The sequence below is a fragment of the Hordeum vulgare genome, chromosome 7H (genome assembly GCF_904849725.1).
Source record: "Hordeum vulgare subsp. vulgare chromosome 7H, MorexV3_pseudomolecules_assembly, whole genome shotgun sequence".
Lineage (NCBI taxonomy): Eukaryota > Viridiplantae > Streptophyta > Magnoliopsida > Poales > Poaceae > Hordeum > Hordeum vulgare.
Genome location: NC_058524.1, coordinates 363,751,715 through 363,823,803, shown reverse-complemented (window position 1 = coordinate 363,823,803; position 72,089 = coordinate 363,751,715). Strand labels below are relative to the sequence as shown.

Below are 72,089 nucleotides of genomic sequence, written 5' to 3'. Positions count from 1 at the left end.
TCGTCAACTTCATAACTTACTTCCTTATGACGGCGGTCATATTGACTCTTTTGACGAGATTGGGCAGTTTTTAAATTCTCACGAATAATGCGAACTTGCTCTTCTGCATCCTGGATCATATCCGGTCCAAAGAACTGTCTTTCACCGGTTTCTGACTAGTTTAATGGTGTTCGGCATCTTCGTCCATACAGAACTTCGAAAGTAGCTGTGCCCAGACTAGACTGGTAACTGTTGTTATAAGCAAATTCAGCGAATGGAAGACACTTCTCCCAATTCATTCCGAATGAGATAACACAGGCTCTGAGCATATCTTCAAGAATTTTGTTGACTCTTTCTACTTGACCACTTGACTGAGGGTGATAAGCAGTGATGAACGAAAGATGAGTTCCCATAGCATTTTGGAAACTTTCCCAAAATCGAGAAGTGAAAAGACTTCCATGATCTGAATTGATTTCTAGAGGAACACCATGAAGATAAACTATTCGAGAAATATATAGGTCTGCTAGCTGACTAGCAGTTATACTTTCTCAGACTGGAAGGAAGTGAGCAACTTTCGAAAGGCGATCAATGACGACAAAGATGGCATCATTCCCATTCTTGGTCTTTGGAAAACCAGTGATAAAATTTATACTAACCTTGTCCCACTTCCACTCAGGAATAGTCGGGGGTTGAAGGGTGCCAGCAGGCCTTTGATGCTCTGCCTTAACGCGACGACAAACGTCACAGTTAGCAATGAATTGAGCGATTTCTCTCTTCATCCGGGTCCACCAGAACCTCTGGCGTAAGTCCTGATACATTTTAGTGCTACCGGGATGAATCGTGAGAGGCGATTCATGAGCTTCCTTAAGAATCAAATCACGAAGTTGTTGCTTCTTAGGAACCACCAAACGATTCTCAAAGAATACAACACCTTTATCATTTACCAAGAAATGACCAGCAACTCCTTTGGCGATGTTGCTCTTGATCCGGGAAATTCCCGTATCATGTTTCTGGGCTTCTATGATCTGATCCTCAAGAGTCGGTTTCGACACCAAGGTAGAAAGGAATCCTTGAGGAACAAGGTGAAGATTAAGCTTACGAAATTCCTCATGGAGAAGTGGTTGATTTTGTAGCAAGATGAGGTTGTTACAATAGGATTTATGACTTAGTGCATCAGCCATGACATTGGCTTTGCCTGGGGTGTAAGATATTCCTAAATCGTAATCCGTAATCAACTCAACCCACTTTCTTTGCCTGAGATTCAAATCCGGTTGGGTGAATATATACTTGAGACTCTGGTGATCAGTGTATATTTCGCAACGATTACCGAGGAGGTAATGTCGCCAGGTTAACAGTGCATAAACTACAGCGACAAGTTCCAGATCATGAGTTGGATAATTCTCCTCATGTGGACGCAACTGTCGAGATGCGTATGCAATCACAAGACGATCTTGCATAAGAATGCATCCAAGTCCTTGTCGGGAGGCATCACAGTAGATAATAAAGTCCTTTGAGAAATCTGGGGGCACAAGTACCGGGGCAGTAGTCAGTCGTCTTTTCAACTCCTGAAAGCTTTCCTGGCACCATGGGGTCCATTCGAACTTCTTATCTTTCTTGAGAAGTTCAGTTAGAGGTTTGGCAATTTTGGAGAAATTCTCGACGAAGCAGCGGCAATAGCTTGCTAAGCCAAGGAAACTCCTAACTTGCTTCACCTATTCAGGTGGAGTCCAATCAAGAACGGCCTGAACTCTCTTGGGATTGACAGCAATACCTTTTGCCGAGATTACGTGACCTAGATAGGTCACTTCAGGTAACCAGAATTCACACTTGGAGAATTTGGCGTAAAGGCGGTGCTCTCGAAGTTTCATCAATACCAGCCTAAGATGCTCAGCATGTTCTTCTTCGTTCTTCGAGTAAATTAGAATATCATCGAGGTAAACCACGACGAATTTATCCAAGTACTCCATGAAGATCGAATTCATTAAGCGGGAAAAAGTGGCTGGGGCATTGGTTAGACCGAAGGACATGACGGTGTACTCGTATTGGCCATAACGAGTGACAAAGGCCGTCTTAGGAATGTCCCCGTTCCTAATTTTGATTTGATGATAACCTAATCTCAAATCCATCTTTGAAAAGACGGCAGATCCAGCGAGCTGATCATACAGATCGTTGATCCTGGGGAGCGGCTCGTGACTAGTTTAACTGGTCGGTAATCTACAACCATCCGTTCCGTACCATCCTTCTTCTTGACGAAGAGGACAGGGCAAGCCCAAGGGGAAGAGCTAGGACGGATGAAACCTTCCTTCAAGGATTCATCAAGTTGGGTTTTAAGCTCAGCTAATTCTTGAGGAGACATCTTATAGGGTCTTCTAGCAATTGGAGCAGTTCCTGGGACAAGTTCTATCACAAACTCTACTTCTCTGTCAGGTGGGACACCTGGCAATTCCTATGGAAAGACATCCGGAAAATCACGGACTACTAGGATGTTTTCAAGGTCTGGAAGAGGATTGGCATGGAGGGCATATATCTGGCGTTTTGAAATACCAGATGAGACATTTACTAACCGGCCAGAAGTATGGGTGAGCTGAACAGATCTAGAGAAACAATCAATTTTGGCATGATGAGCTGTCAACCAGTCCATCCCCAAAATTATATTGATGTCTGAAGTCTTGACAGGTATCAAGGAAGCAAGGAATACTAGACCATCAATAAGGATTTGGTTCCCATGACTTACTGCATTAGTTTGCCATTTGGAACCTGGAGCCTGAATTACTAATGGGGTGGGCATATCTACGAAAGCAATGTTATGCAAGGAGGCATAACGTTCGGAGATGAAGGAGTGAGATGCTCCAGAGTCAAAAAGAACTGAAGCTGGATGAGAATTAACAAGGAGCGTCTTAAGCACGACATCGTCATCATCTTGAGCTTCTTCTGTAGATACATGGTGCACACATCCATGAGTTAGAGCAACTGACTTTTCCTTGAACTTCTTGGTTGGTGGCTTGCAACGAACAACACCCATTCCTGAACGAGGTGGAACAAAACCACGCAAAGGACAAACCCTTGAATAGTGTCCTGGCTTGCTACACTTAAAGCACGATCCAAAAATAGGATGGGGGTCTGGGTTGAACGCTTGATTGATGAGATTAACCTGGGGAACACTTGGCATCGGCAGACGAGGCGCCACATAGGTTGGCCTTGGTACATATCTCGGAGTGAAAACAGCATTCGGGATCCATATCCTACGCTTCTGGGATATAGAAGTTGAAGATGATCCAACATCACGGTTGTGCTTGCAAGATTCCTCGTAGGTCATTCTGCTTGTTTCTGCTTGGATGGCTTTGTTCACAAGGACCTCAAAACTGATGAACTCATGCAAACTAAGATCATGACGAAGCTTTGGGTTAAGACCTTTCCTGAACCTAGCTTGCTTCTTGGCATCCGTGGATACTTTTTCTGGTGCATAACGCGCAAGGCATCCAAATTCACGACTATAAGCATTTACATCCAACTTGTCTTGAGTCAAATTGCAAAACTCTTCTTGCTTACGATCTATCAGGGCCTACGGAATATGATGTTCACGAAAAGCTTCACGGAACTCCTTCCATGAAGTAACTTGGCCCGAAGGACGCATAGCCTCAAAGTTCTCCCACCATAGACTAGCAGAACCTTCGAGGTGATATGTGGCATAGGTAACCTTGTCTCCTTCAGCCACGTTTGCATAATGCAGCTTGTTATTGATACTTCAGAGCCAATCATCTGCATCTAGTGGCTCAATGGAATGATGGAAGGTGGGTGGATTCAATTTGATGAAGTCTCTGATGGATACTAGCTCATTGCACTGATAGGCTGTATTCCGCTCAATGTGCTCCAACAGACGGTTGGTGGCATGCTTATTCCTCTCAATTTCTAGCATAACCTCTGTCAACAAAGGCGGATTATGAGAATCTTCTCCATCCCTACCATCTCCATGGTTCTGATCATGGTCAGCAGAACTCCGGGTTACTCGCGACATCCTGTTGAAACAATCCAGGGTTCAGAGACAAAGAACACTAAACACCACAATCCTAGAGAAAATCGGACAGCATAACGGCTGTATAGGCATGAAATATGAGGCATCCTTCAAAAGATCTAGGCAACATGACTACTCAATATTATGGATTCGAGGTGCAGCAAGAACAAAGGCTTCTGTTCTCACAATTCTGATGAAAGCAGGAATGACACACACAAACCATCCTATAAGTCCCTGGTTCAGTAACTCGTCCTCCTAGTAGACAGATAAGAAAAACCTAGTCCTTAATCCTCGTAGAAAAGCAAAAGTGACTCAGAATAGAGTGACTCGAGGAAAAGAGTAAAAAGAGCCTTACGTTCCCTTCCACAATCAATTCCCTTATATAACTATAGAGTTTCTAGACTCAACACCAACCATTTTGGCTTGGTAATCCTATAGGAAGTCAAGCTCTGATACCAACACTGTCGGGACCCCGATCCTAAGCCATACAACTCCAGCATGTACACATCATATCACTTTGTGGCCTCACGCATGGTAATCACCTCGGTTGCCACCTTACCTTGGCCGGGACCATTTGAGTCTTTCGGCTCACGTATATGACTATGTTGCCAGCAATCATATGTCAAAGAACCTGCGTCGACATGGCTAGTTATGAACCCAAGTGGCACACCCGTACAGGGGCAGGCATACATAACCGAGCAAGGCACGTGTCGGTCATCAGCGAGTGTAGACGAGTCGTAGCAAGCTACAGGGACTCCATTATACCGCGTGACATTCCCCCAAGGGGACAGACACAGCAACCAAGAAGGATACATGCCGGTCAATCAATGTGTCCAGAGCAGTAGCAAGCTACCAAGGCTCGGTGGAAGCACAAAGAGGCATTTCCCGGTATGGAGTACTACTCAAGGCACACAACTAGGTGTCGAATCCCACACAAATCAATGCATTGCAAGCATACACACAATATGCACGATATGTGTAGATACAACATGGCATCACAACATAACTCTACAACACATCATTTATTTAATAGACTCCGAAGAGCCAACATAGTTTAATGTTACAAACAGAAGGGGTCACATGACCCAACATTCAGAGCATACAAGCATCAAGCGGAAGTTACATGTCTGGGTACAGACATCTACTAAAAGCGGCTGGAAGAGCCTAAAAGCTACAACGACCCTACCATAGGAGCCAGATCACTGTCTGGGTTTCCAAGCTAATCCATCGATGTTAACGTCAAGAATTAACGTAGAGAGAGCGGCGTCTATTCTGTAAAAATGTAAATAAGCAACAGTGAGTACGAAGGTACTCAGCAAGTCTTACATCAGTGCTAACTACATATGCATCAAGTATCAATGAACGGAATTGTAGGGTTTATTGCAGAGAAGCCAGCTTTGACCTTTGGCTAACCTATTCTACAACAAAGTTTTAATATCTCTCTCGTCTCCTTACGAGAAAGTGCACACGAGTCCACATAACCATCACATCAATACACCACCATGGATCCTCTCTCGTCATCCTACGAGAAGGCCATCCATAGCACTCACACTTATCTGGACCATTTTAGAGTAACCATTAAAGTTATCTATGACCATGTAAGTATCCAAGCAGTCCTTATCCGAGGACGCGGCTATTCGAATAGGTAGTTACCCTGCAGGGGTGTACTTCGTTACACATGCTTCCGCCACTTATCGCCAAGTGCACATAAAACCAGCACATCGGCAACCTTCAAGCGGAAGCCCAGCGAGGGAGTTGGCCACGGACGTTAACCTACTAAGACTCACGCCCAAGATAGTCGCCTATCTGAGTTGGAACCCATAATGGAAGTCCGGCCGGGGTTTCCAACATGGCCTCAAACGATGTGAGCAGGGCCCCAAGCCGGTCCCGACTGGGCCGTTCATCCTCTTAGCAGGTCGTGCCACAACGTATGAACGTTTTGAACTACTGCGACTTCTGGACTGAGAACAGAGTAGTTAATAGGCCGAGAGGGGTCGAGTTACCGGAACCAAATGTGCGGTAGTAGCTAGTCTTGGAACACCAACACAAGATCTCATGTCCTAAATGCGGCGACAATGAGACAACCCACCATGTACTCCTACATGGCCTCTCATCGCTACCTTTACCAAAACAGTTTCACATCTTTAACTCTCATCAATAGGACATGATCATTCCAATACATCATTCTGATGCTCGGACCAAACTCAACCTAAGCATAGCAAGCATAACAGGGTAAAGCACATATGACTCAAGCATCTACCAGGTATGCTAGGTTGCATTGGTTTGGCTATTTACTGTGATCAAAATCAAGTCATGCAAAGGAATAGGTGCAGCTATCGTAATACAACTAGCAATTGAATCATTTTGTCCTAATGCATAGAAATGAGAGCAGGAGCGAGAGATAGGATTTTGTCAGAATGTTCAAAGGGGTTTTGCTTGCCTGTTGATCGGAAGAACTCAGCTATTCTTCGATGGCGGTGATAACTACATCTCGCAAGGTCTATTGACAAATCAAACAAAAGAAATTAATCACGGCAAATGCTTCATAATGATGCATGACCATGGCAAGTTATCATGATGCTGATTTCATCTAATGCAAGTGATCACAAGTTGAAAGAATTTTATTTGATCTATATAATTCATTTTCAAAATCCAATTATATCCTTTATAAGCCTATTGTGAATTTGTCAATTTCAGCAAGGTAAAAATGTCCAAACATGTGTATAAATGCCACCATTAGATTCCTTGCATTTTCTGATAATTTTTCATATATAAATTATTTTCATCAGAGTTATATTTTAATTTCTATGATTTTTACAAGTTTTAGCAATTTTCTGGAATTAAATTAAACCACAAAAGCTATTACTGCGTCAGGCTGATGTCATCCGTGCGTCAGGAGGTCAACCAGCCGGGTCCAGGTCAACCTGACCAGTGGGGTCCACTGGTGAGTGACCCATAGACTAAACCTGCGCTGACCAGCCCCTAATTGGGGTTTGACCAGGCGTGGGGCCCTCTGGGAGTGACTGAGCGGGGATTAATTACGCGCTAAGGGTTGGCCACGTCGACACCCACCGGAGGGTGGTCGCCGGCAACCAAGCCTGCGGCGGAGGGCTCGCCGGAGTTGGCCGGAATCGCGCTACGGGGCACTATTTGGCATGCGGTTGGGTTCTATAGGAAGGTGGCAGAGCGTCGCATCCATTCCGACTAGTTTGAGGCACTCGGGTGGTATGTGGCCACGGCGGCGACGGGCGGAGCGGCGGAGCGCTACGGTCAGCAGGGGGCGACGGCTACGGTGAGGAACAGGTCACGGGGAAAGGGAAAAAAGACGCAGGAGCTCACGGCGATGCGGAGGGGGCACACGGCGAGCTCGGGGAGGCGCGGATGGACGCGAATCGAGGACGGCGGCCTTCGATGGTCGGAGGAAGAAACGGCAATGATGGCGACGCTGCGGGGGCTCGGGTGCTCGGAGGAGTTGATGGAGAGAAGCAGCTCGTCGAGGCGGAGGTGTAGAGCGCGACACGGAAGCAAGGGGTGGCCGGAGACGCGCTGGAGGTGAGCTCGGGCAGACCGGCAATGGTGGCGAGATGAGCAAGAGACAGAGAATAGAGGAGGGGAATGGTCCCGGGGGAGGAGATAAGGGAGAGAGGAGCCTCGTGCTGGCGCGGTGGAGGCAGGAGAAGGCTCCACGGCGAGCAGGATGTGACGAGGTGAGCTGCCGTGCTCACCTTCTCCCATGCCTTCTGGCAGGAGGAGGAAGACGACAGGGAGAGGCCCTCCTGGTGGGCTAGGCCAGGAGGTGGCTACAGGTAAGTTTCTCTTTGTTTTTTTCATTTCTCTTTTATTTCTTTCTGGCATTTACTTTTAGGATTTAAAATAAATTATTTGACCAAATATAAAACCCAAAAATGTTATTATGTGAGAAAGACAATAATATCCAATGCCATATAAAGGTTTCAACATTTTTGAAACTTTAAAAATAGAAGGAATCAAAATAATTCCATTCCAAATAGCTATTTAGTCAACTCAAAAATCCTTTTCAAAAAGTTCTTGTGACCTAGAATTTTGGTTTGACAAATTTTCTTTATGTCACTATTTTGCCAAGTATTTGGAACATTTTCCTGGTTCCTTTTAAGGTATTAAATTTTTATTGCCTTCTTGTCAATTGATCAAAACATTTGGGGTTTTGATCACTTCCTATTTAAACATCAAAGTTTTTATAATGCATGCATGAATGCTTGGCAAACAAATGAAAGCTAGGGCCGTGACAAGATGCGCCCCTTTCCCTTTTTGATACCTCGCCCCCAAAATAGGAAAGGCCGCATCTAAATCGTTGCAATATCCCGTTCCCAAGTTTGTTCCTCGGGAGGAGAAGTATGATCCTAATCCTCCTAATGTAACAAACTCATAGGATGGCCTTCTACCACAAGACCACAATTGCAAGGGAAAGCTTCAAGAGGACATAGACTCATTTGAAGAGGAACACCAAGACATGGTTGAGTGGGTTCCCAAGGATAGTTCTAGCACTACCTCATCTAGTGCTACCACAACTCCAAGGATCCCCAACAAGGTCATGTGGGTCCCTAAGAGGAAGAACTAGAAAGTTCTTGAGGGGTGACTCCGCCAATGAAATTCACTCTTATTCATGTTGGCAAGAACTATATGCAATCAACCTCGTCCGTATGAATTAGTTCAAGGAGTCACACATTCCCTCAAAGGTGAGCAAGGAGAAGGTAATTAATGCATCTTTGGACATCACCTCCCATGTATTTCACTCTATTTCCATAGATATACTTGCATTTGTTCCTTTTGCTTTGGGACTAACCCATGTAGGTGAGAAGATTAAGAAACAACAAGGATTGCTCCCAACTCAAGATGGACTTCATCAACAATGAGCATCCACCACTACTTCACCTATTTGAAGTCTTCTATGACAAAACCCAAGGTTAGTTGATCCCTCTTAGGGGGGATGTCACATCTAGGGGGAACTTTACTCTAAGACTTGAGTACAAGCGTCTCCTAAATGATGGGGACACATTAATGCATTATGTAAAAGTGGTAACCCCACTTGTGCTTAATCGATGAGTATGACCTATGATCAAGTACTCTTACTTGGCTCCTAACAATATACTCATATAAAGAGGACTTCGTCATCGCCAAAGTGCTTGATAGATGCTAGAATGTTTGTGCATGTTCACCATATTTCATTTGACATCTTATTGTGTGAGCATGTTGGTATGCATATTTTTGCTCATTTGAGAATATCCAATTGTTGTTATTTGGCTTCCAATTTTATTTGGTCAACTAGATATACAAGAATGCCTAAGTACCCTCCTCTAGCCATCTATGCTTTCTTGTCTCAAATTCTATTCATGCTACATCAAAAAATTTGAGCACGCACTTTAGAGACACTCGGTGTGAGGAATTCACTTTGTCGAAATCCCTATAATGAGTTGCATTTGCGGCTACCGAATAAACCAACTTTAAGATCGGATAAGATGCTCGATAGGGCACTCGGAGATCCGTCTCGACAAGGGCTGAATTCTAAAAACTTCCCAAAGTGCATCTCGGTGTGACCAACCTTAAAATCGCGTTCCCACCGAAGCCTAGGGTTGATCAGTTTTATTCATCTCGGTACCACCGAGTCTTGCTTTTTGGCCTCACCGAGTTTCCTTGTCAGTGACAATTATGGAACTCGATGGCACCGAAAATCACAACTCGGTGTCACCGACAATGAGGGGATATATATATATGCGGATCTGACTCTTGAAAAACTTCTTTCAAATGTTGCCTCTCCGCACTCCTTGCTGTCGTGTCCTAGTCTCCGGACATCAAAATTGATCCTCCCGTGCACCCTCGTCATTGGAGTCCTCCCCACCGACGGAATCTTCACCGTCCTCGCCGTGGTAGAGGATCCAAACCTAGCTAGAGTATGGATTCAATCACTTTTTGCACACCCCGTCTGATTCTTGCGCAAATTCAGTTCTGCCATTTTCGATCCACGATTGCAAGTATTATATCCACATACAAATCCTTTAGAATAGCGAGCAATGAAGATTTTAGGGTTAACAGTCCGCTAGATTGAATCTCGGTGTCACCGAGTTGAAAAATTCGGTGGTACCGATTTCTGTTTTAGGTTGCTCGGAATGGTCTCGGTGGAACTGAGTTCTTCTTTTCGGTGGGTGCCAAGTTTCTGTTAAGGAGATCATGTGTCTCGGTGGCTCTGAAATTTTTAACTCGGTGGAACCGAAATCCAATTTTCTGAAAGTTAAAACTAAATTTTTCAGAGTTCAAATTTGACAAAACTTCTGCAATTTTGTGATGCTTATCTTTTCAAGCTCTTCCATATCTTTTCACAGGGTGAGTCAGTCTGTGTGTCAGCTTTTTTGTTTGGTTTGCAAGATGTCAGGTTCTGATGACAGTGAGAACAACTTCAGTGAGCCCATGTTGAATCTGATTCTGGCACTAGTCCTGAGAGGACTGCCATTCTAATCAATAGTTCATTTATATGCAGATGGCACTATTGTCTGGATGACTGATGGTCATAGATATGAAGCCGGAATTGAAGAATGGGCTACTATCATTGGTGCTCCAAAAGCATGTGAATAAGACTTGGATGTGTATTTAGAACCTACGAAGAATCACAACTCCATGGCTAATATGTACAAGCTAGTGCCCAATGACTATCTGTCGTCTCAAAAGCTTGACTCTATCTATTTCATGCAAGCGGGAATAACCACTACCAACACTATCTTGAGACATACCCTGATGCCCAAATCAGGTGATGAAAAATGATTAGAGGCTATTCCATCAATATGTTGCATCGTCTAGACACCCACACTCGCTATGAAGTCATGGATTTGATTGCTGAGACTGTCAGGAAAACTTCTGTAGACCAGAAGAGATCATGCGGATATGCACCATACATTCAGATGCTCATCAATGCCAAGATTGGCAAGCATGCATATCACCTTGATCGTCCTCATTTTCCCCTTCAGCCAGAGTTTGAGGATAATAAAGTTGTGATCGATGACACTCATCCTAGCTCAGCTACAGCTCGAGAGGCTACAAAGGCAGCAGCTGCAGAGGCTACTAGGAATGCTCCAGCTCCACCACCCCAACTCAAAACCAGAGATAAATAGATGTCTTTCTTGGTGAGCACCATCCGAGGGATGGAGAAGAATATTTCAGAGATCTTGGTGAACCAAAAGAGCCTAGAGAGGATCGTGGAGATGAAATTCTATGACTTGGATGTGAAGGTGACGGAGTTGACCACCACTGTTGAGCAGCCTGAGCATGAAGTTGACTCAATGAAGATTACACGCTGAGAGTGATGAAGATGATGATGATCATGATTCACCTCTTCATACTACCACACGGTTCACAACCCAGACCAAGTCACCAGCTATGCTAGTACCAGAAGAAAGACTGTCTTCATCAACTCAAGCTTCATCTCCTGCTCCAGCACCTCTAGTGTCTACACCTCCAGCTCCTACTCCAGCGACATCTGCTGAAGCCTTCGTCGATGCTCTCTTGTCTACTCCAACTTCTATTGTCGGAGGAGATCGTGCCGAGAGAGATGCTTAGATTAGACCTTTAAACTTTTTGGTACTTGTTGCCAAAGGGGGAGAAGTGTATAGATCAATAGGGCTTTGAGAGATGGAGAGCTTTTGACTTTATTTGCTCTCGTTTGGTTTGCAAAACTTTATTTGGTCTTTTGGATGACTTTATCAGTTTAGATGTGTGTTTGATCATACGCTTTGATTGTTTGATGCTACCACGTTATTACTTTTGAGCTATCTACATCATGATCATTCACTTGTTTGTTGGTGCTATGTGTATTGTTATTCATTCATATCATTTATCCGGACCACCAAGTTGTATGTGACATGGAAGAGTAACCCATAATCATAATCGATTGTGCATTTGCTTTCAAATGCAAATTTAAAATAATGCACAAATTTAGGGGGAGCTCTTGCTTTTCACATACTTCTCAAAGCGTCGATATTAATTATTGATTATATGTTTTGTCGAAGCTTTGATCTATATGTTGTCATCAATTACCAAAAAGGGGGAGATTGAAAGCAAAATTGCTCCCTAAGGTAGTTTTGGTAATTAATCACAACATATGCATCATTGGTCTAATGAGTTTTGAAGTACATTTCAGAAAAGTTCAAAGATGCTTTGGCCTATAGGATTGTGTGGAGATGCCCCATTGATGCAAGGAAGGAATAGGATTGGCTAAAGCTTCAAGCAAGAAGACTCTTCATTTTACACTTTGTGAGAAATCACTTTGAGTCCATAGGAAAGCCAATACTATTAAAAGGGGATGGGGTATCATGATGAATTGGTTGCCCAAGTGCTTAGAGATAGCCACCAAAAATACTCAGCCACTTTCCCACAAAATATATATGTCCCTAGCCAAATATGCAAAATCGGTGTCACCAACATTTCCTACTCGGCCAAATCGATTTTACACTTAGACAGATCCTATGCTAAACCCACCATCTCGGTACAACCAACAATTACATCGATGCCACCGAGATTGGGTGACCAACATTATGTTGAGATAACTTCAAGTTTTAGAATTTCCGAGTTTGAAGTCGGTCTCACCGAGTTTGGAAACCAGTCTAGGACATTGCATTGGTACCACTGAGATTCCTATATTGGTCTCACCAAGAATTCAAAAGTTGCCACATTTAGTGCAACTCGGTATCATCGAGATTCATTTTGGTGTCATCGAGTTGGGCAATAATGTTGCTATGGTTGGATTTGGGATATGCCTGTATATACACCTCCACCTACCTCTCATTCATAGAGGAAGCACTGAGAACACACTTACACTTGCTAGATCCATTTTTCTGAGAGAGAGCCACCTACTCATGTGTTGAGATAAATAGATTCCATTCCAACCATTTGAACCTTAATTTCTAGCCTTCCCAAGTTGCTTTCCACAAGATCAATCTCTCCTACCCCTGCCAAATCTGAGAGAGATTGATTGAGTGTTGAGGAGACTATCTTCTGAAGCACAAGAGCAAGGACTTTATCGTTCTACCACATCTATTACCTTTTGGAGGGTGGCGCCTCATAGATTGGCTAGGTGCCACTTGGGAGTCTCCTACTTCGTGTTGTGGAGTTGAACCAAGATGTTTGTAAGGGCAAGGAGATCGCCTACTTCGTGAAGATCTACCATGAGTGAGGCTAGTCCTGTGTGGACAGAAGCCGTGGTGGAATAGACAGGGCCGCTTATTCGTGGACCCCTTGTGGGTGGATCCCTCCATGGACTCTCGAAATTGTTACCCTTCGTGTTATGAAGTCTCCACTAACATGGACATACGATAGCGCCACCTATCGGAACCATGCCAAAAATTGTCGTGTCAACCTTTGCGTTTGATATCCCTACCTTACTCTCTACTTTACACTTGCATGTTTTACTTTCCACTGCTATACTCTTAGATATGCTTGTGTAGGGTGTACTTGACTAGTCATAGTTGCTAAAACTGGCCCACACTAAAAATTGGGAAAAGGCAAAGTTTTTGTCTTGTCAAGTAGTCTAATCACCCCCTCTAGACATACTTCAGATCCTACAAAGCCCCTGAGCGTCATGTATCGGGAGCCCTCACACTCACGCTCGGGGGATGGGCCCTAACGCCACGAGGCATCGGAGAGACCGCGGAGGAGCATGTTGAATTGGAGGAAAAAGAGGGCGACGCAAAAGAAGGACGATCGAGCTGGCAAACCACCACCGCTAGGCGGATAGGACGGGGCCCTCGCAAGGGTATCAGCCTCGCGGGGCCTGCGCAAACAACCGTTGTCGGGGGATTCACGACGTGCCCGTGGGCCCGCGTCGAGGGACTGCCCCGAGGACTTTGCGTGGGAGGATGGCCAAGGGAACGTGAGGCTAGAAAATGCTCGAGGTTGGCCGTCTCCGAGGTACGGGCCATGGCCTGTGGGCCCGCTTCCACGCGCGGCAACTTACCGAGGCCTTCGGCCACTTCACCAAGGCCTCCGGTGGTGGGCCCCTCATGTTGGGCCCAAGTGAAAGCTGACGGCCACGCAAAATCTAGGACAGGGTGCCTCACGTCAAGGCCCCTTAAAGCAAGGCACGATGCAAAGCAACCACCTAACTCGGAGGGGGCACGCACTAAAGGCGCTCGGGGCCTGCCGACCCGCAGCCCACATGCACGCCAAGAATGGGGGCCTCAGGGGTTGCGTGTTGTGGGCTCTCGCCGGCCACAGCACAGAAAATGCACGAGGAAAAACAAAATACCTCGCAGAAGAGACGAAGGCATCCCGCGCATAACAGGCAACCGCTACTCAAGGCAAAGATATGTCACAAAATGTTTAAGGCCCCCCGGGGCCAAGGGGTTCTTTGGTTCAACATGAAAAGGTTGGGGAAGCATAAGCACAGGAGGCGCCGTCTCCGCTGTGGCTCTCGGGAGCTATGGCGTCGAGGCTGCCGCATCCCTCAGAAGGCACAGCCTGGGCGAATCGCCCGACCAGGGACTCCACGTGCTCGCGCACCTCGTCCCTGAGGGGGCTCTCGAGCTCCATGGGCACCGGATCCATCGAGCAGGAAAGGTCGAACGCGGGTTCATGACGGCGTAGGTTGGAGAAGACGCACGTCAGCGCGGTGCCCAGGAGGTCGCGCGTGATGTACGTGATGTCTTCCTCCACCTTGGAGACGCCCGACTCCATCGCATCCACCATCTGGAGGAAGAAGTTGGGGTAGCCTCTGTCGCCATGCGCTCGCGGTAGCGCGACCGCATCCATAATGAAGCGGCGGAGCGCGTCGCCTCCGCGCCGAGCCAGTTCCACGAACTGTTGCGCGCGTTGTTCCTTCATACGCCGCGCATGCGCCGCGTCGTCATTGGCCACCTGCACGGCGTCGACGGCTTCACCGACCTGGGCAAAAAGTGACTTGAACTCCTCCTTGGCCTCCCCCTCGCTCCTGAAGGCGGACTCCAGGGCCGCTGGGGCACCATACAGTTTGGCCCTAAGCGCGCTCACCTCCTCTTGGAGCGCGTCGTACCTAAGCTGGAGGCGGGCTTCCTGCCGGGCGAGCTCGTCTTGGTACTTTTCCAGGGCGGCCCCCTGCTCTCGAGCCACCTTCGCGTATGCATCGGCAAAGGCCTCCTCATGCGTCGCCGCGAGGGTGGCCTCTTCGGCGAGAACGCGCCCTTACAAGGCCCCAAGGCGCTCGCAGTCCGCCTCCTGATCGCACGCGGTCCGGGCGGCCTTCCGCTCGCTCAGGTCCACGATCGCCTCATGCTCAATGATGGTGGCCTCCCTGAGGGCCAGGTCCGCCCCGCGCCCGGGGCTCCAAGAGGTGAACGCGGCGACTAGGGTTGCGCGTCCCAAGGGCCCTGCCATTGTCCGAGGGGGGTCGCGGATCCTCCAAGTCCTGTCAGGCCAAGTGCGAAGGAAGAGGCCACACCAACTGGCCACACATGAGGTGGCACCCCCGGCAGGGAATCCCTCCGCCTCTTGGTTGCGGGCGCCCTAGAAATCTTGGTGACCAGATTCATCAGATCAGGCAGGACATGCAAAGGAAAGCGATAACAACAGCACACTTACTCGTTGCTGGTGGTCGAGCGTGAGTGCATCGAGGTCGGCCATGAGGGCTAATCCCCGCTGCCCCCGAGGGATGACGGCGGTGCCGAGGGCCCATCCCGCGGTTCAGCGCTCTCGGCATCCCTACTGGACACCATGGAATGGAGTAGGAAGGTAACAAGGTTTTATCTGCGCAAGGATGGCAGAAGAGTGTGGGAAGGAGGTAGACGGAGGAAGCTGCCTGGTGGCGGACCCACCCCTCGGGCACGGTGGTTTTGTAGGCGCAACCGCAATGCTCGAGGCATCATGGGAGGTGGAAGCGTCACCCACTTTGTTGAGCGCCACATGCCAAGCCTGGCCAACGGACAACTGAGGCACGCGTCCCCTCGTTCCTCCAATGAGTTGCCATGCGCGTACCACGGGCCCGGGGGCAATCTTATGCAGGAAGGATGGCGCAAGTGGGTTGCGCTGGTCAAGAGAGCAATGATGGCAGGCACCGCATGCGGGCTTTACGTCAAATCACTCAGGGCATTTCTCGAAGCGTTGCAGGAAGGAAAAGAGCCCCGCAACCCGTCAAGCGCCACACGTCTGGCCTGTCCCACAGGAGGTTGGGGCCAGCGCCCCTCCCCCCCCCCCCCCCCCGCTAGGTGGAGTCTTGCATGACACAGGTCCGAGGGCTACTGTTGCGGCCCTAGGACCGGGGATACCCAGGCTCGTCGGCATGTGGCCCCAGGCGCGACGTAGCTGCATAAGCCTGGCTCGGCCAATCGGACCCTCGCGTCGGCCCTTGCCTCGCGAGGCGAGCATCACACGATCATCGTCAAGGACAGCAAGAGGGCGCTCACTACAAGGACGGGTCTTGAGGCTACCCCAGAGGCTCTCGCGGGCGGGCTCGCCAAGGGCAACCTAGCAGGGGCCCGCGGCCGTGTGCCCCGCATGGGTGACGCGGGTTGCGTGGGCGGCATAGGGCAGGAGAGTTTTCCACTTCCGTGCGAAGGAAGCGGGGCCAGCTGGTGGGCTCCCAAAGCGATTCCCAAAGGTTTCCTAATCGGTGCAAGAGGACTAGGACTAGGGGCTCGGCACGACGGAAGTCGCCCCCGAGCCCAGCAGCATGTCATGGGGAAGGGCTTTTCCAGGCAAAGACCACCTTTTTCACGGCGGGCCGCAGTCATCACTTCCAAAATGGCCGTTGTGGCGACCCTTCCCGTCGAGTGTGTTTTCACGGCAAGAGGACCAAGGCCAATATAAAAGAGAGGCCCGGCCTCTGTACCAAGGGAGGATCCCCATCGTCTTCACTAGGGCAAGAACTCGCCTTTGTACTCGTCATCCATCTCAAGAAATATATACAAGCAGTAGTAGGGTTTTACATCGCAAGGTGACCCGAACCTGGGTAAACAGCTCGTGTGTTCTTGTTTGCTTTCCTTAGCTCGAGCCATCGGAGAGTCGCCGCGAAGTTTGGAGGTAGAACGGGGTAGGAGAGTGAGCGCACCCTAGAGTTTGAACCTTTCGGGGTCTGCGGAGCCCCAATTCCGAGGGGGCGCAAAAGAAGATTGAGCTCCCGAAACACCACCGCCACGCGGCTCTGAGGGTATCAGCCTCGCGGGGGCCGTGCAAACAACCATTGACGGGGGCTTCACGGGGCGCCCGCGAGGCCGCATCGAGGGGCTTCCCCCGGGGACATCGCGGGGGAGGATGGCAAAGGGAACGTGAGGTTGGACGACGCTCAAAGTTGGCCAGCTCCGAGGCGCGGGCCATGGCCCGTGAGCCCGTTTCCGCATGCGGCATCTTACCGGGGCCTTCGGCTACTTCAACAAGGCCTCCGACGGTGGGCCCCTCGTGTGTGGCCCAAGCGCAAGCTGGCAGGTATGCAAAATCTGGAACATGGCGCCTCGCGACTAGGCCCCTTAAAGCAAGGCACAGTGCGAAGCAACCGCCTAATTGGGCGGGGGCACGCACTAAAGGCGCTTAGGGGTTGTCGGCCCATGGTCCATATGCACACCAAGAATGGGGGCCTCAGGGGCCGCGTGCTATGGGCCCTCGCCGGCCAGAGCATAGAAAATGCACGAGGAAAAACAGAAGACCTCGCAGAAGAGATGAAGGCACCCCAAGCATAACACACATCCGCTACTCAAGGCAAAAGTATGTCACAAAATGTTTAACGCACGGGTTCTTTGGTCCAAGAGGAAAAGGTTGGGGAAGCTTAACTAGAGGAGGCGACGTCTCCGTCGTGGTTCTTAGAAGCTATGACATCAAGGTTGCCGCCCTCCTCGGAAGGCACCGCCTGGGCGAACCGCCCGACCAAAGACTATACGTGCTTGTGCACCTCGTCCCTCACGGGACTCCGGAGCTCCGTGGGCACTGGCTCCATCGCGCCGGAAAGGTCGAGCGCGGGGTCGTGGCGGCGTAGGTTGGATAAGACAAACGTCAGTGCATTGCCCAGGAGGTCGCGTGCCCTGGACTCGATGTCTTCCTCCACCTTGGAGACGCCCCACTCCAACGCCTCCACCATGTGAAGGAAGAAGTCGGGGTAGCCTCCATCGCCATGCGCTCGCGGTAGCGCGGAGGCATCTCTAACGTAGCGATGGAGCGCGCTGCCCGTGCACTGGGCCAGTTCGGGGAACTACTAGGTTGTTGTGCCTCCATACGCAGCGCGTGCGCCGCGTCATCCCTGTCCACCTGCACGACATCGACGGCTTCACCGACCTGGGCCAAAAGCGACTTCAGCTCCTCCTTGGCCTCCCCTCGCTCCCAAAGGTAGCCTCGAGTGCGGCTTGGGCACCCTGCAGCTGGGCCCCGAGCGCGCTCACCTCCTCTTGGAGCGTGTCGTACCTCAGCTGGAGACGGGCTTCCGGCCGAGCAATCTCGTCGTGGTACTTCTCCAGGGCGGACCCCGCTCTTGAGTCACCTTCGCGTCTGCATCGGCAAAGGACTCCTTACGCGCCCCTCCAAGGCCTCGAGGCGCTCACGCTCCGCCTCCTGATCGCGGGCGATCCGGGCGGCCTCCCGCTTGTGTAGGGCCACGATCGCCCCCTTCTTGATGAAGGATGCCTCCATAAAGGCCAGGCCCGCCCCACACCCTGGCTCCGAGAGGTGAACGCGGTGACTTGGGTCCCTCCCCCACGGCTCTACCATGGCCCAGGGGGTCGCGGATCCTCCAAGCCCTGCCAGGCCAAGTGCGAAGGAAGAGGCCTCACCAACTAGCGACACGCGAGGGGTCGCCTCCGGTGGGGCATCCTTGCGCCTCTTGGGTGCGGGCGCCCTGGAAAGCTCGGTGATCGGATTCAACAGATTAGGAAGGATATGCAAGGGAAAGCGATAGCGACAGCACACTTACTCGTCGCTGGCGGCCCAGCGCCAGCGCGTCGAGGTCAGCCTTGAGGGCTGGTCCCCGCTACCCCCGAGGGATGGCGGCGGTGCCGAGGGGCCCGCCCGCGCTTCAGCGCTCGTGGCGTCCCTACTAGATGCCGTGAAAAGGAGGAGGAAGGGAAGAAGGTTGTGTCTGCGCAAGGATGGTGGAGGAGCGTGGGAAGGAGGCAGGTGGAGGAAGTTCTGTGGTGGCGGCCCCACCCCTCGGGCGCGGTGGTTTTGTAGGCGCAACCGTAGTACCCGAGGCGGCACGGGAGGTGGAAGCGATGCACGCTTTGTTGAGCACCACGTGCCAAGCCTGGCCCACGGACAGTTGAGGCTCGCATCCCCTCGTTCCTCCAATGAGCTGCCCCGCACGTACCACAGGCCCGGTGGCAATCTTGCACGGGAAAGATGGCGCAAGTGGGTGGCGCTAGTCAAGAGAGCAATGATGGCACGCGCCGCACGCGGGCTTTACGTCAACTCACTCGGGGTGTTTCCTGAAGCGTTGCTGGAAGGAAAAGTGCCCTGCAACCCGCCGCGCGCCACGCGTTGGGCCTGGCCCGCGGGAAATTGGGGCCCACGGCGCATCCCCCCCCCCCCCCCCGCTGGGTGGAGTCGTGCACGACGCGGGCTTGGGGCTACTGTCGGGCCCCTGGGACCGGGGCTACTCAGGCCCATCGGCCTGCGGTCCCAGGCGCGATGCGGCTGCACAAGGCTGGCTCGACCCATCGACGAGCCCGGCAAGGAAGACCCTCGCGTGGCGAGCATGTGAGGATCATCGTCGAGGACCGCGAGAGGGCACTCACTGCAAGGACGCACCCTGAGGCTACCCCCCGAGGCTCTTGCGGGGTGGGCTCGCCAAGGTCGGCATGGTAGGGGCCCACGACCGTGTGCCCCGCATGGGTGATGCAGGTTGCACACGCAACATAGGAGCAGTGTGAGCGGACACGAGCACGAGAGATTTCTACTTTTGTGCTAAGGAAGCGAGGCCAGCTGGTGGGCTCCCAAAGTGACTCCCAAATGTTTCATGTTCGGTGCAAGAGGACTAGGGTCGGGGGCTCGACAGGACGGAAGTCACCCCCAAGCCCACCAGCGCGTCATGGGGAAGGGCTTTTGCAGGCGAAAACCACCTTTGTCAGGGAGGGCCGCAATCATGTCCCCTTTCAAAATGTATGTTGTAGCGACCCTTCCCGTCAAGTGTGTTTTCGGGGGAAGAGGGCCAAGGCCAATATAAAAGAGAGGCTCGGCCTGTGTAGCAAGGGAGGATCCCCATCGTCTTGACTAGCGCAAGAACCCGCCTTTGAGCTCGTCTTCCACCTCAAGCAATCTATACAAGCAGGAGTAGGATTTTACATAGCAAGGTGGCCTGAACCTGAGTAAACTGCTCGCGTGTTCTTGTTTGCTTTCCTTAGCTCGAGCCATCGGGGAGTCACCGCGAAGTTGGGAAGTAGAATATGGTAGGAGAGCGAGCGCACCCCAGAGTTCAAACCTTTCTGGGTTTTCGTCCCTAACTAGGTTTCAATTTGGTTTTGTTTCATATTCAAATTTAAAATATTCAAAAGTGAGCTTGTATTTTTCTCCTTGAAAGGTTTTTCTACATGGATCACTTTCTAAAACGTGTCGAGTCAATTCTATGTACGAAGGCACCCCGCGCATAACAGGCAACCGCTACTCAAGGCAAAGATATGTCACAAAATGTTTGAGGCCACCCGAGGCCAAGGGGTTCTTTGGTGCAACATGAAAAGGTTGGGGAAGCATAAGCAGAGGAGGCGTCGTCTCCGCTGTGGCTCTCGGAAGCTATGGCGTCGGGGCTGCCGCCTCCCTCAGAAGGCACCCCCTGGGCAAACCGCCCGACCAGGGACTCCACGTGCTCGCGCACCTCGTCCCTGAGGGGGCTCTCGAGCTCCATGGGCACCGGATCCATCGAGCAGGAAAGGTCGAACGCGGGTTCATGACGGCGTAGGTTGGAGAAGACGCGCGTCAGCGCGGTGCCCACGAGGTCGCGCGTGTTGTACGCGATGTCTTCCTCCACCTTGGAGACGCCTGACTCCAGCGCATCCACCATCTGGAGGAAGAAGTTGGGGTAGCCTCTGTCGCCATGCGCTCGCGGCAGCGCGACGGCGTCCATAATGAAGCGGCGGAGCGCGTCGCGTGCGCGTCGAACCAGTTCCACGAACTGTTGGGCGCGTTGTGCCTTCAGACGATGCGCATGCGTCGCGTCGTCATTGGCCACCTACGCGGCGTCGACGGCTTCACCGACCTGGGCCAAAAGCGACTTCAACTCCTCCTTGGCCTCCCCTCACTCATGAAGGTGGCCTCCAGGGCGGCTGGGGCACCCTACAGTTTGGCCCTAAGCGCGCTCACCTCCTCTTGGAGCGCGTCATACCTAAGCTGGAGGTGGGCTTCCTGCCGGGCGAGCTCGTCTTGGTACTTTTCCAGGGCGGCCCCCTGCTCTCGAGCCACCTTCGCGTATGCATCGGCAAAGGCCTCCTCATGCTCCGCTGCAAGGGCGGTCTCTTCAGCGAGAACTCGCCCTTATAGGGCCCCAAGGCGCTCGCGGTCCGCCTCCTGATCGCACGCGGTCCGGGCGGCCTCCCGCTCGCGCAGGTCCATGATCGCCTCACGCTCAATGATGGCGGCCTCCCTGAGGGCCAGGTCCGCCCTGCGCCCAGGGCTCCAAGACCATCAGGGAGTCACTGCGAAGTTGGGAAGTAGAATAGGGTAGGAGAACGAGCGCACCCGAGAGTTCAAACCTTTCTGGGTTTTCGTCCCTAACTAGGTTTGAATTTGGTTTTGTTTGATATTCAAATTTAAAATATTCAAAAGTGAGCTTGTATTGTTCTCCTTGAAAGGTTTTTCTACATGGTTCACTTTGCAAAACGTGTCAAGTCAATTCTAATTACGAATAAAAATATATTGTTGTTTTAGTGTTGAGGGTTTTTTCTTTTAGAACTACCATTTACCGAGTGATTTAAATTAAATCTGAATCAATTCGAATAAAGTAGGCAATGTGGCATGTTGTAATTGGCTGATACAGGTTCGCTTTTGTTTAAAACAGAACCATGTGATTTAAGTGATGGTTGACTGTCATGGTGAGGCCAAGTCACTTAGGGTTTGGGCCCGCCGGAGATGAAACAAATGGCGGCGCTACTCGCTGCAGGTAAAATAAAAAAATGAGGTGGCATGTGTTACACCTATCGACGTGGACAATGATGGCAATGTTGTTAGTGACAACGGTGACAACCAATTTTGCTGGTGGTCGCCGGGATTGCTCGCCGGAGTTGCCCTTGTGCTCGGGTTCCTCCAATCATGGTCAAGTCACTATGGTGTCTCTGCAGTCATAGGAGGGGGTCAGCTCGATGCGTGGCAGTGCGGCGAGACTACTAGACATGGTTCTTAAGGCTGGTCATGGCTCACCACGTCAAAAATGTCAACGTGGTAGGGACGACACTCGAGTTTGTTCCAGTCGTGCTCCTGAGATGTCCTCGACATTCACACAATGTCAAAATCATGCTCAAGGGCGCATAGGTGAAATGGAAGGGAGGGATGGCTCTTCGACGATACATTGTCGCGTCGGATTCATCGATCTTCGTTGTCGATAGTGGCAGCGATGGTGGTCCAATTCCGATTGATACAACTAGCTGAGAAGAGTGGCTAAGTGGGGTTCTGGTCCAGGGGATCCTAGAGGTATTTATGCTGGTTTGGGGTGGCCATTGTGGCTCACGCGCATGCTGGACGTGGGCATCGTGCTTGATGTGGGCGTCGTGGACGCGTACCGTGAGTCTTGGGCGGAGGTGGATGACAACCTTGGGTGTGGCCTACTATCAGTGAGAAGGAGAGAATGCGGAGTGGCGTCGGCCATTAGATAGCACGCGGACGGCCGTGATTAGATTGTGTAGTGCCGGTTCTAAATGTGAAGGGGGGCAAGTTAGGTCGGGTGGCTCGTTGGGTCGTGTGGTTCTCCTCGCCTCGGCTTCTTTTTTCCCTTTTTTGTCTTCCTTTTTGTTTTTGTTATTAACCTAGAATTTAAATGTGATTTGGATTGGCCGAATTTCAAAACATTTCAAACATTTTGAATACAAAAGTTTGCAAACAAAAACTAGGGCATAACTTAAGAAAATATTTGCTGTCCATAAGCTAATTTTCAAAATCATTTTTACACAAAGGACTTCATATGGCTATTACATAAACTCTAATTCGAATTTAGAGTTTATAAAATAGTCAAATAGATTCCAAAACTCCAAAAATGGAGTGAAATCATGATATGCATATATTTATATGTCCACATCCTAAATTTGAAAAACAATTGGGATGTGACAATGATCTTCTGGCAACTAGAATATTTGGAAAGTGGTCAACCCTAACGTGAAGTGGCATGTGGCTAAAATAGTGGGGAGACAGAATTAGGCATTTTTTGTTGAAAACGCAATTAAAGAGGCCCCGACCCAAATGGCTCGGAGGCTCTTTGTAAGCCATAGATGATGAGGTTGAACCAGTAGAGTGGATAGTTCTTGGATTCAAAGTAAGGCGTGGAGGCTTCGGCACAAAATGCTCGGAGGTCCTAGTTCCAACCCGAGAGCGGTCAGTGAGAGTCACAGTGTCAGACTAGGGTATCACCCCACATCCTGGACACCAGGTGGGGACATGAGGCCCTAGAGACTATTGCACTTCGAGTAGACACTCCAAGGTATCCATAGAAAGACCTAGTGACTCCCATTCTAGCCTAAGCGGGGCAGATGAAGTGTGGGATGCTCCACAGAAAACATCTACTCTGATAGCCATAGATGTCTGCCTCGCGGCTCCGACCAACACAGAACTTGCACATTTGCTGATTTTGATGTAGGATTTGTTTGGGCTTTTTGGCATTGGATTATGGGTTGAGGAACATGGTATCTTGTTGACGACTTGTGCAGTTCTTTGCCACCCAAAGACTCGATCTTGATAGCATGGGATCCCTAACACCCAAGAACAAAAAGAAATGCTATAAAAGTTAAGGCTTCAAGGAGTCCTCTTTTAGCACTTCATTTTTTTATGGATCTCGATCCTCGGCAATCATTGCACCTGGGACTAACGTATTCCCATACACTTAGCGGCCTAATTAGTCCCTTTAATTTGTCATCATCAATAACAAAATATAATTAGGGCATATTTGCACTTTCAGTGACCATAGTCAAGTGGCACTAGCTAGGAGCATGCTCCTACCCACCGGTTCCCCCGTCGACATTCTTGTGCTTATATCACCAAGGATTAGTCTTTGGTTTTATTTGTCGAAAAAGGTGGCAGTTACTCGCAGTGGTCAATGACGAAGTCGAAAAAAGGTGGCACTTACTGACCATGGTCAACAATGAAGTCGTGAGAAGAAACAAACAAGAGGGAACACATGTTGCCTTTACACAAGGCGGATGAAATGAGTTGTTTTTTAGTACAATTCATGAACATGCGGGATTTGAATTTGACTTCATCAAGCATTAACAATTGAAATGATGTTGAATCGTCCACATTCAAAAACATAAAGGTTTTAAGTATGTTGTTGAAATAAAGTCAAAATGAGATTCACACATATAATAGGATGAGAGGGATAGCAAAGGACATGTTTGTTATGGTTGGGAATTTTGTTGTGAAGCTTCAAAAAAAACTCGACTCTGTTGTTCTGGGGATCAATTAGAGATGCCCTTAAGGCCTCGTTTGGTTAGCAGGTAAACCACAAGGTTTGCGTGAGATCTCGGCCCAATCCACATGGGTCGTTTCAAGCCGGGAAGTGTTCCACGTGGGTTCATTTCGTTGTTTGGTTTGGGCCACAACAAGAAGATCCCGATCCAAACCACGTTGGCCCGCTACATTCTACGGGGTCGAGAAGAATCGACACGAAGGCGTGGAACAAACCCACACGAGACGAGCGCAAGAAACCTAGTGTTGACGAGGCGAAAGTGGCGACGGCAACACGTTGTCTCCGACGACAACAACGAGGGACGACACGGTGCCTCTGACGACCACGACGGCTTCCTTCTCTACGATAAGCCCTCTCCTTTGTGCTGCATCTTAACTCCGCTGTCAGCGGCGGACAAGGTCGCCGTGGGGCTCGAGTACAACTGAAGGGAGGGGGAGAGGGAGGAAGACTGAGGAACGCCTGATGATCGCCGCGCTCGGGCTCCTGGTGCCGCAAGACGGTGTCATGCTCCCGCTTCTTCTTGTTCCCCAAAAGTTAATAGTTGTTCTTGCTACCACGAGATGGATCACTGTTGTTTTTGTAGAATACCACGAGATGGATGCGCTGAAGTGCTCATCCACAAATCAGTACCAATCTAGGTATAATTAGTCCTTTGTAGCAAAACCTAATTAGCTGTATATTGTACAAGATGATTCAGACATGCTAACAATCAATTAGTACCAGTACATGAGAGTTTTTGCGCAATTGATGACATTGTACATGATGAGTTCATGACCCTTATTATGCCGTGTTTGAACCAGAAATGTCAGCTAAAGAACATGGATGTGAGTAGGTCCATGGGCAAGAAGTGCATAATCAAACAAGTCTTGTTTATTTATTTTCCTAATGAATCGCAAAAAGTTCAGAGTAGTTTGTACCGAATTATCAAGGATGATATGTAATTTATGCTGAATTATCACAAAAGTTCTTGCTTGGAGATGCTAGTGCTGCATTCAAACGCTATGTTGCACACCATTTTTGTATGATTATCAAGGATTTTTGTTTTATCTTGTTATACGGTGCACACCATTTTTGTATGATTATCTAGGATGTTTGTTTTTCTTGTTGAAATTGATGGGTCACTAATAACTGCAGATGGGTGACTGATCGCCTTGGCAAAAGAGTTGTTTTTTTTTCGTCTCCAAATGGGTGTATGAAGGAAGATGCTCCCTATAAAAGACAGCAACATATCGCACGGGTGAATATAACAGCATACAATATAGGAGGGTGGAATTACACAATCGACCAAGAATTTATTGTCACGATACTGTTACAATGCAAAGACGTACAGTGAAAGATGCACCAAAGAAAATAACAGCAACATCTTGCTCATCTATAAATAGTATAGGAGAGCTGTTTGGGTTTTCTCGGAAGTTACCAGCACACTGATGGGCTGACATTGTCCTGCATATGAGATTGCAGAGGAAGGGAACAAGAAAAGGGCAGGAGCATGTTTGTTTCGCCTGTTCATGAAATCGGTAGTCCATATGACTCCGACCTAAACTCAAGGGTTGCATGTCATCCTAGATTAAGAGGATTCCATATTGTTATTGTAAAAGCACCATGCTACAACTGTGAAAGGGCTAGAAATAATAGGGCACACACCATGGCAACAGCAGAGCAAGTTACTCATGCTCCATCACTAAAACACAAGTATTTTACAATTTTACACTACTATTGTTACATTAACATTCTATTCAAACTGTTGCCAGGGGAGGGGGGAAACTAAGCATACCAAAATGTGATTTCTCCAGTAATTTTACATGTCTTGTCTAGCCGCAACCAAAGAAACTGAAATAATGGGGCAAGGGTTCCTGCAATCAACAAATCAACATAGTTATCTCTTTGAACGATGTCCTTCTATGGAATCATATCATACTATGGGTTATATGAGATCGGCCTAAGATTTTAGGTCATGAAGCAGGCCAACAATGAGTACCATGAAACTGACAGAAGATATTAAGAATCACAACCATTCAAACACAGCAAACAGAATGTCCCGAATCAAAAGGAAGCAGTATTTGATTAACTAATATTGCTACAAAGCATGTACTCCCTCCGTACCATAATAATATATGACGTATTAGCAGTTCAAGAACTGCTAAAACGTCATATATTATGGTACAGAGGGAGTATATTGCATGTAAATCAACTAAAAAATATGGTACAGAGGGAGTATATTGCATGTAATAAATCAACTAAAAGTACGATGACACGGGAGTATCACATTCAACGTTATTGTCTAGCTCCTCTAGGTCACTGTCTAGCTCCTCTAGGTCATGTATAATAAAAACATAACCACAGCTGAATGTGTATTACTACTTCCGTCCTGAAATAAGTGATTCAACTTTGTAGTAACTTTGGTACAAAGTTGAGTCACTTATTTTGGGACGGAGAGAGTAGAATACAGGACAAATTACACTCTCGGTTCCTTGTATAGAAAAAGACAAAAAATATGGTCTCGAGTATAGTATTGTCATTTTGTCAAGTTGCAAGGTCAGGGATATATGATATTTCTCCAAATCATTATGCATTTTGTCACAGCGAGAAATTGCACAGATACTCACCAGCTACGCCCACCTAAGAAATATTACTGGGGCCAGATTGACATTTGGAATGGACAATAGGCCCCAAATGCGACCTTTGGAGACCAACAATATTACCATCAGGTGCATTCATGTAAACTGCACCTTTGTACATCCACTCTTCAGTTTCATCGCTGTAGAAATCCTCAAATGGCTCTTGACATAAAGCACATGTTGTTTGGTTTTCATCGGCAGGAACAGACATTTCTTTTTCTTCCTTTTTGTCGGGAATTGGTTCCGTGGGCTCAAAAGAAGGAACACCATCATTTCCTACTGTTTCTGCTGCTCTTAACCATTCCCCCACGGTGACAAAATATTTACGTGAAGATTGCTTGCGATTTTTGGAATTTCTGTTTTTCGTAACATGCCAATCCATATGAGCACGGTGCTCTTCCTGGCATTTAAAACGAAGGCCACACGTTTTGCATTGCCTGTGGAGATCCTGATACAGAGCATTAATGACAGACTCGTTCCGCACCTTGAGGTCTACATTGAAGTCAACTCCAACAGAGTCCTAAATGAACATGTGTACATGTACAATAAAAATCATTGTATTAACTGCATAACAAAATAATACTCCCTCCGTCCCAATATAAGTATCACTGCTTTAGTATAAAATTTGTACCAACTTGGTACTAAATTTACGTCACTTATTTTGGGACAGAGGGAGTATTAGATAGCTGTAATGTAATAAGATGCACGTATGCATGAGAAGTACCTGAGGTTGAGTAGCTGGCTCCAGTGTAATTACACCATGATTCATAAGGTTACTTAAAATTCCAGAGAAATATGTTGTAGGCCCACAAACTTGTGATGAAGATGGACCAATCTGCAACGAAGCAGGAGGTAGGCTACGATGTAACGGTGGCAGAGCAAAACTAGACGCTGACGACACGCCATAGGGTTGCACAGTTCGTGTTGCAGAAAAGGTGTTTGGTAGAGGTGGAACTGGTGGTACTACTGCACTACCTCCTTGTCCTTGGAATGGATTTTGGGGGGGAGCTACAGGCATGCTGGGGGCAAAGCTTCTAAATACCTCCGGAGAGTGGGAATGGGAATGAGGATGAAACTGTGGCACATCATGAGGCTGAGATTGATTTCCAAAATTTGTACCTTGATTTTGTTGACTCGATGACAACAAATCTGGGTGGTGGTATGGTGGTTGGGCTAAGTTACCAGAACTTACAGTTTTCCGATCCAATGCATCATATAGATGTCGAGGAACAAATACAGATGAATTGATTCCATGCCTGATGAATGGCCTAACTTCAAGAGTATCTGTTGCACCTCTAATATCTTTTGTATTATGTGGTGGTTGACTATGATGATGAAGAGGCCATTCTATGGGAGCAGGAGCAGGAGCAGGCGAGGTCCTATTAGTCAAGGGTAGGTCTACATGCATAGCATCATATGTACCACCAGTGGCCAACATCTTGACAGGCATTTCAACATCAGTGGGCAGTGCCAACCTATTCAGTGTTGATGAAGGTTGAGGTGCTTGCATTCGCAAAGGCAGGCCATTAGTCTGCTGCCATGGTGGAGCTGACATAGCAAGAGTTCTTCCAGGATCAAGGGTATTCTCAGAACTATGGTACTCTGAAATAGCTCCATTGTGCAGACCAAAATTGCCTGGATGTCTCCTACTAGTGGCTATGTCAACATGCTGCAAAAAAAAATGCTAAGTCAACAGGTAGTAAAGTGGGTCCACTTCAATACAACATTGGCTTATAAATTGAACTGATAAAGGATTAAATGTTGAGAAGTTGCATTTAAACACTATAGCAATGGAGTAATATATTCCAGGAGTGCAGCATCCTTGCTACCGGTTTCTCTAAAGTCAAAATTGAACACTGTCCAAGAGAATCAAATGAGGTAGCCAATGAGATTGCTAAAAGTTGTTTCCTTTTCTCTTCACACTAGTGTTTGGGATGTAGACGCTCCTGGTTTTATTATGCCCATGATGATAAACGGCGTAACAATGATAGCCGTAAGGCATTCCCTCAAAACAAAAAGGCACTATTCAGAATTCAAACTTCAGAAGGCTACTTTGGAATCTACAATGCATGGTATGTGTACTCCTGAGTGCTATAGAAACTTGTTGGCAGACAGAATATATGCATTTCCATAGCATTCAAGTTCCAAAACCCTAATGAAGAAGTGCTGAAGAAGTGGAAAGTCTATTTTGTTCAAGTGATCCTTATGTATGTAGGTAATGAAGATGCATTTGCACAAATATGTAGCCCATCAAAAGGATAAGCATCACCACGAAAGAAAACTTATAAACCATACCAGACAGTTACCCTTTTCAGTCATAAAGTGTAACAACAATATCTTTGAACATAATTAGATTAGCTGCTGGAAATCTATGATTTGTTGCAAAGAATACTTTCATAAATCATAACTGTATAATTAATCAAATTTACAGACACCATAATAAAAATTGCTCATCTAGGTTGTACAAAACTGTAATCATGATGAAGTGAAAAAACAATATTTATATCTCAAAGCAGGGGTTAAAAGATCAACAGAAGAAAAATCACAGAAAAAGGTATGATAAGTGTGGTGTCAATGTTACTATTCATCATCATAATAAAAAAAAGGTCGGACAAGCGTACACCAGTCCTGTCTTCGAGATTTAGTGCTGGTCGAGGAGCCTGGCTTCGCCAGCTGCGCACCCCAACATCAGAATCCAGCTGCCCAGTGTTTGACCCAGGAAATCCAGCTCTCGAGGTTTCAGAGGAAGGTAAAGACGGAATGTTGTTTCTATTTCGGGACAAAGTTGGACGCATATCCTCCCAAGTATACTCTTCTTCCTCTGAAGTGAGCCATTTTTGTGCACTGGATCTACCTGCCATGCCATTTGATTCTAGCCGTTGCATCTTGGGAAGCCTTTCATCAGCATCATTGCCTTGAGAATTTCCATAGGCATCAATAAGTTCTCTTGCACTTTGTTTCCTATATTCTTCATCAAGCGTGCTCATCGAAGGCCGTTGTGCACCATCCTCAAAAGAACATTGTCGTTCAAACCAACCATTTCTATCAGGCAATCTTCTAGGATCATGTCCCAATACAGAATGAGACAGTCGCGGCATCTCTAGTGGTCTTTTTGGGGATGCATTCCTAGGGAGCACATCAGAAGGTGGTGATCTTGACATATCTCTTCTTACCAATCCAATATGTGATTGAAATGTTCCTTGTTGATCAGGATTTTCAGTATACAGTATCGTAGATCTCTGTCCATATGATTCCAGGAAAGATTATAAGCAACACTTGTGTTATATAAGTAGAAATCACATGCTACATTGTAAGTTATAAAACTGAAAGTGTCAAATGCATTCTGAAATATATGGATACCATTTCATCTAAATAAATCTGAAGGACCTTACATTCTCTTGATGAAAGACATCTAACTAATACTGAAAGTGAGCTGTATCAACCCAGCAACAAGAACTGATAATATGATAGGTGCTATCAGAATTTCAGATGACTTAGAAGAGAGGAAGAGTTTACAAATAGACACAGCGCATGATTATCATCTCAAATAAATATATTATTCCCTAGGAAAATCAATAACAGAAACAGCCTCCTTGTGTCTACCAATGAAGGAGCCAATCAGACTACTGCCGGGTCAGTAAGCAGTATGTATGTAACTAGTCTAAAGCCAGTATTCTGCTAGACTGCTACAAATGAAAAAAGAAAAGATATACCAGCACACCAAGATGCTGTCATCAGACTTAGCCTGCATTATTCCGTAGGAAAATCAATAACAGAAACAGTCTCCTTGTGAAGGAGCACAATCAGACTACTGCCGGGTCAGTAAGCAGTATGTATGTAACTAGTCTAAAATCTGTATTCTGCTAGACTACTACAAACAAAAAACAAAAAAAGATACACCAGCACACCAAGATGCTGTCATCAGGCTTAAGCCTGCTCCTAGCCCTTGGGAGTTGGAGCCACAACCGCGCTCAGACAAGCTCCTCCCAGCTGCCAGCGCAATGGGCCTCGTCAATATTTGTTGTGACCCAAATCATGATTTACGGGCTGGAGCCAAAGGGCTTCGGGTTATCCTACCGCAGACATGGGATGTACACTAAGTAGCATTAGAATGCTTGTATCCTGCCTCCTAGGAGGATTGTAACAAACTCTATCTTTTCAATATAATGAAACGCAAAGGTCCTTTGCGCTTTCTCGAAAAGAAAAAAAGTTAGGAGGTTTTTCGTACTTATTATTGTGAAGAGATCGCCAAGGGAGATTGAACTAGGAGGTGAGAGAGCAAATGTAGCACCCACTGCAATCGTCGCCAACCCAAATACTTCCGGTGGTATCAGGAAAGTAACATCATATCTTTATGTGCTGGTGCAGAGCAGCCCATGTACATCGACATGGATCCTACACCAACACCCGAAACGCCAATTGGACCAATGACTAGAGCACGGGCACGAGCCATTGAATCCGAGGCAAATTCAATCCTCTTCGAACTTCCTATGCCTTCACTACGGCCTCCAACCAGACTCTATGCATACCCAAATACCAAGTAATTGACCATGAAGAAGCAAGGGGAGAAGGCCAAGTCATAGTGGAGGAGAAGCGAGGAGACGAGGAAGAGATAAGCCGGACGTTCGAACAACTGCGGCCTCCAACGCGGACGTCTGACATGACCACGGACGTTCGGACAACTGCGGCCTCCAACGCGGCCTCCTAGAGATCACTCCGTGCCCGAAGACCACATCAGCTAAAGCAGCATCAGCATCAGCGGCCAAACTGTCCGGCATCCAACCCCGACGTCCGACCCCTGCATGTGTGCAACTCGGGCCAAGAGGCCATGTACCCCTCTCCTACCACCGTCCTCCGCCCCTACACTAATATCGTACCCTGGACTCCCATTAGGATTAGCAAAGCATATACCTAGACCTTGAGAGAGCTTTGCTCATCATATCTCCTCCTAGCATCCCAAGGCCTCCTAAGGAAGGATTCACCAATTGGAGCATCAAGACCTCCTTTCCGACTAGGATTTGGAGAACTTCTCTCAAGGGCCCACCTCTCTTAGATGTTTTGGAAGAACTTATCCTTTTACTCCTACTTTTGTTGTTTGTGGATCTATGTGTATCTTTGTTTGGATGTTTGGATAGCACACGTGTGATGAAACTTGTCCAATCTAGTTTATTCTCTTGTGTTTCTTGAGCTATTTGTGTTTTCTCTCCTTATTATGAAGATTGAGCATCAAGTAAGGCTTTGCCCCCACATCATATGCTCCCCTACACAAGAACTTGGGATGATGAGACTGTATGCGGGTGCTTGACTGCTTGTGATGCTTTGCTTATGACCTTGATGGCTCGGTTTACACTGTTATGCTACCAAAATTTATAATAATGTAAGTTGGAAGCCCCAACATACTCGGTTATGTTGATTTCCAAGACAAGGCAGGTGATATGTTCCATACCTAAGAAGGGTGAAAAATGCAAAAAGGTCTGACTTGCAAGTTGCTACCACCAACTACACCACTACTGACAATACCATTTAATTTGTGCAATTTAGCTTTGGATGAAAGCATGGAAGCACTACCAACTACTCAAAAAGAGAAGAGTGCAACTTCTCTAGTTCATACACAACGAGAACGGCTTCTAGGTTGGAAGCCAGACTAGGGCAGATGGAACACTGAATACCTGAAGCTTTGAAGAAGTGGAAGGAAATCCCCGCAAACTATTTGTTGTTAACCCGTTAATATGATCCTCCACTACGTCAAGCATTTGCCTCCCTCGGGTTGCTAGCTGATCCACCTGATTAAAGAAAATACTGACTTCAACAATTTTAAATTTGATCTGCAACAGACCTCAAAGGTTGCCAGCCAGAGAGGATAACAAGAACATACTTGAATTCCAAAAAATAGACCCAACTATTGGCCTTTATTGAACTGTCCCATTTAAAGGATATAATGATATTCTTACCTTGGTACCATTCTTGAATTGGTGTTGCACTTCTAGATACTTTGGATTTACATGGATGCCATGAGGTGGCCTAGGAGATAACGACTCTGACTGTCGTGGGATAGTCGTTGTGGCAGGACGCTTATTCTCTGAAGGAGAATTCTCTGAAGGAGAAAACTGAAGCTCGTTCTCGATCCCTTGAAGGACAGAAGAAGGGAACACTTGCGACCAGGTACGGAAGAGGTGTCGCATTGCAGGATGCTGTTTGGGATGAACTTCCCTGTATGCAAAACAAAATACCTTCTGCAATCGAGTGGCAAAGTCCGCTACATATTCTCGTCCAATGTTCTTCACAATACTGTCTAGCAGATACAAAGATGGCAATTTCTGCTCGACTGGCACCTGCAAGAACATTGCAGAATGATGCCTATCATTCAAACTAACCTTAGGTGAAGAGATAACTGATAGAAGCAAGCATGTAAAATAGAATTTCAACCAGGATTAACTCTCATATTTTTTCCATCTAAAACTGCATAATGCCCTCTTCAGAAAATAAAAAAGAAACATCGTTCGATCATCAAACATAAATAAACAAAATCATATCTGCAAGAAACATCTAATTAGTTCATATTCAATCTAGTAATCCCCATAGTTGTAAAAAAATAATATTCCCTAAGACTTCCACTTCAGGCTGCAACCTATTTTACAAGTTGATAACAGGACAACTGAACAGAATAAAGTATCCCAGAAAACCAGCTTTCATCATAACTAAGTGTCTCCACTGCTAATTTTATTCAGTTTCAGCCTATCAAAAGTTCCTAGCCAACATAGCAGTTGCCTTATCTGGCAACCGAATTATGCAACTGGAATGCCTATGTACAAGGTGGGTTTCAACTACATTACCAACCATTTGGCCGATATCAGAAAACTAATACAGTATTAAGAATAAACAGAGCCAACGATATCACAGGGTGCTAAGCGTCAATCTTATACATCTCAAAATGCATTTGTTTGCTTTAAAACTATTAAATCCAAGCCACTGTGATTACAGAATTCTAGCGGTCGAACTTGTAGCCAGCAACGTATCTACAAACAGGAACTCTGATATTGCACACTACATGAGCACCAACACATCCAAATGGTTCGCATGAAAATGCAGTGATTACACTATTATAGGGACAAAGGGTGTGCAAAGGACATCAAGCCCAAACTTCAAAAATAGTTTCACGAAACTTCTCAACTTTCAGCAAACCCTAGCACCAACGGAAATCCACAAGTAAGCATCGGCCGAATAAGCACAGCAAGCAGCTCCTCATGCAGACCTAGCCCTCACCAAGCCTTTCTTTCTCAAAATACAACATGGCCGCCCTCGGGAATAGCATGGAAGGGAGGCAACCACCTCGAGGATGCGGGCGCAGATGGCGTCGGCGATGCCCCTAGCAGCGAGCGCTGCGTGCTGGCCCGCGATGATGGTGAGCTCGGTGATGATGGGCTTGCAGTTGAAGGTGAGCTCGGCGAGGGCCTCCTTGTAGACGCCCACCACCGCGGCCGCCTTCGGCTCCTCTCCCGCCTCCTCGCGCAGCCGCGCGCGGAACCGCTCCACGACCTGACCCACGACTGGGGCTGCAGCAGCGGCGGAGGACATAGGGAGATCTAGGGTTTCTGGGAAAGGGCGGCGCGGGCTAGGGTTTGGGAGGCTGGCGACGAGGAGGAGGCATGCGGAAGCGAAGCAAGGCCAAGCCGGGAAGGTGTTGGGATTAATTTGGGATTTGCAAGAGCAACTCTACCAGACCGCTAAGAGGCAGATCTCCTAACCGAACCATCCGACAAAATCTTTATCTTTATTTTCTAATGATAAAAGACGAAGGCTTTTATAGTATTACATACTACTCCCTCCGTTCCTAAATATAAGACCTTTTAGAGATTGTACTATAAACTACATACGGATGTACATAGACATATTTTAGAATATATATTCATTCATTTTGCTCCATATGTAGTCTTTTAGTAAAATCCCTAAAAGGTCTTATATTTTGGAACGGAGGGAGTATGTTTTATTAATTGTTTACTTCACATTTTTTTGTTTTGTGTGAGTTTTTATATTTATTTTTAACAAATTGTACGCGTGTGTCGGTTGCTTTCTTAAGTGGGTTAGGACTTTCTTCATTTCTCATAAAAAAGAAAAAGATCACGGTCTACTTCTTTCATCGATCCCCTTCTTCCTCTCTATAGGAGGACAGCAGATTAATGCGTCGCTCCCATCAGGTCTTCTTCCTCTTCTTCGATCCAACCCAATCTTTTTCCTCTTCTTTAGTCCAACTCTTCTGCTTTTTGATTAATCCTTTTTTAACCTCAAACCATCTCGAACACAAACTATTTGTTGCGCCCATGGGGTGTCCGTCTCGTACTCCAACAAGGACTCCTTTGGTCGTTCTAGAGGCCGACATATACTCATATAAATACACATCTACTTCCTTGATTGAAGCTAAAACCCAATTGTGTCATTTCGTCCGTGCTACATTGGTGTCTTGACGTTCTGCCTACATCGTCGGAACCTCACCGTTATGCCAAAGTCACCGGAATTTGTCTCTAGTCTCGACATCGCCGGAAATACGTCCGCCCATGCAGTCAAGGTACGTAATTCAAATTGCTCAAGCAATACTGATTTGCAGTTTAGAGTATGTGTTGAACCTCTCTCAGTGTGTTGTCCTAATTGATATAGTATTGCTCTTCCTTCTTTATCTTTCCCTCTACACGGAGAAGCATGCAGCCTCTTTCTTGTCTTATGATTATTTGAACATGGTCAGATTAATCAAATACGTACATGAGCTAAGTAAAAAAATATGGAGAATCGATCTGTTCTTTATCAGATGCAAATTCATGGATACTTGAATTGGACCATGAATTTTCTTCAATTGCATATATGTATAGTAGTGTACTCCTTTCTAGCAAGCAAGTATACATTGATCGTTATTGTCATTATCATAGGTATATACTCCATGTTGTAGTATATATTTTGAGACATGTAGTTGTGAGAACATGAGAACTGAGTCGAGTTGATGCACTTCCAGCAAAAAACCAAACCCTTCACTTTATATGTAGTTGTGAGAACTGATCCGGTTGAGGTAATGAGTATGATAACAATTGTGGGGACCCCGACTTACGAGTCGAGATCGTCGAATGAACTTGCTTAGTGATCCCAGAGATCAATGCTCACAGAACACACATATACTGAATATTAAGAGTCTTACATCCAACATACTATTTAATACAACAAATGACCATCAAGGTCAAGTTTCACATAGGGTGGGCCTATAAGGCCAATCACACAGATACATCTACTAGCGGAAATCTTGGGGATAAACGGGAGCCCATGTGTAACGCCCCGGACACACCCATTGGCGGTCGTTACTCCTGACGGAATCTAGACTGGCCCCACACATAGTCTTTTCTACGCACTTTGTGCTCACTCATGCGCACCCGGGATGAACTTCCCGGTCGGTCACCCATCCTAGAACTACTCCAAGCCGAGCACGCTTAACCTGGGAGTTCTGTTTGAATGGGCTTCCGGAAAAGAACGTTCCCTCTTGGCACAAACGTCTGTGCATCCAGTCCAATACATGTGTCATGTCGTGTGCCACGACGGGTCACAAACAGCATGAACAACATGACCGCACACCTGTCCGCAAACATCCGTGTAACCGCGAGGGTCGGCTCTGATACCAAACTTGTAACGCCCCGGAGACACCTGCCGGCGGTCGTTACTCCTGACTGGCCCCACATATCAATACTAGTCTTTTATGCGCAATTTGTCCTAACTCATGCGCACCCGGGATGAACTTCCCGGTCGGTCACCCATCCTAGAACTACTCCAAGCCGAGCACGCTTAACCTGGGAGTTCTGTTTGAATGGATATGAGTAGTCTATCATCCCTAATAAGCCAGGCTATCACACCATGCCATCAGCCTTCACCAACAGGCATTCTGACTGGGAAGCGTCCTAGTTCGCGTGTCCGTCTCCGATGATGAATTCTTCTCCAAACTTCGGTCCTTCCATGTCTCGTCAGTAACATAACTAGTGGCAAGCCAGTGAGTACTTTAAATGTACTCGCAAATACCCAATGATATGGATAATGCAGTTGGTATGGTAACAAGTAATATGCAGCATTGGTGGAAAGCGAGCTTGAATGTAAGTAAACATGGTCATAATTGGATATGCATCGTAAGCTAGATGGTATTTAGAAGAACAACTTACAGATATCAACATATGTGGTGAGGGTTGAACACTTTGGGTTCACCCGATATGCCAAGTCACCAAACTTGGTCATATCATCTCTTTCACATAACTCCATGAACACACACACACACACACACACACACTTGGTTTATGCGGAAACAACTCGACGTAGTTTAAGCGGGATTACCCAACTGTCCTTGACCATGGATACGACTATTGAATAGTTTTACACACGAGATCTGGGAAACTTCCGTGTCATCCACGACTCGCGGTACATAACATACCCGAGGTAACTACCCGATCAATGCCTTTCCCCTGACGATACTAGACAAAGAGGTCCACTCGATTGGTACCCAGCCCACGGGATGTACGTCTTACGAGCACCAACTCTGGACTGTATCATCCATGGGGGACCAACGGTGTGCTCGGAACACGTAAAATCGTCATAGTCGACCTACCTGGTATGACCCCGTCACGAGAGTGACCACATATCACTCCCGCCACTAGTAATGTGGCTCTTTGCTAGCACCGACCAAAGTAATCAACAAAGCCCCGTCCCATAAAGGGGTAACATGGTCGCACATGTAAGGTTGGGACGGTCGACACATCATAAATCTAATCCCATTTCCGAAACCACTCACACCAAATATACCCGGTGCACCACTTCTTCACAAGTGGCCACCTAACTCATCATCACTCTCGGGCATTAGTGGCACCTGACGGGGTTTTCATAAAACCTTTGATATCAACTTTACCATCATCATGCATATGCTTCTACTATGCTTAGCTCTACTGTCTACTTGTCAACATAATATTAGCGTGATCCTCATAGGTGGTAGGATCATGCTCAAATGCAAGTGCTCCGGAAGGAGACATCGGTAACACCATATCGATGATTTACCGAATACTCATGATCATATGCAACGGGAATAATTGCTCTACTTAGCATGCAAATAATATCTTGCTCAAACATGGTCAAAGGGCTGCTTGGCTTGGTCAACTAGGTATCTGGGGTCTTCGGGGTCTTCGAGTCCAATTCCTTCGTCAAATGTGGAATCTATCGTCGTAATAATAAAAATAAAATAAGTAGCTCACTAAAAAACAGAACACAAACTCACTTTAAAAATGTTATCCTATTCTGATAAGTCTATATTATAGTTTTTTTTAAACGTGTCTCTGGTTTTGGTGAAAAGATTATTTTTAAAATCAATTTAACAAGAGCTAAAGTATTCAAAATAAGCCTTTTAATTATAATAAAACAGAAATTTTGTCATCAAAATTTCTATAACAGCTCTATTAAATCCTACACATTTTTAGAAGAATTGTGGTGAAAAAATAATTAAATTTAATTAAATAACAAACTCTACAAAAAAATAAAACTGATTAAAAACAAAAAAGAAAAAGGGGCTCAGCCATGGCCTGACTCGGCCACTGGCTGGGCCGGCCCAACTGGCCAACTACCCAGCCAGCCACCCAGCCAGCAGCCAGGCGCGTGCGTCGTCAGGTTCAAACCTGACGCGCAGGCCCCTGCGATTAGCGGCTGGGAGAGGAGAGAGGGAGAGAGACGAGCCATCGACGGGTGGGGCACGCCTATCGGGGTCGTCTTCCTCCTGTCGGGGTCATCTTCCTCGTCTGGACAGAGGGAAGGGGAGGCACGCCGGCAGCGACACCAATGCCCTCATGCCCCAACGACGACGGGAATGGAACCAGCACATCGTCGCCTACCTGCTGGTGGTCGAAGGGACGACGGGGAGGCCCTGGGTCATCGACGACGAGGTGGCAGCGGCGGAGCCGATTCGGGAGGTGGAGGAAATGGGTGCTACGGGCAGGGATTCACTCGGAGGGAGAGGTGGAGAAGCTCCCTGAGCTCACTACGGTCACGAAGGTGGTGAGAGGAGTGCGAGAGTTGGCCTGTAGCCCGATATCGATGGAGCTCCGAATTGGCGGGGCCTAGGTCGATCTCGAGCACCGGAGCTCGTTGTGCTCGAATGGGGTGGCTAGGGGCTCGATTGAGGCTGTGGAGGAGTAGTGTGAGGGTGCTGGAGTGTGACAGCCCGACACCGACGCTCCAGAAGATTCCCCTTTTATTCCGTTCTCGTCGTGTGGTTCGTTTGTTTGTCGCATTCATCATTTGCATCATACGCATTACATCGGCACTCCGTTACCACCAGTTTTCAAACTTGCATCCGTTAGTAGTTGTCGGTTCTCTCCGTGTTCGTCGTTGATCGTTCCGAGACCAAACACACATGCACGCGCCCGTGACATCATTTATATTTTGTTTTTTAGAAGTGTTTATAAAACTTTCTCGGATTGGGTTGAAACTTAGCATGCAGTCTTGTTGTAGCGTAGGTAGACCAACTATCAAATTTCATCGCAATCGTAGGTCGTTTGATACCTCAACGGACGACTTTAGCAGTGCGGTCATCGGCTTATTTGTCGGTTGTTTCGGTATTTTAAAACTCGTGTCATCGGGCCACAAACCTCCCTCTCATCCCCACCTAGTCCACCTACACAAGCCCACTTAGCCACCCCCGTGATCGAGACCATTCGATCGCGATCGCGCGGTCGAAATCGGCCCTGGAAACCCTAACCCTAGCCCCTTCCCTATTTAAACTCCTCCCCATGCCAAATCTGCAACCCTAACCTCCTCTTATCGGGATCTGCACTGAAACCCTAGCCTCCCACCTCTCTCTCCTCAGCCTAGCCGCCAGAGCCCGTAGAGCCCGGAGCAGGCCCGTCTGAGCCCGGACCAGATCCTCCGCCGGCTCGCCAGCCTCTCCCCGAGCCTCCCGAGCAGCCCTGCTCCCTCGATCTCATCCCGAGGAGCCAGCTGCTCCCGCGACCAATCCGGTTGCCCCAAGCTCCCCCCACCGTCGGTTGTAGCTCCTCGCTAGAGTGCACCCTTCTCCTCGCCGCCCATCCAGCCATCTCCCACCTCGAGCAGGCCCACCACGCCCATCTGAGGCCCTCCTAGGCCCGAATCCGCCGCCGCCGCGAGCTAGCCCGAGCTGCTCCTTCCTCCCGAGCCGCCCCTGCCTCCTTCCCACATGAAGCACCGCCTCCTTCCTGATTCGGGTCGATCCCGCGCCGCCTTGGGGCTTCGTCGGAGCCGCCGCTGCCGACCTGCAGCACGCCAGCCCCACCGCGCCCCAGCCGAGTCGGCCCAGCTCATATGGGCCCAAGGTGAGCCTCCCCCTGTCGCCCTCTCCAGTGTTGTAGGCGTAATATTCTATCCAGCGCCCAACTCCGTTTCGGCCCATTATGCATGTTTCGGCCCATTTAGTTTTTTTAGGGTTTTTCAATTTCAGTATTTCTAGAGATAGACATGATTTTAGATCATTTATAATTATTGTTCCGTGTGTCGGATCACGACAAGTTATATATGTAACTTGGCTAGAATTTCGTGTAGATTAATACTCCCTCCGTCCCGAAATATCTGTCGCAGGTGACAACATTTTTGAACTAAGCACAATTTTTCATTTACACCCTTTACATTTTAAATAGCTAGCAATCCAGTATTAGAAACGTCGTGATCCCTAGGATTCCCTTTCCCTTCTGTGATCCCAGCTCTTGCCCGCGATTCCAGCTCGCCGTGATCTGTGCACCTGCCCACGATCCCACCTCCCCGTGATCTCTGCACCTGCCCGCGATGCCACCTCCCCGTGATCTCCGCACCTGCCCGCGATCCACCCACGATCTCAATCCTCGCGGGAGCTTCGTGGTACAAATTTCCTGCTCCAAGATTTCTGTTGCTAGTCGCCGGAGCTCTTGCTGGAGGCCTTCCGCCGGCGCCGGAGCTCCTGCTCGAGGCTCTCCGCCGTTGTCGGAGCTCCTGCTCAAGGCCTTCCGCCGCTGCCGACCGGAGCTCCTGCTCGAGGCCCGCCACCATCGCTGGCCGGAGCTCCTGCCCAGGCCCCTCGCCGTCGGCACACCTCCGTCCCTCTGCTCTAGACGCGTCGCCTCACCAAGCTCCTTGACCAGCGCATGGCTGAGCTCCAGCGCCTCGCGGATCTCCTTGATCAGCGTAACTAGCCGAGCTGCAGCTCCTCGACCAGCACCTAGTCGACCTCCGGTGCCTTGCGAAGCTCCTTGACTAGCACCTAGACCGAGCTGCAGCGCCTCGCTAAGACCCTCATACGGCGCCTCGCCGAGCTCCTTGTCCAGCAGAAACTGAAGAATAAGAACCTCACAAAAATGAATCTGAAGAGTAGTGTTAAACCAACAAGAACCTAAAGAAAGTCACTATTTAGGTGAGACTGCTGAAAGTACACGTTTACGAATGTCATGTTTTGATTCTTGGATCATGCATATATTTTGCCATTCCAACTCAATTTAGACTAATGCAGTTTTTTTGGCATGAACAATTTTAAAGTGTTGATAGAAATAGCATTGGGAAGAATTGAAAGATTATACAGCCTATATGACATATGGGATTGGTTCTATATGACCTGCACACAAGATTCAAAAGTTGATGCATGTATTTCCAGCTAGTATGCACATCTTGAAAACAAACAGTTTAAGTTGGTTATTCAGTTAGATTGTTCACTTCAGGTCAAGTGTAAAAATATTTTACCAAACACCACGTGTACATGCAGCTGCGGAATTAGAAATAGCAACCACCAACATGTTGTGCACACACTTGTTTTAATCAGTAACATTCTCCAATTTTTATCAAGCATCACTTGTACAAAGAGAAAGCATAATTCAACTTCACACAAGATAAGAAATGGGACCATATCATGTTACCTTTTGGTCCATCCCAGCACATGTGGATCCATTTTGCCGATAGATTGAGCGGAAGTCGCATCGCCACTCTTTGTTTGGTCTACAATCACAGAATCCCGGTGTTCCCATTTGTTCATCTAGGCGTCATCCTCTATCCTACATCTAGACCGTCGCATGATTAATCCTCCGTGGGAGCTCCAACCCGCACCATGTTCATTAAAATAGTTGCGCTGCATCTGCAAAGATAAGTAGCGTGCAGGTAGAAATTTCATCAACAATCCAGCAGCGACGTCGGCTAGGATCGACGCAAAAAACAACCTCGTGCCGCCCACTTGGATATTGCCACACTTACCTGTCGACTAGAGTCACGGCTCACAGGGAAGTTTGTCCCCATTGCTAGCTTCGTCGTGCTCGATGTCTGGCCACCCACAGAAGGCCTTAGGGCCGCAACTCTCTCCATCATGAGCAAGAAGTCCCGAAACAATGGTTTTATCAAACTGATAATTCACTGACCAGCATAACAAACTAAAATAAACATGGCATCATTCCAACTACGGTTGCAAGAGACGGAATGTAGTTGTACAGAAAATCCCATGTCCTTTTTGAATAATCTACTCATGTCCTTTTTGAATAAACAGGGCAGCTACTCATGTCCTTTTACAATAATATACTCATGTCCTCTTTGAATTCCTTAAATTAACTGAATGTTAAATTTTTTTAGGAAATCGCCATGGATATGGGAGATTTGAACTTGACTCCTCCACAGGAGGAGGATGGAGTACTTGAAAATCAAGAGGAGGATCGACTCATCGTCATGGATATGGCAAATCTGAACTTGACTCCTCCACACGAGGAGGATGGAGTACCTGAAAATCAAGAGGGGGATGCAGTAGGTAAATACTCCAACAATATGAAACCATGTTGTAAACTTACTATAAATGTTCTCAAGTGTTAATTGAATTTTTAGTTGGTGTTAACTGAATTGACTTATCTCTTGCTCCTTTTCATCACGAGAGGGGATGTTCTTGGATCTCAACTTCAGTCCTCTGATACGTCTCCAACGTATCTATAATTTTTTATGGTTTCATGTTATTATCTTGTCAACTTTGGATGTTTTATATGCATGAATATGTTATTTTATATCTTTTTGGGGACTAACCTATTAACTCAGTGCCAAGTGCCAGTTTCTGTTTTTTTCGTGTTTTTGGCCCATTTTCAGACGGAGTCCAAATGGAATGAAACTTTATGATGATTTTTTTGGACCAAAAGAGACCCCCGAAGCTTTGGAAGAAGGCCAGATGGGCCACGAGGGAGTCACAAGCCCTCACGCCGCCACCACCACCCAGTGGTGGCGAGCAGGCTTGTGACCTCCTCGTAGGCCCAACTGACGTAATTCCACCGCCATAAATTCCTATAAATTCAGAAACCTCCAGAAAGAAACCTAGATCGGGAGTTCCGCTGCCGCAAGCCTCTGTAGCCACCAAAAACCAATCTGGAGCCCGTTCCGGCACCCTGCCGGAGGGGGAATCCATCTCCGGTGGCCATCTTCATCATCCCGGTGATCTCCATGACAAGGAGGGAGTAGTTCTCCCTCGGGGCTGATGGTATGTACCAGTAGCTATGTGTTTGATCTCTCTCTCTCTGTCTCGTGTTCTTGAGATGTCTTGATCTCGATGTACCATGGGCTTTGCTACTATAGTTGGATCTTATGATGTTCTTTCCCCTCTCCTTCTTGTAATGAATTGAGTTTCCCCTTTGGAGTTATCTTATCGGATTGAGTCTTTGAGAACACTTGATGTATGTCTTGCACGTGTCTATCTGCTGTGATCAACTTGCGGGTTTGTGACAATTGGGAACCTATGCATATGGGTTGGCACACATGGATTCATGTGAGTACTTGATGTATGTTTTGGTGATCAACTTGCGGGTTCGTGACATTGGGAACCTATGCACACGGGTTGACACATGTTTTGACTCTCTGGTAGAAACTTTGGGGCACTCTTTGAAGTTCTATGTGTTGGTTGAATAGATGATTCTGAGATTGTGTGATGCATATCGTATAATCATGCCCACGGATACTTGAGGTGACAATGGAGTATCTAGGTGACATTAGGGTCTTGGTTGATGTGTATCTTAAGGTGTTATTCTAGTACGAACTCTATGATGGATCGAACGGAAAGAATAGTTTCGTGTTATTTTACTACAGACTCTTGAATAGATCGATCAGAAAGAATAACTTTGTGGTGGTTTCATACCCGACAATAATCTCTTCGTTTGTTCTCCGCTATTAGTGACTTTGGAGTGACTCTTTGTTGCATGTTGAGGGCTAGTTATATGATCCAATTATGTTATCATTGTTGAGAGAACTTCACTAGTGAAAGTATGAACCCTAGGCCTTGTTTCCACGCATTGCAATACCGTTCGTGCTCACTTTTACCATTTGTTACCTTGCTGTTTTTGTAATTTCAGATTACATAAACCTATATCTACCATTCATATTGCACTTGTTTCACCATCTCTTCGCCGAACTAGTGCACCTATACAATTTACCATTGTATTGGGTGTGTTGGGGACACAAGAGACTCTTTGTTATTTGGCTGCAGGGTTGCTTGAGAGAGACCATCTTCATCCTACGCCTCCCGCGGATTGATAAACCTTAGGTCACCCACTTGAGGGAAACTTGCTACTGTCCTACAACCCTCTGCACTTGGAGGCCCAACAACGTCTACAAGGAGAAGGCTGCGTAGTAGACATCAAGCTCTTTTGTGGCGCCGTTGCCGAGGAGGCTAGGTAAGCGTCACTCACCTCTCGTCAACGAATCTCTTTTCTGGCGCCGTTCCCGGGGAGGTTAGAGCTTGAAGGTATATCTTTAGATCTTGCAATCGAATCTTTTTGTTTCTTGTTCTTTCGCTAGAAAACTACAAAAAAATGGAATTGGGGATGCCTCATATGCTCCATCTTTTCAATGTCTTTCGTGAGCATGATGGGAAGGAAAATTGTGCTCAAGTGCTGAAAGAAGAATTACATAGAATGCTTGGCATAGAATATGTGAATGATGAGCACGATTGCAATGTTGTTAGCATGAATTCTATGAATACCCATGATGCTAACGATATGCAAAGCCACAAGCTTGGGGATGCTATATTTGATGAAGATGATCTTTTTAGTTCTTCCACTTTGAATGATCAAAATCATTTTGATGAAAGCATGCCCCCTATCTATGATAATTATTGTGAGGATACTTATGCTTTGAAGAAGAGGGATGATAAAACTTGTCATACTTTCGAAAACCCCTTTGCTAAACCTTGCTTTTTCATTGTGGACACAATTTGTAGTGCTCAAGTCTTTTACGATACTCCTACTACTACTCTTGCGAATAGATTTCCTTATGTGGAGAGTAGTAAAATTTCTATGCTTGTAGATCATGAAAATAATGCTTTAGGTGCTGGTTATATTGTTGAATTCATTCATGATTCTACTAAAAATTACTATGAGAGAGGATCATATGCTTCTACTTATTGCAATAGTATCAAGCTTCCTCTCCATATGTTGAAATTTTTGAAGCTATGCTTGTTTTGCCTTCCTATGCTAGTTGATTCTTGCTCCAATAAATTGTTTGATCACAAAATCCCTATGCATAGGAAGTGGGTTAGACTTAAATGTGTTAGCCATTTGCTCCATGATGATCTCGTTGTGTTTCAATCCTTACCTTTTATGCGAGCATCATTGAAATCAATGCCTAGCTAAGGGCGTTAAATGATAGCGCTTGTTGGGAGGCAACGCAATGAATAAATTTTTCTTTGCTTTTTTGCTTTCTGTTTTGTTTTCTCCACACCATCATAATTCTGTTATGATTGTGTTTTTTTGTGTTTCTTTTTGCGTTTGTGCCAAGCAAAACCGTTATGATTAGTCTTGCGGATGATCGTTTGGTCATGCTGGAAAAGACAGAAACTTTCTGCTCACGAAAAGAATTTTCATTTTTTCTGTAAGAGATTTTGAGTTGATTCTTTTTGCTGCTGATTGCTACGCAAATTCTTCAGACTATCGTAATTGTTCAGAATTTTTGAAGTACGAGAGGTATACGAAATATATAGATTGCTACAGACTGGTGTGCTGTTAACAGATTCTGTTTTTGTTGTGTTGGTTGCTTATTTTGATGAAACTATGGATAGTATCGGAGGGTACTAGCCATGGAAAAGTTAAAATACAGCAACCCAACACCAACATAAGTAGAATTTAAGTTTGCTACGGTACCCAAGGAAGTGGTGATTTACTTTCTCATACTAATGTTATCACGAGTTTCTGTTTAAGTTTCGTGTTGTGAAGTTTTCAAGTTTTGGGTGAAGTTCTTATGGACAAAGAGATAAAGAGTGGCAAGAGCTCAAGCTTGGGGATGCCCAAGGCACCCCAAGAGATTCAAGGATGTCGTAAAAGCCTAAGCTTGGGGATGCCCCGGGAAGGCATCCCCTCTTTCGTCTTCAATCCATCGGTAACGTTACTTGGGGCTATATTTTTATTCACCACATGTTATGTGTTTTGCTTGGAGCGTCTTGTATCGTAGGAGTATTTTATTTTTTGTTGTGTCACAATCATCCTTGCTGCACACCTAGAGAGAGAGACATGCACTCACCATGATTTTGTCGAGCTTCACTTATATCCTTTGGTTAGACAATTCAGCTCACATGTGCTTCACTTATATCTTTTGAGCTAGATACTTTTGCTCTATGTGCTTCACTTATATATTTTAGAGCACCGCGGTGCGTGGCTTGGTAGTTGATCTATGCTTTGAAAGTAGTCTCAAAAGGGGTAGTTATCCAAAGGGATACGAAAACTTCCACCTTCATGTGCATTGAATAGTTAGAGAAGTTTGATTCATCTCAATTAGTTTTGAGTTGTGGTTTTGGTAATATTGAAGTCATGCTAGTAAGGTGTTGTGGATCTAGAAATACTTGTGTTGAAGTTAGTGATTCCCGTAGCATGCACGTATGGTGAACCGCTATGTGATGAAGTCTGAGCATGATTAGTCTTTTGATTGTCATCCTTTGCGTGGCGGTCGGGATCGCGCGATGGTTTATACCTACCAACCCTTCCCCTAGGAGTATGCATTGAATGCTTTGTTTCGATTACTAATAAAACTTTTGCAACAAGTATATGAGTTCTTCATGACTAATGTTGAGTCCATGGTTTAGATGCACTTTCACCTTCCACCATCACTATCTTCTTAGTGTCGTGCAACTTTCGCCGGTGCACAAAACCCACCATTAGCCTCCCTGAAAACAGCCACCATACCTACCTATTATGGCTTTTTCAAAGTCATTCCGAGATATATTGCCATGCAAATACCACCATGACATATGCCACCACTTCTACATTTCCATTGCATGATCATAAGATAGCTAGCATGATGTTTCCATTGATGTCTATGCCATGCTAGATCATTGTCACGGTACACTACCGAAGGCATTTCATATAGAGTCACCATTGTTCTAAGTTTTGAGTTGTAAGTGTGATGATCATCATTGATGGAGCATTGTCCCATGTGAGGAAATAAAAGAGGCCAAAGATGCCCACCAAAAAAAAAGGCCAAAGAGCCCACCAAAAAAATGAGAGAAAAAGATAGAAGGGACAATGCTACCACCTTTCCACACTTGTGCATATTAAGCACCATGATCTTCATGATTGAGAGTCTCTCGTTTTGTCACCACCATATAGCTAGTGGGAAATTTTCATTATATAACTTGGCTTGTATATTCCAATGATAGGCTTCCTCAAAATTTCCTTAGGTCTTCGTGAGCAAGCAAGTTGGATGCACACCCACTAGTTTTCTTTAAGAGCTTTCACATACTATTAGCTCTAGTGCATCATTTGTATGGCAATCCCTACTCATTCACATTGATATCTATTGATGAGCATCTCCACAGCTCATTGATATGCCTAGTTAATGTGACTATCTTCTCCTTGTTTTGTCTTGCAACCTCCACCACACTCCACACCATTATAGTGCTAAAACCATGGCTCACGCTCATGTACTGCGTGAGAGTCAAAAAAGTTTGAGAAAGTAAAGGTGTGAAAACAATTACTTGGCCAATACCGGGGTTGCGCATGATTTAAATTCATTGTGTAATGATGATAGAGCATAGTCAGACTATATGCTTTTGTAGGGATAACTTTCTTTTGCCTTGTTATTTTGAAAGTTCATGATTACCTTGCTAGTTTGCTTGAATTATTATTGTCTCCACGTCAATAGCAAACTATTGTTTTGAATCTAACGGATCTGAACATTCATGTCACGTGAGAGAAGTTACAAAGGACAACTATGCTAGGTAGCATGCAACATCAAAAATTCATTCTTTATCACTTCCCTACTCGAGGACGAGCAGGAGTTAAGCTTGGGGATGCTTGATACGTCTCCAATGTATCTATAATTTTTGATGGTTCCATGCTATTATCTTGTCAACTTTGGATGTTTTATATGCATGAATATGCTATTTTATATCTTTTTTGGGACTAACCTATTAACTCAGTGCCAAGTGCCAGTTTCTGTTTTTTTCATGTTTTTGGCCCATTTTTAGACGGAGTCCAAATGGAATGAAACTTTACGATGATTTTTTTTGGACCAAAAGAGACCCCCAAAGCTTTGGAAGAAGGCCAGATGGGCCACGAGGGAGTCACAAGCCCTCACGCCGCCACCACCCCCCGGTGGTGGTGAGCTGGCTTGTGACCTCCTCGTAGGCCCAACTGACGTAATTCCACCGTCATAAATTCCTATAAATTCAGAAACCTCCAGAAAGAAACCTAGATCGGGAGTTCCGCCACCGCAAGCCTCTGTAGCCACCAAAAACCAATTTGGAGCCCGTTCCGGCACCCTGCCGGAGGGGGAATCCATCTCCGATGGCCATCTTCATCATCCGGGCGATCTCCATGACAAGGAGGGAGTAGTTCTCCCTCGGGGCTGAGGGTATGTACCAGTAGCTATGTGTTTGATCTCTCTCTCTCTCTCTCGTGTTCTTGAGATGTCTTGATCTCGATGTACCATGGGCTTTGCTACTATAGTTGGATATTATGATGTTCTTCCCCCTCTCCTTCTTGTAATGAATTGAGTTTCCCCTTTGGAGTTATCTTATCGGATTGAGACTTTGAGAACACTTGATGTATCTCTTGCACGTGTCTATCTGTTGTGATCAACTTGCGGGTTTGTGAAAATTGGGAACCTATGCATATGGGTTGGCACACGTGGATTCATGTGAGTACTTGATGTATGTTTTGGTGATCAACTTGCGGGTTCGTGACATTGGGAACCTATGCACAGGGGTTGGCACATGTTTTGACTCTCTGGTAGAAACTTTGGGGCACTCTTTGAAGTTCTATGTGTTGGTTGAATAGATGATTCTGAGATTGTGTGATGCATATCGTATAATCATGCCCACGGATACTTGAGGTGACAATGGAGTATCTAGGTGACATTAGGGTCTTGGTTGATATGTATCTTAAGGTGTTATTCTAGTACAAACTCTATGATGGATCGAACGGAAAGAATAGCTTGGTGTTATTTTACTACGGACTCTTGAATAGATCAATCAAAAAGAATAACTTTGTGGTGGTTTCATACCCAAAAATAATCTCTTCGTTTGTTCTCCGCTATTAGTGACTTTGGAGTGACTCTTTGTTGCATGTTGAGGGCTAGTTATATGATCCAATTATGTTATCATTGTTGAGAGAACTTCACTAGTGAAAGTATGAACCCTAGGCCTTGTTTCCACGCATTGCAATACCGTTCGTGCTCACTTTTACCATTTGTTACGTTGCTGTTTTTGTAATTTCAGATTACAGAAACCTATATCTACCATCCATATTGCACTTGTTTCACCATCTCTTCGCTGAACTAGTGCACCTATACAATTTACCATTGTATTGGGTGTGTTGGGGACACAAGAGACTCTTTGTTATTTGGTTGCAGGGTTGCTTGAGAGATACCATCTTCATCCTACGCCTCCCGCGGATTGATAAACCTTAGGTCACTCACTTGAGGGAAAATTGCTACTGTCCTACAACCCTCTGCACTTGGAGGCCCAACAACATCTACAAGGAGAAGGTTGCGTAGTAGACATCATCCTCCAAGAGATCATGACGAAGCAATTCCCGAGGAGGAAGCAATTGCTCGTGAGGAAGCAATAAGAAGAAGTGCGGTAAACCTCACAAATGAGCAAAGGTTTGGTGTTTATTTTGCTTTGAGAGTAATCAAGAGCAGATATGGAGATATTTGCCTAGATGACAAGCTGCTCGTTGCAACACTGCTGAATATGACCGTACGAACGGTAGAAAGAATATGGTCTGATGCAAATCGACAAATTGCAGAAGGCCTAGAAGTGGATGTCTCAAATAAGAAGAAAAGGGCAGAAGCGGCAGAAAGAGGAAAGATCTGGATCTATCGAGGACATCGACAATCCCACTAAACAAAAGGAGGACGATTCGAGCTCTAGCAAGATCTCTAAGTGTTCCACGCTCGACCCTACACATGAGGTTTCAGATGGATGAGCTAAAGAGTGTCACCAACACCGTGAAGCCTACCCTCAAGCCAGAGAATAAGATCAAAAGGCTGAAGTTTTGCATATCTATGCTCGATGAGATTTGGATCTCAACTTCCAGACCACTCTTCAAGCCGATGACAAACATCGTGCATATCAACGAGAAGTGGCACGACATGACAAGGACGAAGAACACGTATTACCTTCTGTCGGGAGAACCTCCACCCGTGCGCACCATGTCGAATACTAACAACATTGGAAAGGTCATGTTCCTCACTGCGGTGGCTAAGCCAAGATACAATGATGATGGGGAGGTGACATTCAATGGAAAGATCGACACTTGGGCCTTTGTCAAAGAGACTGAAGCAGTTAGAACAAGTCAAAACAGAGCAAGGGGAACGAAAGAACTGAAATCCGTGAAAGTGACAAGAAATGTGTGCAGAGATTATCTTATCAATAAAGTTATCCCTGCAATTCAGGACAAATGGCCTGGTGAAGATGAGGGGGCAACCATATTTATTCAACAGTATAATGCTAAACCCCATGTCCTTTCTAATGATGTTGCTTTTTGTGAAGCTGTGGAACATACAAATCTTGACATTCAATTGGTGCAGCAACCACCAAACAGCCCCGACTTTAATGTCTTAGACCTCTGTTTCACAACTATCTTCAGTCTCTGACTGATGGCAGATCACCAAAAAATATCCGAGAATTGGTAGAAGGTGTGGAGGAAGAGTTCGAGAATTATGAGGCCGACAAGTTGTTCAGAAGTTTCGTGACCCTACAAGCGGTTATGGTTCAGGTCGTGAAAAACAAAGGAGGAAATAATTACAATCTCCCACACTTGCACAAGGATCGGCGTCAGAATGAGGGAAGGCCAATAATCTTTCTATCTTGCAGTGCTGAGCTAGTTGCTGAGACTCAGGCCCTTATAGGAGAAGGGCAATAGAGGGGATGTTTATGTGTATGTGTATGTGTATGTGTATGTGTATGTCAACTCGAATGTGTGTGTGTATGTCAACTTGAGTATGTGTGTATGTCTTGTGAAAGAAAAGGAAAGGAACGGAATTCAGATTAATTTGAATCTTTTGGTATTTATATGGATTTCTTGGAATTTATTTAAAGTTGTTGGAATTTATGTGCATGTTTAATTTAGAATATTTGGATTAATTTGAACTTTTGTCCATAGCAATTGAAAAAACTATTCCTACTCCAAATACTCCAACTCCTACTCCTACTAGTCCAACTCCTACTCCTCCTCTTACTACTCCAACTCCTACTCGTCCTCTTACTACTCCAACTACCCAGTAGCTATAAACATGAACATGAGAAATAGTAGCATCAATTTTAAAATTGGAGTAATTTACTCCAGCAGTAAACATGAACAAATCATGATCTGTGCATTATGATTAACAAGTGATTATAAACAGTAGAAAGACATGAACTATCTATGGCACATAGCAAAGCATCACATCACCTAAAGTGGTCAGAAGCTCGTCTTCGCCGTCCCTGCATGGTGACGAAGAAGATGCAGCACCGAGAAGAAACTAAACGGCAAAAAATTGAAGCGGACAAAATTAGCTTTGTTACTTATTGTACATAGTAAAAAGAGTTTCATAATTCAGTAAAAATCACTCTACGCAGGAATAGTAATACTCGTACTGTATCTAAACCGTACTCTATATTAACCCAACAAGTAAACATCAAATCCTATAGGTTACTGGTGGTGAAAAGCTATACAACCTAGTCACACACTTTGTGTGGTTAGCGCAACTGTCAAAGCATCGTTATATTTGTCTATCAGTTAGGGAGCAACTTCAGTTGAGGAAAATTCAGATTCTATGAGCAGAAATGCAGACTAATTTTTTTACACAGACTGAATTCCATTAGCAGAAATATAGTGAGTACTCCTACTCCAAATCACAGCACTCTAGACCACAGAAGGGATTTGTTCTTCTACAACTACAGAGTAATGATTTACTCCTACTCCAAATCAGAGTACTCCTTGCCATCACAAATCACATTACTAACACTTTGTGGGATTGCTAGAAATTGGATAGGGAGCTGGTAATTGTGTGGTAGCAGTCGCCTACCTGGAGGGAGTCCCCAACATTGACAAAGAGGGAATGGGGTCGCCATCCGCTGCAGCACGCCACGGTTCTCCTCCGCCACGCTGAGCCCATCCTCCATCAGCTCCAGCACCCACGCTCCCACCTCCCGCACCGTGTCGGTGTACTCCTCGAGCACCGCCCGGAGCAATGGCGGCAGACAGGCGACGGCGACAGACCCAGAGCCGACGGACAGTGGGATGTACTCGAGCCAGCCCACATCGTCATTGCTGCCGATGCTCTTGCTGCCGTAGACGAAGGGTCACGCCGACGCCTCCAGTTTGTCGTCGTGCGGTGATGACGAGTTGATGAATATACTTCTCGCCCCTCATTTGTTACCCCAAGTGGAAGGTGGAGATGTAGTCAGCAGCAAGTTTTCCCTTACACACATACTGTAAGGTTTATCGAACCAGGAGGACTCCGAGGATCAACAAGTAGGTGTCCCCTGCCCTGGCGCAAGCATAAGACGCGGACTTGCACACACACAAATAACTTTGCTCCGAACGAATACAAAGAGGTTGTCAATCTCTCCGGCCTTGTAGTATGCAAATGATGAAAACACAAGCGGGAATAGTGATAGTGATTGCAACGGAAAAGTAAATGAAAGCAGTAAATGATGGAGGTGCAAGCAATGGTGGTGATATGGACCGGAGTCACATGATTTTCACTAGTGATGTCTCTCTCCCAAAAGACGATAAACAACTATGCTTAGGTAAAAAAATTACAACTGGGCAATTGACATAATTATAAATGCACTACAATGCTAATTATGCTACTTGAAGTTAGAGGCTCAATAGTAATGGGCAGTACGCCAAGACAAGTAGACCATTTATTCATCAGCATCTACTTACTAATCATCCACCTTGAGATATCTATCCAGAAAATCTCGCTAGTATTAAGTTGCGAGCCCCACCCAAAGTGTAAATTCAAAGCAACAGACAACTGCATTAACGAACTATGCGTAAGGTAAACAATCCTTGCAACTTGGGCCACAAGCACCGTTGTTTTCTCCCTGGTGGCAACAACACATCCCCTAGTCTCATTTTTCTGTCAGTCAAGCTAGACATGAGGGGGCATGAACCCACAATCATGCATAACGCTCCCTCTTGGAGTTACAATCTACTACTCGGCCAAAGCAATAAAGAGCAACGGAGAACATGCATGAATCACTAAAGAACATAATATAAAAGGATAATGAAATATATAACTCACAACAATATGAACATAATCTCACAATCCATCGGATCCCAACAAACCGAGCATAGCAATAGCAGGAAAATTACATAGATGCCTTGATCATGTAGGGCACCTCACAAGGGCTAATCATGGAAGCACAAGATTGGAGAGAAGACATCACATACCTACTGGTCATGGACTCATGGTCCAAGGAGGACTACTCACGACACGTCCGGGAAGCGTCCATGGCGGTGGAGAAGCTCCCGGAGGTCAATCCTCCCTCAGGCAGGGTGCCGGGAAGAGGTCTCCTGACGCTCCCGATCTCGGAAGCACTGCGGCGGCGGAACGATGGAGAAATTCACGATTCTGGATGTGATGGAAGGGTTTCCTCTAGGAGGAGTAAATATAGGCCAACGGAGGGTGTCAGAAGAGGTGGGGCCCACCCAGGCGACCTGTGGGCACGGCCAGGGGCGAGGTCACGCCGGGTGGTCGCCTGGGCAGCCCCGGGCTCCCCTTTGGGCCATCTTCGGTGATCTAGAAGGTTCCGTTACGCTGATTTTTATATATTTTTCTCGTGATTTTGGGGGCTCCCAAAAATTGGATGAAAGCCCGTGCAAAAAAGGCATCAGCAGACACAAACTGACACTGGGTGCACTGAGTTAGTAGGTTAGTCCAAATATGTGTAAAAAGATATAAAAGTGTAGCAAAACCTATAACAATGTCACCCAAAAGATCATGGAACAAGCAGAAATTATAGATACGTTTGGGACGTATCAACATCCCCAAGCTTAATTACTGCTCGTCCTCGAGTAGGTAAATGATAACACACATAATTTCTGTGGTGACATGCTAACACACATATAAGAACTTCAAAGTAAAGTAAGTAAGATAGGAAATTCAAGTAAAGACAATAAAAATCAAGAATATATATTTATTATTGAGTTTAGCAAAGTAAGAACATAAAGGTGCAAGAGCTCTCGCCGTCCGTGACTCGAATGTCTCCAAATGGTGTTTCCGTGCAAGAAGTGGGAGATGGTTTTAGAAAATAAAATATTTTTTAATTGAAAACTCAATCTACTAAACCCCACGCTTGGTCTTCTTTGGAATCTTATTTTGGCTCATCCCCAGACCACTAGTGAGGCACAAGTCAAAATGATCCTCTCCCTTTCTACTTTGAGCACTCATGCAATGAATGAGCGCTATCAAGATACGTTGGCACTTATGATGGCAAATAGAATAATGATGGGGAAGGAAGACAAAAAGGGTGTGAAAGGCTCACATCAATGAGGACAACCATAGGCGAGAGAAGGCCAAATGATAGATATGATGTGATGAGTAGGGATTGCCATGAAACGGATGCACATATGAGCTAAGGTAAGCTCTCCAATGGAATTAGTGGGGGGCATCCAACTTGCTTGCTCATGAAGACCTAGAGCTCATTTGAGGAGGCTCGTCATTGGAATATGCAAGCCAAGTTCTATAGTGTAAGGGTCCCCACATAGTTATGCATGAATGATAATCTCTATGTAGTACAAATATAGAAATGGAGTACGCGTGTGGATCTTTCAAAAGGAATAGTAGTGTTGCCCCCCTTCTCTTTTTTTCTCTTTTCTGTGGCCTCTTTGGCTCTTTATTTTTACCTCTCATTTGTCCTCTTTGGTATCTTTTCCTCACTTAAGGGCAACACTCTATATTTTACAAGAATAAAAAGAAGATCATCACACTTTATAAGAAGTACTCAACATAAAGACAAGTGAAAACTATCATGATGTATGCAAATGTATGCCTCTGCCAGTGTAGTAGGATATGCAATGAAACTAGCGCGTCATGTAGAAATAATAAGGGCAAGGCCCAACTAGCATGCGACTCCTCGATCAAGCAAAAGCATGCATGACATGAAGATCAAGTCATGAGATGGTGGTTGTTGCATGGCAATGTATCTCGGAAAGGCTATGGAGATGCCTTAATAGGTAGGTATGGTGGCTATTTTGAGGAAAGATATAATGATGCTTATGATGACAGAGCGTATCATGCCAAGGGTTTGGATGCACCAGCGAAGTTTGGACCAACTCTCAAGATAAGAAAGGGCAATGCACGGTACCGAAGAGGCTAGCAAAATATGGATGGTGGAAGTGCCAACAATCGAATACTCGCATTAGTCCGAAGAACTCATACACTTATTATCGGTAACTCTTTGTCTAGTTAGGAGATTCACAAAGAGACAAGTACCCCGAGGAGTAGTGTTTGGGGGTTTGGTTATCCTTGCGCATCCTTGACCCATGGCAACGTGAGGGTACTCTATATATTCCAACCCCTCCAGAGGTTAGCGATCAATTTAGTAGCTAGAGTTCTCAACTAATTTTTAGTTTTTGAAAAACACACGGATCTCCCAAAATACGTCACCTATCACTAATAGGCTCAAGCTCTTGGCACCAATAGTCCAAACATTACTCAAATCAATACCTCAAAACTATTGCAAGTTACTACTATACTTAAATAGCAACCTCAATTACCTACTCATGCAAGACACACAACTCAGTGCAACGAGCCAACTCTCTAAACAAGATAAGCATGATAACTCAAGAGAGTTCCAAAAGCAACCTAAATAAAAGCTCTTAAAAAGATATAGCATGAAAAAGAAGAGCTAAGCATGACAGTAGCTATGTAAAGATAGAGAACACACAAAAAGGACAAGCATGAAAAACTATGTTGTGTTCTAGAGTGGAATGGAGCGTGTTTCTCTCCCAAACAAGGTAGGCTAGGTTCCAACTTGTTATGAACAGCAAGCAAAACTAAAACAAACTAAAAATCAATGATCGGGACGCTCCAAGCATAGCACATAACATATGAAGTGATAAAAATATAGCATGGAGATGGACGAACTGATGATTGTTGATAGAGAAGGGGATGCATGGAGGCATCCCCAAGCTTGTACGCTTGAGTCTCCTTGAATATTTCTTGGGGGTGCATGGGGGCATCCCAAGATTGAGCGCTTGACACTCCTGGATCTTCTTTCATCATCTTCCATCCCATACTTGAAAACTCCCGTCATACGAAACTCATCATAAGCTGATTAGAGTGGTTAGTACCCTTGATAAAATAATTCATTATCTACCGGAAATAAAGATTTTCATGAAAAGCTATTGTTTCTCATGATTTCCAAAAGGTTTTTGCAAATTAAAATCAAGCTTAAGATTTGCAAAATGATGAAAACGCAAAACGTGGCAGAATCTTTGAAAAACAGAAGAGCAGGTAGTAAATAATTTTTTTGGGGTACTTCTGCAACTCAAATCAAAAAACTCAGAACAGATGCACAAAATAAAACTATATAGATCATGTTGTCAAAAAATTCAGATCAAAAAGTTGATGTGTTAATTTTTGGCGAATTTTCCGTCAGGCAGACATAATTTGTTTCTGGACAGCATGTCACAACTTTTGAACTTTCTTGCAGTGAGAGGCTAAAAGTTGGCACAAAGCTTGAAAATAAAGATACAATGATGTTGCTATAGTAGTAACAAGCATCAAGACCACTAAAATTGAAAGTAAAAACAAATTGGGGTGCCTCCCAACAAGCGCTTTCTTTTATGCCTTTGAGCTAGGCATGATGCAAAAAAGATCAAGTTGTATCAATTGGACCATCAAAAAGTTCTTCAATAATACAACTAGTTTTAAGAGGACTCTCATAGAGAGGCTTAGTTGCAACACTTCTAGGAGCAAAAGCCAAGGTAGTAAGACCAATTGGAATTTCATTTCTAATTCTATTTAGGAGAGGTATCTTTTCCAAGGTATTCACAGTTTCAACATCCCTAGCAATAGGTATACTCGTTTTGGGTTGAGGAACCTTGGATACGTTAACGAACCTAGGTCCCTTCCTTGCAGGGGTTTCTACCTTTTTAGTCTTGATGGAGGCTAGAGTAGTTCCCAAAGTTTCAAAAATATCCTCGATCTTATCAATCCTAGAAGGATCCATATCATGGGATTTAAGGGTCTCTAAAGTTTTGTAAATTTTGTGCATGGAGCTATCAAGTCTATTTAAGTTCCCTTGAGTCCTATGATCTACTTCATTTATTTTACTCATGCTTGGCATCTCTAGCTGTATTTTCTCAAGTTTACTCGTAATGTGAGCTAAAGTGATATCATCCTTTATGTAAACAATAGGTGGGATTCCGACAAGATTTTCCATAATGTTAAGAGCCTCCCCAACGGGAGCTACCAAGAAATTCCCTCCTATTGTTGTGTCTACAACAAATCTATGCCAAGAAGTAATACCAACATAAAAGTTTCTAAGCAAAATAGTGGTGTATTGCTTCTTGGTGGCTCTATCTTGAGAATTTTTAGTTATATACCAAGCATCTTTCAAACTTTGTCCAACCCTTTGTTTGAAGGTGTGAATCTCTCCTTCTGGTGCGACACTAGAGGCAAAGGACTTAGACATACCGACTAAACAAAGCAAAGTAACTATTTTTTTGTGGTTTTTGGTATAAGACTCTAAAGCAAAAACTAGAAAGCAAACTAACAAGAGTAAAAAAGCAAAGGCAAAAGATAGCGTGCAACTCCCCTATCTTGAAGACTGGAGTCCCCGGCAACGGTGCCGGAAAACTTGCTTGATGACGAGTTGATGAATATACTTCTCGCTCCTCGTTGGTTACCCCAAGTGGAAGGTAGAGATGTAGTCAGCAGCAGGTTTTCCCTTACACGGAGATTGTAAGGTTTATCGAACGAGGAGGACTCCGAGGATCAACAAGTAGGTGTCCCCTGCCCCGTCGCAAGCAGAATACATGGACCTGCACACACACAAATAACTTTTCTCCCAACGAGGATAGAGAGGTTGTCAATCTCTCCGGCCTTGTAGTTTGCAAAGGATCAAAACACAAGCGGGAATAGTGATAGTGATTGCAACGAAAAAGTAAATGAAAGCAGTAAATGATGGAGGTGTAAGCAATGGTGGTGATATGGACCGGAGTCACATGATGTTCACTAGTGATGTCTCTCTCCCAAAAGACGATAAACAACTATGCTTGGGTAAACAAATTACAGCTGGGGAATTGACAAAATTATAAATGCACCGGAATGCTAATTATGCTACTTGAAAGTTCGAGGGTCAATAGTAATGGGCAGTATGCCAAGAAAAGTAGACCGTTTACTCATCAATATCTACTTATTAATCATCCACCTTGAGATATCTATCCACAACATCTCACTGGTATTAAACAACGGACAACTGCATTAACGAACTGTGCGTAAGGTAAACAATCATTGCAACCATGGTCACAAGCACCTTTGTTTTCTCCCTGGTGGCAACAACACATCCCCTAGTCTCATGTTTCTATCACTCAAGCTAGACATCAGAGGGCATGAACCCACAATCATGCATAATGCTCCCTCTTGGAGTTACAATCTACTACTCGGCCAAAGCAATAAAGAGCAACGGAGAACATGCATGAATGACTAAAGAACATAATCTAAAAGGATAATCAAATATAAAACTCATAACAATCTGAACATAATCTCATAATCCATCGGATCCCAACAAACCGAGCATATCAATAGCCAGAAAATTACATAGATGCCTTGATCATGTAGGGCAACTCACAAGGGCTAATCATGGAAGCACAAGATTGGAGAGAATACATCACATAGCTACTGGTCATGGACTCATGGTCCAAGGAGTACTACTCACGGCACGTCCGGGAAGAGTCCATGGCCGTGGAGAAGCTCCCGGAGGTCAATCCTCCCTCTGGCAGGGTGCCGGGAAGAGGTCTCTTGACGCTCCCGATCTCAGAAGCGTTGCGGCGGCGGAACGATGGAGAAATTCACGATTCTGGATGCGATGGAAGGGTTTCTCTCGGAGGAGTAAATATAGTCCAAAGGAGGGCATCAGAAGAGGTGGGGCCCACCCAGGCGGCCTTTGGGCGCGACCAGGGGCCATGCCGTGCCGGGTGGTCGCCTGGGCAGCCCCTGGCTCCCCTCTGGCCCATCTTCGGTGATCTAGAAGCTTCCGTTACGCTGATTTTTATATATTTTTCTAGGGATTTTTGGGGCTCCGAAAAATTGGATAAAAGCCCCTGCAAAAAAGACATCACCAGACAGAAACTGGCACTGGGTGCAGTGAGTTAATAGGTTAGTCCAAATATGTGTAAAATGATATAAAAATGTAGAAAAACATATAACAATGTCACCCAAAAGATCATGGAACAAGCAGAAATTATAGATACGTTTGGGACGTATCATGCGGCAGCGCGAGGAAGATCCCGTCTCGCTGACGCCAGATCCGGTGATTCGTCGCCGGATTGGAACAAAAGGTTCTATTTTTTGTGGAACACTAAAGCGAACCAAGGCTGCAGCGCCAAGGCGAGGCGATGTAGCGGAGAGGCAAGGGGAGAGGCAAGATCTGAGAGGAGGACGTCGGCTGGGGATGGAGAGGTGAGGGGAGAGGCGGTACCTCAGAGGAGCCCGGCGGCCGGTGACGGCGACGGCGAGGCGATAGCTGAGAGGGGTGAGGAGAGTGAGTGCGGGGAGAAGAGTGACAGAGACGAGTCGGGAGTGCGGGTTGAATACGGCAAAAGCGAGGTTGTTACTGCAAAATGACCAGCCGCGACAAATATTTCGGGACAGAGGGAGTGTTTTACAACTTGCATGCATGTTTGAAGTTGTTTGACCTGTCGTTTGCATAGATTTGCGTGCTGTCCTATTATGTTAACCATTTCATAGATAATTATGCGTGTATCCGATTTGCTGAAAGTCCGTAGGTAAAATGGCGATGTTGTTGCAACCCCTTGCCATGTATTTTAGAAATAGTTGTCCTGCCATTTTCATGTAGGTGGCATCAATTTGCATTTAGTTTTTAGGACATATTCTCGCATATATGTGTGGCATTAGTTTTTATTTTTCACCCCACATATTATATATGTTTTCGGAGTAGAAAAATTCATATATTTTAACTGTGCATTTAGTTTTGTCTTCCGAGTAAGTTAGTATGCATGATATTTTGCCATGTTGCCCTTTTGTTTATTTTGTGGTATTTATTCCGTGCGTGATATGATTTACTTGTGAACTAGAGATATGCCCTTAGACATGCATGTTAGCTCCTGGTAATTTTGGTTGCTATAGAAATCGACGATTAGGTGTTGTTTGCTTGTTGCCAACATGCTAGAAAATAATGCTGTTTTGAGATGTTGAAATACTTCTAAGTTTGAGATCTGTTATATTTTGTTGTTGTCTTGCCATGAGTTTTGCTAGTGATCTACAACTCCTTTGGGGTTGGTGCAATGGAGTTATTTGTAATGCTTAAGATTCTCTAGAATGCTTTAGAGTTTCATGCCATTCGGTGCCCCGTAGCATATAGTTTTACTGCTGCCAATATGCCTTCTGGTTGAAAACTGCACTGTTAAAAGTGTTATTTTCACTAAGTGTGAAACTGTGTGCTAGTTGCCATTTTGTGAGTTCTTTTCCTAGTGATACATGCATCCATGCTAGTTGTTTTTAGTAGTGGGTTGTTGTGCATATTGACCACTACTGTCTCATGTCTTGTTTGAGCATTTTAGAATTATGTAGCTTCTTGTTGTAGGATGTAGAATATGTCATGTTGTTGTTTTGGGCAGATTCTAGCTATTTCTTGTTTAGCTTGTATTTGTTGAACCATTGCTCCGTTTTGATCGTGCCCTATAGTAAACTTGCTCAAATTCTCGCGTAGATTCATATTTGTCGGGACCCCAATCCTAAGCCATAGGAATCCATCCTGTAACACATCGCATCTCTTTGCGGTCTCACGCACGGTTAACCCCACGGCTGCAGCCTTACCTTACCTGGGACCGTTTGCGCCTTTTGACTCGCGTATGCAATTGTGTCGCTAGCAATCCAATGACAAAGAACCCGGATCGACATGTCCAATCATAAACCAAAGTGGCAGTTCCGCACAGGGACAGGCATACATGACCCAGCAAAGCAGGTGTCGGTCACCAATGAATGTAGATGGGTCGTAGCAAGCTACAAGGACTCCATTACATTGCGTGACATTTCCCCAAAGAGGACAGAGACAACAGCTAAGAAGGACACACGCCGATCAACCAATGTGTCCGGAGCAGTAGCGAGCTACCATGGCTCGTTGGATCACAAAGGGGCATTTCCCTGTAAGGAATGCTACTAAAGTCTACGACTAGGTAATCGAACCCCATACATATCAAGTACGACACACGTACGCATGACATACCGATATGTATAGATACATCGATGGCATCACAACATAACCATAAACATACAAGCTTTATTTAAAAGGCTCAGAAGAGCCTCACACATAATATTACACAGTAGGGGTCTCACGACCCATGATAATAGTCATTCAAGTTACAAGCCAGTGGAAGTAGATAAGCTACCTGAGTACAGACAGATGAAACTAGAAGGCACATGGCCTCACTATACTACAGACCCACCCTAGGGCCAGATCGTAGCTGGGATACCAGCTACTCGTCGTCGTCGATGTCTAGGAAGAACCCTCCATTAGGGTCATTAACAACCTCTGCAACAAATATTAAGCAAACATGAGTACGGAGGTACTCAGCAAGACTTTAGGATAACTATCTACTCATGCAAGTATCAATAAAGAATTGTGGGGTTTCATGCGGAAAGCTAGCATTTGACTCGTGGCTAGACAACTTGCATTTTTAAATAATTTTGACAACTTGATTTCTCGCACACAAGTCCACTAACACCACAACAATACTCCATCGTGGAATCATTCCGTCTCCATACGGAAATGCCATCCACGACACTCACGCTTATCTTGACAATTTTATGAGTAGCCATTGAAGTTATCTATGAACAACATATGTCTCCAAGCAGTCCATATCCACGGACGCGAATATTCGAATAGATCATAACCCTGCAGGGGTGCACTTCTTCACACACGCTCTCGCCACTTATCGCCAGGTGCACGTCATGCACCTCGGCAACCTTCAAGCGGAAGCCCAGCGAGGGAGTCGGACACGACCGTTAACCACACTAATACTTAGTCCAGGTCTATCGCCTATCTGAGGGTAACCCGCACGGAAGTCCGGCTGAGGTTTTCGCCACGGCCCCAAACGATGTGCGCAGGGTTCCCAAGCCCACCATCCGGGTGCCACTTGGTACACCATGCCACTGCCTACCGCATCACAGCCCACCTCTCAGGTTAGCGCTATGCACGGCCTCCAGCATGACTATAAACACCAGAAACTACTTACAACTCTTGGACCGAGTACTAAGCGATTAATAAGTCGAGTGGGGTCATATTTCAGGGCCCAGCATGTGGTAGTATATCATCTTGGATTACATACACGGAACTCAGGTCCTAAGGACGGTTCCAATGAAACAACCCGCCATGTACTCCTACATAGCCTTTCACCGGTACCTTTACCAAATCAGGTTCAACACACAACCTTTACTTACTAAACACATTCTCACAATTCTGTTCATCTCCCAGATGACAGACCATACACAACTCTAAGCATAGCATGCATAGCAGGATAAGGCACATCATGGATCAAGCATCTAGCAGGTATGCTAGGTTGCAAGGGTCAGCTATTTACTGTGACAAAGACATGTCATGCAAAGGAAGTGGGTTCAACTAACGTGGCAAAAGCATTTGAGCATTTGATCCTAATGCAATAAGTAAGTGCAGGAGCGAGAACATGGGATTTATCGGGATGATCAAAATGGTTGCTTGCCTTGTTGCTCAGAAGAGGGACAATATCCGTCAGTCGGATATTCGGTGGAATCCGGAGGAGCGGAGCCTACCAAAAGAAATGACAACAATCAATAACAATCATATGCAACAAGATGATGCATGAGCATGGCATGAGGATGCAAGGTGGTATGCTAATAAAATATAGCTAACATTTATTAGGTTTGAAGTTGATTTGAATCAGATTCAAATATCACTTCAAACGAGGTATTCTCGAATACCATTTTAATTGATTCGACGTGATGCTTAGATCAACTTGTTTTTAACATGCATGGAAATGATATGTTAAGTTGTTGGTTGTGATTGGACAATGTTTGATCATAGCATTTGAAGTGGAATTCAAATGATTTTCAAATTTCATCTCCATAGCATTTATAAAATTTAACTTATTAATTATTCTACAAGTTTGGTCCAGTAACATTTTCAAACATGTCTGAAAGTGACATATTTCGATTCCTTGGATTTTTCTGATACTTTTTCATATATAAATTATTTTCATTGGAGTTACAGATTAATTTCTATGATTTTTAGAAGTTTTGGCATTTTTTTGGAATTGTTTTAAATCAGAAAATCTTTACTGCATCAGCATGACATCACGAGGTCCAACTGGCCGTTGAAAGTCAAACCTGACCAGTGGGACCCACTGGTCAGTGACTCTGGTGAGTTTTAGATTAGTTTTAAACTTAATTAGCTAATTAACAGTACTGGACCCACATGTAAGTGACTTATTAAATTAATTAACTTTATTTTTATTAATCCAAAACATCCAGAGGCTGGCCCCACGCGTCAGTGGCTCAGGCCAGCTGAGATCCACCGGCGGCGAGGTCGTCCTCGCCGGCGGGGAGCCTCCGGCGACCAGCAGTACGGCGGAGGGCATCGGAAACTCGTCTCCGACGACCAAACGCACGGCGGAGACCACAGGGAGATCGACCACTCGACGATGTGCACGATGTGGCAAACCCTAGGGGCTGGGGTGGCCGGAATCGACGCCGGCGACGAGCTCGGCGGCGACCAAAGCTCGTCCATCGTTGAGGTCATCGCAAACAGGGTCAAATCGTGCGGGGCTGGGCTCCTAAAGCATCTACGCGACGGCCTGAAGCTGCCGGTGGCCTCAGATGGACCAACCGTTCACCGGAGGGCTACCGGGGACGAGCTGCAGCGGCGGTGCTCGTCGGGCTCCGGTGGAACTAGGCCTAGAGGAAGAGATCGACGGGGAAAACTTGGGGGAAAGCTGCGCAAGCTCACGAGGAGTGCAGTGGTGGCGCTAGCTTGCTCGGGGAGGCGGTGTAGGCGACGAATCGATCGGAGCTCGCCGGCGGCCAAAGCTTGAAGACGATGGTGCCATGGGCGTTGCAGGGCTCGGGGGATCTTCGGCTTCTGCAGGAAGGACCAGCTCGTCGAGGCGGAGCGAATGGGGCACTCGGGGGAGAGAACTAGTGGCCAGAGGCACGAGCAGCTCGAGCTCGAGCTCCTGTCAATGGCGGCAATAGGGGAGGAAGGAACCAAGAGGAGAGGGGGGAAATGGTGCACGGGAATGGATAGGCTAGAGCTCGGGGAGGTTATCCCTGCGGTCGCGCTGTCCTGGGGAGCACCGGAGCGTGCCACAGCGAAGCAAGAGGTGGAGGATGTTGGGGCACGTTGCATGGGAAACAAAAAATTTCCTACGCGCACGAAGACCTATCATGGTGATGTCCAGCTAAGAGAGGGGATGTGTGATCTACGTACCCTTGTAGACCGTACAGCAGAAGCGTTAGTGAACGCGGTTGATGTAGTGGAACGTCCTCACGTCCCTCGATCCGCCCCGCGAACCGTCCCGCGATCAGTCCCACGATCTAGTGCCGAACGGACGGCACCTCCGCGTTCAGCACACGTACAGCTCGACAATGATCTCGGCCTTCTTGATCCAGCAAGAGAGACTGAGAGGTAGAAGAGTTCTCCGGCAGCATGATGGCGCTCCAGAGGTTGGTGATGATCTCGTCTCAGCAGGGCTCCGCCCGAGCTCCGCAGAAACGCGATCTAGAGGAAAAACCGTGGAGGTATGTGGTCGGGCTGCCATGGAAAAGTCGTCTCAAATCAGCGCTAAAACCTCCGTATATATAGGTGGGAGAGGGGGGACCTTGCCTTGGGGCTCAAGGAGCCCCAAGGGGGTCGGCCGAGCCAAAGGGGGGAAGGACTCCCCCCCAAACCGAGTCCTACTTGGTTTGGTGGGTGGAGTCCTTCTTTCCTTTCCCACCTCCTCCTTTTTTTTCTTTTCTCTTTGATTTTTCTTCCAATGCGCATAGGGCCCTTTTGGGCTGTCCCACCAGCCCACTAAGGGCTGATGTGCCACCCTCAAGGCCTATGGGCTTCCCCGGGGTGGGTTGCCCCCCCGGTGAACTCCCGGAACCCATTCGTCATTCCCGGTACATTCCCGGTAACTTCGAAAACCTCCCCGTAATCAAATGAGGTCATCCTATATATCAATCTTCGTTTCCAGACCATTCCGGAAACCCTCGTGACGTCCGTGATCTCATCCGGGACTCCGAGCAACATTCGGTAACCAACCATATAACTCAAATACGCATAAAACAACGTCGAACCTTAAGTGTGCACACCCTGCGGGTTCGAGAACTATGTAGACATGACCCGAGAGACCCCTCGGTCAATATCCAATAGCGGGACCTGGATGCCCATATTGGATCCTACATATTCTACGAAAATCTTATCGTTTGAACCTCAGTGCCAAGGATTCATATAATCCCGTATGTCATTCCCTTTGTCCTTCGGTATGTTACTTGCCCGAGATTCGATCGTCAGTATCCGCATACCTATTTCAATCTCGTTTACCGGCAAGTCTCTTTACTCGTTCCGTAATACAAGATCCCGCAACTTACACTAAGTTACATCGCTTGCAAGGCTTGTGTGTGATGTTGTATTACCGAGTGGGCCCCGAGATACCTCTCCGTCACACGGAGTGACAAATCCCAGTCTTGATCCATACTAACTCAACGAACACCTTCGAGGATACCTATAGAGCATCTTTATAGTCACCCAGTTACGTTGCGACGTTTGATACACACAAAGTATTCCTCCGGTGTTAGTGAGTTATATGATCTCATGGTCATAGGAACAAATACTTGACACGCAGAAAACAGTAGCAACAAAATGACACGATCAACATGCTACGTCTATTAGTTTGGGTCTAGTCCATCACGTGATTCTCCTAATGACGTGATCCAGTTATCAAGAAACAACACCTTGTTCATAATCAGAAGACACTGACCATCTTTGATCAACTGGCCAGCCAACTAGAGGCTTGCTAGGGACAGTGTTTTGTCTATGTATCCACACATGTAAATGAGTCTTCATTCAATACAATTATAGCATGGATAATAAACGATTATCTTGATACAAGAATTATAATAACAACTATATTTATTATTGCCTCTAGGGCATAATTCCAACAGTCTCCCACTTGCACTAGAGTCAATAATCTAGCCCTCACATCATCATGCGAATTACATTGTAATAAATCTAACACCCATAGTACTGGTGTTGATCATGCTTTGGCCGTGGAAGAGGTTTAGTCAGCGGGTCTGCTACATTCAGATCCATGTGCACTTTGCATATATTTACGTCCTCTCCTTCGACGTAGTCGCGGATGAGGTTGAAGCGTCGTTTGATGTGTCTGGACTTCTTGTGAAACCGTGGTTCCTTTGCTAAGGCAATGGCACCCGTGTTGTCACAGAACAAGGTTATTGGATTCAGTGCGCTTGGCACCACTCCAAGATCCGTCATGAACTTCTTCATCCAGACACCCTCCTTAGCCGCCTTTGAGGCAGCCATGTTCTCCGCTTCACATGTAGAATCTGCTACGACGCTTTGCTTGGAACTGCACCAGCTTACCGCACCCCCATTAAGAATAAATACGTATCCGGTTTGCGACTTAGAGTCGTCCGGATCTGTGTCAAAGCTTGCATCGATGTAACCTTTTACGGTGAGCTCTTCGTCACCTCCATACACGAGAAACATCTCCTTAGTCCTTTTCAGGTACTTCAGGATATTCTTGACCGCTGTCCAGTGATCCACTCCTGGATTACTCTGGAACCTAACTGCCATACTTATGGCCAGGCTAACGTCTGGTCTAGTGCACAACATTGCATACATGATAGAACCTATGGCTGAAGCATAGGGGACGGAGCGCATATGCTCTCTATCCTCATCAGTTGCTGGGCACTGAGTCTTACTCAATCTCGTACCTTGTAAAACTGGCAAGAACCCCTTCTTGGACTGTTCCATTTTGAACCTCTTCAAAACTTTATCAAGGTATGTGCTTTGTGAAAGTCCTATCAGGCGTTTTGATCTATCCCTATGGATCTTAATGCCTAGAATGTAAGCAGCTTCTCCTAGGTCCTTCATAGAGAAACTTTTATTCAAGTAATCCTTTATTCTCTCCAAAAACTCTACGTTGTTTCCAATCAGCAATATGTCATCCACATATAATATTAGAAACGCCACAGAGCTCCCACTCACTTTCTTGTAAATACAAGATTCTCCAACCACTTGTATAAACCCAAATGCTTTGATCACCTCATCAAAGCGTTTGTTCCAACTCCGAGATGCTTGCACCAGTCCATAAATGGATCGCTGGAGCTTGCACACCTTGTTAGCATTCTTCGGATCGACAAAACCTTCGGGTTGCATCATATACAATTCTTCCTTAAGGAAACCGTTAAGGAACACCGTTTTGACATCCATCTGCCAGATTTCATAATTGAAAAATGCAGCTATTGCTAACATGATTCTGACGGACTTAAGCATCGCTACGGGTGAGAATGTCTCATCGTAGTCAACTCCTTGAACTTGTGAAAAACCCTTTGCCACAAGTCGAGCTTTATAAACGGTCACATTGCCGTCAGCGTCCGTCTTCCTCTTAAAGATCCATTTGTTCTGAATAGCCTTGCGGCCCTCAGGCAGTACCTCCAAAGTCCACACTTTGTTCTCATACATGGATCCTATCTCGGACTTCATGGCTTCTAGCCATTTGTTGGAATCTGGGCCCACCATTGCTTCTTCATAATTTGCAGGTTCATTGTTGTCCAACAACATGATCGATAAGACGGGATTACCGTACCACTCTGGAGCAGCACGTGGTCTCGTCGACCTGCGTGGTTCGACAGAAACTTGAACCGGAGTTTCATGATCATCATCATTAACTTCCTCCTCAATCGGCGTCGCAACGACAGAGGTTTCCCCTTGCCCTGCGCCACCATCCAGAGGGATGAGAGGTTCGACAACCTCGTCAAGTTCTATCTTCCTCCCACTCAATTCTCTCGAGAGAAACTCCTTCTCGAGAAAAGCTCTGTTTTTAGCAACAAACACTTTGCCCTCGGATTTGAGATAGAAGGTGTACCCAACTGTCTCTTTTGCGTAACCTATGAAGATGCACTTTTCCGCTTTGGGTTCCAGCTTTTCAGGCTGAAGCTTTTTGACATAAGCATCACATCCCCAAACTTTCAGAAACGAAAACTTTGGCCTTTTGCCATACCACAGTTCGTATGGTGTCGTCTCAACGGATTTTGATGGTGCCCTATTTAAAGTGAATGCAGCTGTTTCTAATGCATAACCCCAAAACGATAACGGCAAATCGGTAAGAGACATCATAGATCGCACCATCTCTAATAAAGTACGATTATGACGTTCGGACACACCATTACGCTGTGGTGTTCCAGGCAGTGTCAACTGTGAAACAATTCCACATTGTCTTAAGTGAGCACCAAACTCGAAACTCAGATATTCACCCCCACGATCAAACCGTAGGAACTTGATCTTCTTGTTATGATGATTTTCAACTTCACTCTGAAATTGCTTGAACTTTTCAAATGTTTCAGACTTGTGCTTCATTAAGTAGACATAACCATATCTACTCAAATCGTCAGTGAAGGTGAGAAAATAACGATATCTGCCGCGTGCCTCTACGCTCATCGGACCACACACATCGGTATGTATGATTTCCAACAAGTCACTTGCACGCTCCATTGTTCCGGAGAATGGAGTTTTAGTCATCTTGCCCATGAGGCATGGTTCGCACGTGTCAAGTGAATCAAAGTCAAGTGACTCCAAAAGTCCATCGGCATGGAGTTTCTTCATGCGCTTTACACCAATATGACCTAAGCGGCAGTGCCACAAAAACATGGCACTATCATTGTTAACTCTAACTCTTTTGGTCTCAATGTTATGTATGTGTGTATCGCTATCAAGATTCAATATGAACAATCCTCTCACATTGGGTGCATGACCATAAAAGATGTTACTCATAGAAATAGAACAACCATTATTCTCTGACTTAAAAGAGTAACTGTCTCGCAATAAACAAGATCCAGATATAATGTTCATGCTCAACGCAGGCACTAAATAACAATGATTCAAGTTCATAACTAATCCTGATGGTAACTGAGGTGAAACTGTGCCGACGGCGATTGCATCAACCTTGGAACCATTTCCTACGCGCATCGTCACTTCATCTTTCGCCAGCCTTCGTCTATTCCGCAGTTCCTGTTTCGAGTTGCAAATATGAGTAACAAAACCGGTATCGAATACCCAGGCACTACTACGAGAGCCGGTTAAGTACACATCAATAACATGTATATCAAATATACCTGATTTTTCTTTGGCCGCCTTCTTATCTGCCAGATACTTGGGGCAATTGTGCTTCCAGTGACCCATACCCTTGCAATAGTAACGCTCTGTTTCAGGCTTAGGTTCAGCTTTGGGTTTCTTCGTCGGATTGGCAACAGGCTTGCCGCTCTTCTTTGAATTACCCTTCTTGCCTTTGCCGTTTCTTTTGAAACTCTTGGTCTTATTCACCATCAACACTTGATGCTCTTTACGGAGTTCAGACTCTGCGACTTTCAGCATCGCAAACAACTCGCCGGGTGACTTGTTCATCCCTTGCATGTTGTAGTTCAGCACAAAGCCTTTATAGCTTGGCGGCAGTGATTGAAGGATTCTGTCAGTGATAGCCTCTTGCGGGAGTTCAATCCCCAGCTCAGCTAGACGGTTTGAGTACCCAGACATTTTGAGCACATGTTCACTGACAGACGAGTTCTCCTCCATCTTGCAAGCATAGAATTTATCGGAGGTCTCATACCTCTCGATCCGGGCTTTCTTCTGAAAGATAAAATTCAACTCCTGGAACATCTCAAATGCTCCATGATGCTCAAAGCGACGTTGAAGTCCCGGTTCTCAGCCATACAAGACTGCACATTGAACTACTGAGTAGTCCTCCTTACGTGCTAACCAAGCGTTCTTAACATCCTGATCAGCCGTAGCGGGTGGTTCATCTCCTAGCACAGCATTAAGGACATAATCCTTCTTCCCAGCTTGTAAGATTAGCTTAAGATTACGAGCCCAGTCTACAAAGTTGCTTCCATCATCTTTCAACTTAGCTTTCTCTAGGAACGTATTAAAATTCAGGGTGACTGTCGTGTGAGCCATGATCTACAACACAAATATACTCAAAGTGGACTTAGACTATGTTCAAAATAATTAGAGTTTAACTTAATCAAATTATTCGCTAAACTCCCACTCAAAAAGTACATCTCTCTAGTCATTTGAGTGGTTCATGATCCACTTACACTAGCTCAAGTCCGATCATCACGTGAGTTGAGTATAGTTTCAGTGGTAAGCATCCCTATGCTAATCATATCATCTATATGATTCATGATTGACCTTTCGGTCTCATGTGTTCCGAGGCCATGTCTGCACATGCTAGGCTCGTCAAGCTTAACCCGAGTGTTCCGCGTGCGCAACTGTTTTGCACCCGTTTTATGTGAACGTTGAGTCTATCACACCCGATCATCACGTGGTGTCTCGAAACGACAAACTGTAGCAACGGTGCACAGTCGGGGAGAACACAATTTCATCTTGAAATTTTAGTGAGAGATCACCTCATAATGCTACCGTCGTTCTAAGCAAAATAAGGTGCATAAAAGGATTAACATCACATGCAATTCATAAGTGACATGATATGGCCATCATCACATGCTTCTTGATCTCCATCACCAAAGCACCGGCACGATCTTCTTGTCACCGGCGCCACACCATGATCTCCATCAACGTGTCGCAATCGGGGTTGTCGTGTTACTCATGCTATTACTACTAAAGATACATCCTAGCAAAATAGTAAACGCATCTGCAAGCACAAACATTAGTATAAAGACAACCCTATGGCTCCTGCCGGTTGCCGTACCATCGACGTGCAAGTCGATATTATCTATTACAACATGATTATCTCATACATCCAATATATCACATCACATCGTTGGCCATATCACATCACAAGCATACCCTGCAAAAACAACTTAGACGTCCTCTAATTTTGTTGTTGCATGTTTTACGTGGTGACCATGGGTATCTAGTAGGATCGCATCTTACTTACGCAAACACCACAACGGAGATATATGAGTTGCTATTTAACCTCATCCAAGGACCTCCTCGGTCAAATCCGATTCAACT

At 46.0% G+C, this 72,089-nt stretch overlaps 1 protein-coding gene across 1 annotated transcript; it reads right to left on the bottom strand.

Moving 5' to 3' along the window:
* Positions 1 to 25,829: 25,829 nt before the first annotated feature.
* Positions 25,830 to 34,907, bottom strand: LOC123412288 (polyadenylation and cleavage factor homolog 4-like). Its single transcript, XM_045105240.1, has 7 exons — positions 34,505 to 34,907; positions 33,127 to 33,507; positions 32,845 to 32,958; positions 29,797 to 30,414; positions 27,900 to 28,844; positions 27,164 to 27,695; positions 25,830 to 26,410 (listed from the first exon to the last, which is right to left on the bottom strand). Exons 1-6 carry the CDS (start codon positions 34,748 to 34,750, stop codon positions 27,177 to 27,179), a joined length of 2,823 nt encoding a protein of 940 aa, XP_044961175.1. The 5' UTR covers positions 34,751 to 34,907; the 3' UTR covers positions 25,830 to 26,410; positions 27,164 to 27,176.
* Positions 34,908 to 72,089: the final 37,182 nt, after the last annotated feature.

Excerpts from the sequence above, each read along its gene's own strand:
- LOC123412288 (XM_045105240.1), bottom strand. The coding sequence starts at position 34,750 with ATGTCCTCCGCCGCTGCTGCAGCCCCAGTCGTGGGTCAGGTCGTGGAG. Across the intron at positions 32,959-33,126 it reads AATTCAAGAATGGTACCAAG|GTGGATCAGCTAGCAACCCG; the intron begins GTAAGAATATCA and ends TTCTTTAATCAG. Across the intron at positions 27,696-27,899 it reads AGCCAGCTACTCAACCTCAG|GACTCTGTTGGAGTTGACTT; the intron begins GTACTTCTCATG and ends ATGTTCATTTAG.